This window comes from Capra hircus, chromosome 22 (assembly GCF_001704415.2).
Source record: "Capra hircus breed San Clemente chromosome 22, ASM170441v1, whole genome shotgun sequence".
Classification (NCBI taxonomy): domain Eukaryota; kingdom Metazoa; phylum Chordata; class Mammalia; order Artiodactyla; family Bovidae; genus Capra; species Capra hircus.
In genome coordinates, this window is record NC_030829.1 from 13,062,512 (window position 1) to 13,127,439 (window position 64,928).

Genomic DNA, 64,928 nt, shown 5'->3' on the forward strand with positions numbered 1-64,928 from the left:
AGTTCCAAAAAAAATCTACTTTTGCTTGATTGACTATGCCGAAGCCTTTGACTGTGTGGATCACAATAAACTGGAAAATTCTGAAGGAGATGGGAATACCAGACCACCTGACTTGCATCTTGAGAAACCTATATGCAGGTCAGGAAGCAACAGTTAGAACTGGACATGGAACAACAGACTGGTTCCAAATAGGAAAAGGAGTACGTCAAGGCTGTATATTGTCACCCTGCTTATTTAACTTATACGCAGAGTACATCATGAGAAATGCTGGGCTGGAAGAAGCCCAAGCTGGAATCAAGATTGCTGGGAGAAATATCAATAACCTCAGATATACAGATGACACCACCCTTATGGCAAAAAGTGAAGAAGAACTTAAAAAGCCTCTTGATGAAAGTGAAAGAGGAGAGTGAAAAAGTTGGCTTAAAGCTCAACATTCAGAAAACTAAGATCACGGCATCCGGTCCCATCACTTCATGGGAAACAGTGAAAACAGTGGCTATTTTCTTGGGCTCCAAAATCACTGCTGGTAGTGATTGCATCTGTGAAATTAAAAGACATTTACTCCTTGGAAGGAAAGTTATGACCAACCTAGACAGCATATTAAAAAGCAGAGGAAGTGCGCTCGGCGGCCCCGCGGATCTGTCTCTTGCTTCAACAGTGCTTGGACGGAACAGACCCAGGGACGCCCCTTGCTCCAGCCTCCGACCACCCTCCAACCTTTTTTCCAGTGGGAACCTCCGGAGTCAGCCACTCAGCTGTCCGCGATCACCGGGACCAGCCCCCATTTTTTAACTCCTTATTATTACCGACCAATCATGAGCTCCCAGATTCGTCAGAATTATTCTACCGAGGTGGAGGCCGCCGTCAACCGCCTCGTTAACATGCAACTGCGGGCCTCCTACACCTACCTCTCTCTGGGCTTCTATTTCGACCGCGACGATGTGGCCCTGGAAGGAGTGGGTCACTTTTTTCGCGAATTGGCCAAGGAGAAGCGCGAGGGCGCGGAGCGTCTCTTGAAACTGCAAAACCAGCGTGGCGGCCGCGCCCTCTTCCTGGACGTGCAGAAGCCATCTCAAGATGAGGGGGGTAAACCCAGGACGCTATGGAAGCCGCCCTTCTCCTAGAGAAGAACCTGAATCAAGCCCTGCTGGATCTGCATGGCCTGGCTTCTGCCCGCGGAGACCCCCACATCTGTGACTTCCTGGAGAACCACTTCCTAGATGAGGAAGTGAAACTCATCAAGAAGATGGGTGACCACCTGACCAACCTCCGTAGGCTGGCTGGTCCCCAGGCTGGGTTGGGTGAGTATCTCTTCGAAAGGCTTACCCTCAAGCACGACTAGGAGCTTCTGGAGACCAGTGGCCATTGAAGAACCCACCTAACATCAGGGCTGCCTGAAGCCCCTCTCTGCAGCCACTAGGCAGCTTTTTAACACCCTGGAGCCCTCTCTCAAGCCTTGGACCAAATGGAAACAATAAAGCTTTTTGCAGCAAAAAAAATAAAAAAAAAAAAGCAGAGACATCACTTTGTCAACAAACGTCTGTCTAGTCAAGGCTAAGGTTTTTCCAGTAGTCATGTATGGATGGTGAGAGTTGGACTCTAAAGAAAGCTGAGTGGCGAGGAATTGATGCTTTTGAACTGTGGTGCTGGAGAAGAGTCTTGAGAGTCCCTTGGACTGCATGTAGATCCAACCAGTTCATCCTAAAGAAGATCAGTCCTGGGTGTTCATTGGAAGGACTGATGTTGAAGCTGAAACTCGAATACTTTGAACACCTGATGCAAAGAGCTGACTCATCTGAAAAGACCCCGATGCTGGGCAAGACTCAGGGCAGGAAGAGAGGGGACAACAGAGGATGAGATGGTTGGATGGCATCACCCACTCAATGGACATGGGTTTGGGTAAACTCCGGCAGTAGGTGTTGGACAGGGAGGCCTGGCGTGCTGCGGTTCGTGGGGTCGCAAAGAGTCGGACATGACTGAGGGACTGAACTGAACTGAACTGAAGCAATCAATACAAGGTGATGTTTGAATGAATTAATAAAAGAACACACAGGATTTTAACAGAGGAGCTTGCTTTGTTGTGGATGTGGTAAACGATGCAATGGTCACAGAGTTATAAGGACTGGGCTTCTCTCACCTCCTCTACAGTTAAACAGGGCAGCCTTTGAGATGTTTTCCCGCCCCATCTCCACCTCAGCCTCCTCTACCTGCTAGACTTCATGCTTGGGAATGAATCCTTAGAGCCCTGTGGAAAGTGTTTAACAAGACTGGATAAAACACCTTGTACTTAATAGCAAGGTAGGCTGCCCGCAAATTGTATCTTGTCTTTACCAATATTTGTAATTGACTTTTAGGTAAACCTGCAGCTAAACTTACCATTAGCTCTGGGAAAGGGATCTATTATCAAGTGTAAGATACAGAACATTTGGCTTGAAGTCAGCATCTTTCCCTTCTAAAAGTGGCAGCAAATATAAGACACTTAAAATCTGAGGCCCATGCCTCTAAGAAGGAAAGAGAAGTTGTCATTACTGCAAATTTGTTGATTTTTAATGTAATGACAGAATTACTTCTTTAAAAAATGTTATTAAAGCAATGGTATGAATTACTATTGATGATGTCAATGAATTAGGACATTCTATTAATTTTCTGCAAAAGTCACTTTGCTGCACTAAGATAAAATTTATTTTATTGGACCATGTCAACTACATACCTCAGTAGATTTTCTTTTTGCCTTAGCTCCTTTTAAACTAATATTCACTTTAATAAAATGAAGATTAAATACAATTAAATTATTTTTGGAACAATACACAAGGGAAAAATATTGGATGTTTTTGCAGGGGGGAGCCAGGTAGGAAAGAGTGAGAGAAAAGGCAGACTTTTTACTGTACCATTTGAATTTTGAAATATGTGAAAACACTTTCTGTTGTAAAAAAAATGATTAAAAGAATAATACAGACACATAATTTAAAAATAAATAGTGTTAAAAGAAAGTTCTCTGCCCCACTGATCTCCACCCCCACCCTCGCTCTGTCCTTCCTCAGAAGCGTCTACTTTTCCACTCTTTCAGCTGCTTCTTCTCATACTTGGTCTCACATTTCTAAGAAGGATGTTCTTGTTGCCTCTTCTAGGTCTATCTGTTTTAGAGCATGTCAGTTAATTTCCAGTTATGGTATTTGAGAGTTTCATGCTGTTACATGTCATGACCACCTGCTTCCTCTTCTTCATCTTTGCAAGACGGTTAAATCACAACTTTTCTGGGGGAACAAATAGCCAATGTAAGTATTATTCACTGGTGAGCCAAGTGGCTTTATGATTTGCTTCCTTCTCTTTACAGTTTTTTATCTTCCCCCAGTTTTTGTTTGTTTCATTTTCTATGGTATTTTTTCCAAGCAATCTAAAAGATCACAAGTCTAACAATAATTTTCCCAAATGCCTGAATGCATCAGATTTCCCCTAAAATTCTTTTTTATTCTGCCTATCTTGAAGATGATCAAAGATGGTTATCAGCTACAGTAACCAAGGTGATTCACTCTCTTCCTGAAAGCTTTCTTTGCTCACAGTGACTTTTCACCAAGACTCTGTTAACCAACACAGTCTTACTTGGAGAAAGGTAAATTAAATTCTGTTTCCTCAAGGGACACACCCAGCCTCTCCAGGGGCTGCCAAAACACCCTGGATGCTTTCACCTTGAACTGCCTCTCCTGCTTCACAAGGTAAGTGGGGCTCAAGGTGCAAATAGGCTTCATTCACAGCAGAACGCATCTGGATATAAGCTGGCTTCATCACTAGTTGAGTATTTCTTTTGGTGCCCAGTATCATGGCGAATGCAAAGGATCACACATTCCCCAGTGGCAAAAACTTTGCCACAAGACTCATTAGCACAGGGGTAAAACAGTTAGTGGTACAAAACTTTTTTCCCTTTTCCTTCTTGATTGATAATCCTTTTGCACCTAAAATGGAGGAATCTTTGTCAAATTCTTTTTATTATTTTCTTCTTTTTACTCTCTTACCCTATGTGACAGATATAACATTAACATCTTACTGCCTGATCCAAGTATTTTCATAATTTTTTGGATATTCATTTTGCCTCCAAAGTTTACTCTCTGCTTGACCTTTAACAAGTTAGTTAACCATGTTGTGCTTCAGCTTCTTCATATGCAAAATGGGAGTAATAATAAAACATAACTTTGTTGGGAGCATTAAACATGAAGGTCAATGTGAAAAATTTAGCTCACTTCCTGACACTTTGTAAAGATCAAATAGAAATTAGCTATTGTTTGTATATTGGAAATGATTTTTACCATCATCACCATTTTATTTGATCATAGAAGGGAATCTTAAAGCATAATTTCACCATCTTCTAGTACTGAGTGTTATTATTAAGAAGCCTAATATCTCTATCTGATTTTCATTCCTTTGTAAGTGAACTGTTCTCTTTCTCCCTTTCTCTCTCTCCAATCTTCTTGTCATCATCAATGTTTTGAAATTAACATGACTTCTTTGCCTGTTTTTTCATCCACTGTGCTGGGCACTTAATTTAGCATTTCAATCTGGGCATTATTTTTCTCCAATTCTGAGGGTTTTCTTGTATTACTTCTTTAATAATCTCTCCCCCTCCATTTTCTCTGCTCTACTTCTGGAAATTTTAGTGAATGCTGTACTTCCAGAATTGACCCTCTTTTTCTTATAATTTCTCTCCCATTTTATCTTTTTATAATACATGTATATATTAATCCTAATATATTTCCCCATGTTTATTTTCCAAACAGTCAACTGGACTCTTCCCTTCATCTTCTGTCATATTTTAAATGCCCAACAGAACGTTCCATGCACTCTAAATGTTCCTGTTTCATTGTGTTTCCTTTCTTCTTACAGGTACAGTATCTTCAAGTCTCTCAGAAGTTTCATGATTCTGGGGTTTGCTGTTTATCTTTTCTTTTGCTACTCTAGGTCCACTGTCTTATTTGTTCTCTGAGTTCCTTTTTCTGCCCTGTTTTTGTTATTGCTGTTGTTTTGTTTTCTCTCCCTCTATCATGCATGTTGGCAGCTTTGTTCTGTCTTGGCTATTGGTTCATACTTAAGATTCACCATTTAGCCCAGAGCAGAGATCTTCAGTCACCACCAGGCACCAAATAAGTCATCTAAGCCAGTCTCCTAGAATCCGGACAGTTTCTAGAAGAACCTCAAAACACTCAGCTATAATCTGTGATGAAGCTGTAAAATGCTCTGGCCATAAGAAAAATGAACCAGCCTGAACCTTTTCAGATGGCTCCTCCAGATAAGGCTCTTTCTACAAAACATCCCCGAACACTCCTTTATGACCTCCAAGTAAAGTCCATGTCAAAGCCCCGAGGAGAAATATGATCACCACTGGCCATCTTTTCTTGAACTTCTCTACATCCTAGGGCAGTTTTCCTTCCTAAATAGACATCACAATTTACTCCAATTTTTCGTTTAAAAAATTACGGTTCACTAAACTCAAAAATAGTAAAGCAAGTGAAGACATGCTTTCTGCAGAGAAAAAGACTTTAAATACTAAGTTTAAAAAAAAAGACAGAAATAGTAAATTCTTGGCAAAATCCGAAATTTTTTCAAAACTACATTCTGATTTTTTTGTCTTTCGTGTTTTTTTTTTTTTTTTTTAACTGCATCATGCAGCTTGCAGGATCTTAGCTCCCTGACCAGGAATTGAACCTAAGCCCTCTACAGAGAACTTGCAGAGTCCTAACCACAGGACTGCCAGGGAATTTCCAATATTCCATTTTTTAAATTTATTTTTTATTTTTAATTTATTTTTAATTGGAGGATAATTGCTTTACAATGTTGTGTTGGTTTCTGCTATATAAACAGGGAGGCCTGGCGTGCTGCGATTCATGGGGTCACAAAGAGTCAGACATGACTGAGCGACTGAACTGAACTGAACTGAACTGATACAACAACATGAATCAGCTATAAGTATACATATAACCCCTCCCCCTGGAGCCTCCCTCCCACCCCTCTAGTTCATCACAGAGCACTGAGCTGAGCTCCCTCTATTACACAGCAGCTTCCTACTAGTTATCTATCTTACATATGGTAGTCTAAATATGTAATACTACTCTCCCAATTCATCCCACCCTCTCATTCCCTCACTGTATCCATAGGTCCATTCTCCACATCTGTGTCTCTATTCCTGCCCTGCAAATAGGTTCATCATACCATTTTTTTAGATTCCATACATATGCATAAATGTATGATATTTATTTTTCTCTTTCTGACTTATTTCACTCTGTATGACAGACTCTAGGTCCATTCACCTCACTACAACTGATTCAGTTCCATTCGTTTTTATGGTTAATAGTCCACTGTATATTTGAACCACAACTTCTTTATCCATTCATCTGTTGATGGACATCTAGGTTCTGTCCATGTCCTGGCTATTATAAATAGTGCTGCAATGAACCTTGGGGTACATGTGTATTTTTCAATTATGGTTTTCTCATCCCATTTTTATAAGAAATGATTAAATGCAGTTGTCACTGGAGGGAGGATTACTTTCCATCATATATCCTTTTGCAAGACTTCTGTGTGAGTGACAAGGGTGTCTATTTATTTAAATTGGCTGCCAGAGACCCCACAACTGAGCAAAAACTGAGGGTATGGGTGCTGTGGGGCTGAACAAGTTGGGATGTCCACGTAGCAGAAGGTAGAAATAGCTCATCTGAGCACCATCAGGGGCAGAGTGAGCAGGAGATGCCAGCCCCACAGGGCACAGCCCCAGTGCAATGTCATAGCATAGAACCTCCTCCGTGGGGCTCCCTGGGCCAGAACAAACCACATCTGGGTGCAGCGACCTCTCCCTTGGCTGCATTGGCTTACAGTGTAGGAGCCACTTTTGATTTCATTGTAGAATGGAAGGCGTGGGAAGTAGAAATCGAAGCGGTGACAGGAAGCCCCACGGGACACTGGTTACATTGTGCGTGCAGCACGCTTCCAGGGGAAGCAGGTGCAGCAATTTTTCCATGAGGGCTGACAGTTGTCTTTGCAGAGAGGCAGGTCCAAGGCAGCCCTCTGTGCCCACTCTGGTCCAGCTGCTGGATCCAGGCCCCAGGTTGAGGAAGCATCATAGAGGCAAGTGTCCTGTATGAGGGGGCACTTGCCATCTCTCCATGGTGGCTCAAGTGACTCTGTCAGGGCAGGACATGTCCTTGTGGGCTTCCTGCAGCAGCCAGAACTCATCTTCCATGAATGGCAGTGTCCATGCAGCTTGTCCTCAGAGCCTGGACCTTCCTTCTGGTGCATTGTCTTCCATAGGAATCCCAGCAGGACCCTGCAGGGCCTTTCCTGGGGACACACTCCCCCAACCATGTCCCCTGCCTCTTATTTGTAGAGGCTTTGACCTCAAATTCCAAAGAGCAATTTTAATTTTAAATTAAAATTAATTTCTCAGAGAAGTTAGAAAATGCAGAAATAAAGGAAAACAGTCAATCAAGCAAAATAATACTGGTTTAGCCATAAAACAAACTCAAGGACTTTTTATTCCTCCTCAAGGCCTTTAGATAATATTCTGACCTATATCCTTCCATTGTTTTGCAGATATAAAAACCCCTACCAGGTGGAAGAAGCTAACTGCATGCTGACTATCAGTAGGTAGACACCAGACTAGTTGGAACCAGGTTGATAACTGAGATTCCCAAAACATCATGCCATTATCTCACTATCAACCAATCAGAAGGATGTGCCCAAGCTGATCATGCACCTTGCAACTCACTTTGTCTTTAAAAAACCTTGCCCGAAAGCCACTAGAGAGTTCAGATCTTTTGAGCAAGAGCTGCACATTCTCCTTGCTTGGCCCCCTGTCAGGTACTTTGCAATAAGTTTCCCCACAAGCCCACATCAGTAGACTGGCTTTGCTGTACGTCACGTGAACTGGCCCAAGTTTAGTTCTGTAACACGCGCAGACACTGAGAAGGTCAGCCCTTGCCTGTAAAGTCTGTAGCTGAGTGCCCCACATCACAGACAGCAAGACTAAAAGGAGTTAATAGCCGTGTTGCCAGTGCCAGGCCGTCTATCCCTGGATCCTGCAACCAATAACATGATGTTGTCAAGTCCTCTAAAACCCCAGCAGGTGGAGGGTCTCTGGATACAAAATTTATTTTTAATCTTCTACCTTTTCAAAAAAAATTATTTAAAATGTGAGCAACCTAATAGAAAAAAATGAATAAATTATATGTATGCCCAGTTCGCCAAAACTAAAATTGCAATGGTTGATAAAATATGAAAAGATACTAAAAATACTACCAATGTTTGGATATGGTTACAACATTTTATCTTTGCTTTAAAAATAAAGGGTGGAAAACTTTTAATTTCCCCATATCTCATGTTTTCATCCATTTTGCAAAAGCCAGGAAATACCTTTGCTTGGCTCATCATATTTTTTCTTATATCAGAAGAGCAATTTCTGGCTTTACAATTTCAAAATAAAAACTAACTTAAGGAAAAAAGAGCCAAAACATATTCATTTATTTAGTCCTACTGCTTGTCTTCTTTGATTCCCATTATCCATAGTCTGATTTATTTTGGTATTGAGTTCATGCTAATATCTGTGGCTGTCACTATAATTACTGATGCCATCTAAACTGTGATGGCTTTAGAGCTTGACATTTATATATTTAAAAACAACATAAAACTTCACAATTAAAACTAAGAATTAAATTTAGTTTAATTAACTAAATTTTAACATCAAAATTAAAATTTTAAGTTAAGAGTATAGCTTAGCAGACTACTACTTCCTGACTTTGCTCCAGAATCATTTTTAAATTACATTATTCAAATGAATGCATTTAGCTCTCTTGTCTAAAAATAACAATAGGAGGCAGAAGAATTTTAAAATAGAAGAACCTGAGAAAGGCTTTGATGAAATGTGGTTCATTCACCTCTGAATTTTGTCTCCTTCATGCCATCAGCTGGAGCCCAAAGAATCTATCAAAGTTCTCTCATCAACATGTAACATAACCAGCACCTCGATCATATCCAAAAACTCATCTGAGCTATTTTAAGACCTTTTCAGGTCTTGAACATTTTTACTTTTGAAAGCCCCATCTGTATTCTTATCAAATCTTTTAAACTGCACCCATATCTTAAATATTTAGTGAATATATACATTGTCCTAGGCATTACTCTTGATTTACGTTAGTGAACAAAACTAAAATTCCTCCTTTGGAGAGCCTATAGTATTTATATACAGTTGACTCCTGAACAACATGCAGGTTAAGGACGCCAACCCCCACACAGTCAAAAATCTGCATATAACTTTTGACCCCCAAAACTTAACTTCTAATAGCCTACTGTTGACCACAAGCCTTACCAATAACAAAAACAGTTGATTAACACCTATTTTGTGTATTATATGTATTATATACTATATTCTCATAATAAAGTAAACTGGAGAAAAGAAAACTTTATTAACAAATTCTGGAGAGCATTTGGAGGAAAGGGTACCCTCATACACTTGTTGGTGGCAATGTAAACTGGTAACAGCCACTATGGAGAACAGTAAGGAGGTTCCTTTTAAAACTAAGAATAGAGCTACCATCCGATCCAGTAATTACACTCCTGGGCCATGGGCATATGTCCGGAAAAGGTGAAAACTCTAATTTAAAAAGATATCTGCACCCCAATGTTCATCACGGTTCCTAGCTGAGGAACTGGAGGCACGGAAAGGGTGTCACCTGCCCAAAGTCACACAAGTAGGAAATAGCAATGCCTGAATCAGTATTGCCTAGTTCCTCTGCCTTTAAGAGACAAAAGAGAAGATGACTTGCAGGACATGAAGCCTTTCTCTTTTCTGCCTGTACCAACACTTATGGTAACACTAATGAAAGAGGAGAGAAAAGAAAGGGGAAAAGCAAGACTCTCCCTGCCCAGTTCAAGGCCAGTAGCTAGCAGTTCTCTTTATCCTTCGGGTGCGTTTCTACCCAGCACAGTGCTATAAAGAAACAGAAGAAACATAGGATGGCCCCTAGCCTTTAAAAACTTGAGATTTCAATACTCATTACTGTCTGCATTATGATCAAGTGGGATAAAGCATTTTCTCAAGCAGTGCTTTTCCAATGGAATTCATTTTGTTTCCAAATGAACATCTAATGCGATTAAAGAATGGAAGTTATTAAACACAGATAAACCTTACCCAGGCAATGATTTTCATTATTGTGCTTAAAACAAATATAAACGTAGCCAATTCACTTGAGATGTTGCCTCACGCCAAACTCAGCTATTAAAAATCTACAGAACATCTGTGACTCAGCTCCTCCATTCATAGTGTGTGTTGTTCACTTCTGGCTTTATATTTAATGTGTCACCAAGAAGGGCAAACAAGACCCAGCAGCCCATGAGCATGCACTAGCACACACACACCCGTCACCTAGAGTAAGAAGCCACGCTTGGGAGCCTGTACGTACCGTGCCATTTCTTTTATATGAAGTTCAAAACCATGCAAAACGTATTCATGATGACAGACATCGGAACAGTGATGACCCCTGGGAGGAGGTATGATGAAACATTCTGGACTGATGACTATGTTCTATATCTTGAACTGTGTGGTGTTTACACACTCCAAATTCATTGAACTAAACATTTAAGACTTGTGCATTTTACTGTATATGAAGTGTACTTCAGTAAGCTCATTTTACTCTCCTCCCTCACTAGAAATCACTAATCAGGCAGAACAGTTTCACCATAATGGGGTCAGACAAACTAGGAATTACCTTCATCACACATTAGGGGGCTCTTGGCCAAATCATTATATCTCTCTAAGCTGTAATGTTTATAAAAAGAGACTAGTCAAAAAAAAGACCAGTCATAGTACCTACCCTTGGGTGTTCCTGCCTATGCCTCTCTTAGCCCTAGACACAAACTCTAGATTTATACTCATGAATTCATATATTATATGTGTATTATAATATATTATAATATTACTGTGCTGTTCACAGTCACTCAGTCATATCCAGCTCTTTGCAATCCCAGGGACTGTAGCCTGCCAGGCTCCTGTGTCCATGGGGATTCTCTAGGCAAGAATACTGGAGTGGGTTGCCATGCCCTCCTCCAGGGGATCTTCCCAACCCAGAGATTGAACCCAGGTCTCCTGCATTGCAGGCAGATTCTTTACCATCTGAGCCACCCATAGATATTTTCTATATTTATATATGTGTTTATTTTTTTTTGAACTGAACATGTCTTCATTTTTTTTAATTTAAATTTTATTTTTTTACTTTACAATATTGTATTGGTTTTGCCCATACATTGACATGAATCCACCACAGGTGTACATGAGTTCCCAACCCTGAACCCCCCTCCCACCACTCTCCCCATATCATCTCTCTGGGTCATCCCAGTGCACCAGCCCCAAGCATCCTGTATCCTGTATCGAACCTAGACTAGCGATTCGTTTCTTACATGATAGTGTACATGTTTCAATGCCATTCTCCCAAATCATCCCACCCTCTCCCTCTCCCTCTCCCACAGAGTCCAAAAGTCTGTTCTTTACATCTGTGTCTCTTTTGCTGTCTTGCATACAGGGTTATCATTACCATCTTTCTAAATTCCATATATATAGAGGGTGTGGAGAAAAGGGAACCCTCTTACACTGTTGGTGGGAATGCAAACTAGTACAGCCACTATGGAGAACAGTGTGGAGATTCCTTAAAAAACTACAAACAGAACTGCCTTATGACTCAGCAATCCCACTGCTGGGCATACACACCGAGGAAACCAGAATTGAAAGAGACATGTGCACCCCAATGTTCATCGCAGCACTGTTTATAATAGCCAGGACATGGAAGCAACCTAGATGTCCATCAGCAGATGAATGGATAAGAAAGCTGTGGTACATATACACTATGGAGTATTACTCAGCCATTAAAAAGAATACATTTGAATCAGTTCTAATGAGGTGGATGAAACTGGAGCCGATTATACAGAATGAAGTAAGCCAGAAAGAAAAACACCAATATATGTGTTTAAATATACATATTTATACAATAATTTTTTAAACGATTTCCTCCATCCTTTCTTATAATTTTATTTTACTTTTGGCTATGCTGGCTCTTCATTGCAGTGCAGGTGTTTTCCCGAGTTCCGATGAACAAGGGCTACCTTCTCATTGCGGTGCACGGGCTTCTTAGCGCAGTGGCTTCCCTTGTACAGCACAGGTTCGAGGTGCGGGGGCGTCAGCAGTTGTGGCACACGGGCTCGGTAGTGGCAGTCCCTGGGCTCTAGAGCACAGGTGCAATAGTTGTGGCAAATGGGCTCAGCCGCTCCACAGCACGTGGGATCCTCTTGGACCAGGGATCGAACCCGTGTCTCCTGCATTGCAAGGGGGATTCTTTACCACTGAGTCACCAGGGAAGCCCCTAAGCAACAATCTTGACAGCCCATCATTATGGGAGACAGAATCATTAGCATCCAAAACCCGTTCACAGTTCCTAAAGGCATGAAGGATTGTGTCTTCCAACAATCCCACAAGGACTGCTTGAGCAGCTCAAGAAGGTAGACACGTGGATTTCCAGGCTTGGAAGTTGACCCTGTAGAAGTTATGGAGATAAACGTGAAAGAAGTAGGGACTGAGGGGAAGCCTGCGTGTCCAGTCAAGCCCAGGTGAGTGCGTTTGGTTGGGTAGGTTGCATGCTGCATGACGTCAAGGCTGAAGTCCATGTGAATGCCATCCCATGCAGCTGTGTTGGGCAGGACCATTGTGAAAGGCACCATCAGAAGCCTGAGGTCTCACCAGCTGAACATTCCACCTTCTCCAGTTTTTCTATTTTTGCAGCAGAATCTCACTTCGGATACCTCAGCTCTTCACCTGGTGATTTCTCAAAGAAGCAAAACCCTTCACCCCAATGGGACTTGGTTCTGTCCCTATCTGAGTGCCCTGTCCCATTCAACTCCATCCAGGAATAGCCCAGGAAAACATAAACCTGGCTGAGATCCTGGACACCCACAGTGGTAGAAACCCTATGATTGTACCTGAGGAGGTGGGAACTCCTGAGCTGAGTCATGTTAGCAACACACATCCCCATCATATCTATAGTACCAGTAACACTGATAAAACTTTTAGCTGTGCTTATTTGGGCCTCTGATATAGCAAAATACTCTGAGAGTGCCCAGAAAGGTCAGGGACACAGGGCTGCAGACTTAGCATATAAGAATTAATCAATCATTTGCATTCTTCAAATTTGTAAAACCTCAGGGAAAGAAAATCTTTTGCAGAACATTTTTGCAAATTTCCCCATTCCCTCACTACCCAAAGAGGCTAGAAAGATGTTTAAAAATGGTGAACCAAAACTAAAAAACAAAACTATTTTCTCCAAAAGGGCAATAATGAGTTTTACTGTCTCCCCTTAATGTTACAGCCCTTGAGTACAGTCAAGGGCTTAGAGCACCCCCTGGAGAGTTACTCTCGGGGGCGCAAGATGAGGAAGCCAGGCCTTGAGGAGCAAGCAGAAGAGATTACTTTATTCTTCCATTAAAATCTGTTTTCTTCCTTACAGAAATATGTTCATTTTAGAAAGACAGAAAACAATCGTTGACAGAAATGAATTCAATGGGGCAATTCATCCATTCCACTGTTTTTTTTTGGTCCTTTGGTTTTTGTTTTCTGGCCATGTCTCTCAGCTTGGAGGATCTTAGTTCCCCAAACAGGGACTGAATCTGGGCCACAAGGATGAAAGTGTCGAGTCCTAACCACGGAACCATCATGGAATTCCCAATTTCTCTTATTCTTTTATTTTTCCTTTCCTTTATTCAGTTCAGTTCATTCGCTCAGTCATGTCCGACTCTTTGCAACCCCATGGATTGCAGCACACCAGGCTTCCCTGTCTGTCACCAACTCCCTGAATGTACTCAAACTCATGTCCATTGAGTCGGTGATGCCATCCAACCATCTCATCCACTGTCGTCCCCTTCTCCTCCTGCCTTCAATCCTTCCCAGCATCAGGGTCTTTTCCAGTGAGTCAGTTCTTCTAATCAGGTGGCTGATGTATTGGAGTTTCAGCTTCAGCATCAGTCCGTCCAATGAATATTCAGGACTGATTTCCTTTAGGATGGACGGTTAGATCTCCTTGCAGTTCAAGGGACTCTCAAGGTCTTCTCCAACACCACAGTTCAAAAGCATCAATTCTTTAGTGCTCAGCTTTCTTTATAGTCCAACTCTCGCATCCATACATGACTGCTGGAAAAACAATAGCCTTGACTAGATGGACCTATGTTGGTAGTTTCTCTGCTTTTTAATATACGGTCTAGGTTTGTCATAGCTTTTCTTCCAAGGAGCAAGTGTCTTTTAATTTCATGGCTGCAGTCACCATCTGCAGTGATTTTGGAGACCCAAAAATAAAGTCTCTCACTGTTTCCATTGTTTCCCCATCTATTTACCATGAAGTGATGGGACTGGATGCCATGATCTTAGTTTTCTGAATGTTGAGTTTTAAAGCCAACTTTTTCACTCTCCTCTTTCACTTTCATCAAGAGGCTCTTTAGTTCTTCTTTGCTTTTTGCCATAAGGGTGGTGTCATCTGCGTATCTGAGGTTACTGATATTTCTCCCAAGCAATCTTGATTCCAGCTTGTGCTTCATCCAGCCCGGCATTTCACATAATGTACTCAAATTTTCATAAACCTTCACATGGATCCCAGACTCACCCTGGGAACTGGACTAATAGTTTCTCGGGAATATGTGGATATGGGGCTAACGGGGAAAATTCTTACTTGACAGGTTCTGCTTTTGTATTTTTAAAGTGCATGTGCTAGAGTATACGTGTGTATACATTTCATGGTTATTATTATTTTGGGGACTATTTCATGAAATCAAGTGAGACCAGATCTCTCCGTAGAAATGTTCATTTCAGTCACCTCTCAGTTGCCTTAAAAAATTCATTTACCAAGTGATAAACTATCCAAACATATATTATAAGAAGAGAAAGAAACACCAGACCCCCCCCCCCTTCCTAGCTCTCTCTCTCTCTCTCTCATCCTTGCAGGGAAGGCCATGAGAGGACACAGAGAGAAGGTGCCCGTCTGTAGGCCAGGAAGAGGGTTCTCACCAGAAACTAACTCTGACAGCACCTTGATCTTGGACTTCTTGTCTCCAAAACTGTGAGAAAATAAATTCCTGTTGTTTAAACCACCCAACTCGGGGCTTTCCTGGTGGTCCAGTGGTTAAGGCTCCACGCTTCCATTGCGAGAGTCACAAGTTCATTCCCTGGTTGGGGAACTAAGATCCCACATGCCGTGTAGCCAAAAAAAAAGAAAAAAAGAAAAGAATGTGCTTAGGTTTGATCCATGGTTCAGGAGGATCCCCTGTAGAAGGACATGGCTACCCACTCTGGTATGCTTGCCTGGAGAATCCCATGGACAGAGGAGGATGGCAGACCACAGTCCACGGAGTCGCAAAGAGTCAGACACAACTGAGTGATTAAACATGACAACAAGCCATCCAGTGTGTCATATTTTGTTACGGCAACCTGAGTAAACTAATACAATGGATAAATCGCAGCAAAAGCGGGAGATGGGAGAGGGGATCAGAGTGACTGCATTTTACAGAACGTGTACTCTTTGGGAGTAAAATAAAGATATCTTCATCAAGCATATATTTTACATAGCAGAGCATACATGTTAAAGACAAAAGAGTAACTAAAAGGAAGGAAAGAATATTTTCCCTCTGATCTCAACACTTCTGACCCCAAATGTGTGCAGGTTTTTTCTCAACACTAATTCCTCGTGTTGTCTGGATGTCCCAGAATTCAGTGATGATACTAACTGCCTGGAATTCGTGCAGACTATATAGGTTAAGGGCTCAGTTCTACAAGACTGCCTCTGCTTCAGAGGCCAATCACGGTCTCAGGTTGACACCCAAAGCTCTCTGATTTACTTGGCTACTAATGGGGGTTCCCACAACCTTCTCCTCAGGCTCAATAATTTGCTATAGGGAAACACATTTATCAATTTATTATGAAGGATAATGGATACAGATGAACAGTCAGATAAGTAAGTACATAAGGTGAGAACCAGAAATGTTCCAGGGGCAGTGGAATTGGGATGAGCCACCCTCTTGGCACACGGATATGTTTCCCAACTCACTCCTTTTTAATTAATTTTGGCTGTGCTGGGTCTTTGCTGCTGTGTGGGCCTTTCTCTAGTTACGGCAAGTTGGGGCTACTCTAGTTGCGATGTGTGGATCCTGGACCAGGGGTCAAACCTGTGTCTCCTACAGTGGCAGGTGGATTCTTTACCAATGAGCCACCAGGGAAGTCCCTATGATTGATGATTAATCAATCTGCAGTCCCTCTCCTCCCAGAAGGATGGCAGGGGCTGAAAGTTCCAAGCTTCTAGTCAAGTTTGACCTTCCTGGTGACCAGCCACCCATGAGTCTAGCAAGACCTGTCTCATTAGCACAAAAGATGTTTCTATCACCTAGGAACTTCCAAGGGATTTAGGAACTCTGTGTCAGGAACCAAGAGCAGGGACCAAATATATATTTCTTACTACGTCACAGTAACCAACAGAAGAATAAAAATAGAATGTATATATTCAAAACTGGTGAATGGAAAACAAGGGAATAAAGAAAACTCAATTTGGAAAGGCAGGAAAGAGGGGAAAAAGAAGCAAAGACAAAGAGATAAAGCACAGAAAATGAAGATCAGTAAATAAGATGATAGAAAATAAACAAACATGAATCAGCAGTTACAAATTTACCTTAAACATGGAGTGGTTTTAAAAAGCACATAAAACCTGCATCCCAGCAGAATCCAGATAAGATGGCTTAGGGACAAACCACGTAGGGAGGTGGAATTCAGGAAATAAATAGGCAAGAAAAACAGAGAGAAGCTGCTGCTACTCTCAGGCTGGAAATGACAGGAGGAATAAGCTTTGTCAGACCTCAGAGTATGCTTGAACCCCGAGGAGAGATCTCCATCAGCCATGGAGGAACATGGCTTCCACCAGATAATGGAGCTTAGATGGAGGAGGGCAGACCAAGAAATACTTGACCTCTTTCTTCTCCATTCTACAACTCCTGCCTCCCACTGGTGACCTAACCACAAGGCAGCTGGCAAGAGAGCTTGGCTGATGCAGTCTGTGGGCCAGAGCAGGGAAGAGAAGGCGGGGAATGTATCTGGAGTCGGGGCAAATGGCATGGCAATCTTCATACTGGATAGGAAGGACTTTCAGACAGTAAACATTATTAGGGATAAAGAGGAATTTTGCTTAATGGTAACAGGAACAAGTCACTTGGAAGATATAACAATCCTGTACCTGTATGAAACTAACAGCACAGGCTTCTCATATAAAAATAAACCACCACAGGGGTTATAAGGAGATAACAGCAAATATACTCTCATGTGGGAGGTTTTAAAATATCTCTCCCAGAAAGTGACAGACCCAACAGACGACACTTTTCTAAGTCTACAGAAAATCTGAACAACACAAAAAGCTTCATATAATGGATGTATATCATCTTCTACTCCCAATAATTTAAAACATACAGTGTTACTGAAAATCTTACAAATGTCCTTCAGCTGGTGAATGGATAAACAGACTGTGGAGTATCCATACAATCAAATACAATCCGGCAATAAAAATGCATGAATTATTGACACATGCAACCATGTGGATGAACCTCAAATGCATTATGCGACATAAAAGTAGTCGGACTTAACAAGTCACATAGTTTATGACTTTATTTACATGACATTCTGCTGCTGCTGCTGCTAAGTCACTTCAGTCGTGTCCGACTCTGTGCAACCCCATAGACGGCAGCCCACCAGGCTCCACCGTCCTTGGGATTCTCCAGGCAAGAACACTGGAGTGGGTTGCCATTTCCTTCTCCAATGCATGAAAGTGAAAAGTGAAAGTGAAGTTCTTAGAGAAAGCAAAATGAAAGGAGCAGAAGACAGATTAGAGATTTCCAGGTGCTTTGGCGGTGAGGGAAGAGGTTGGCTACGAAAGAGCAGTAGAGGTTGCTAGAATGGCTCTGGTTCTATTGTGGTAGGCAGTCGCTGGACTCTGCTCACTTACTAAAACTTAAAAACTATCCTCCAAAACCAGGAACATTATGCATATAAACATTTTCCAACTGAATCCTAAAAGCGTTAGTCTATTCATGCTAAGTTGCTTCAGTCATGTCTGACTCTTTGCAACCCTATGGACTGTAGTCTGCCAGGATCCTCTGTCCATGGAACTCTCCAAGCAAGAATATTGGAGTGGATTGCCATGCTCTGCTCCAGGGGATCTACCTGACCCAGGGATCAAACCTGCATCTCTTATGTCTCCTGCATTGGCAGGCAGGTTCTTTACACTAGTGCCATTGGGAGTCCGATAAATTATCTACACTTTTGACAAAGTATGTGACCACAAAGGCAATATTAAAACTATCATACATACTAAATCCACTAACTACAGTATAATATAAACTCTAAAGCAATTATAAAAATTTTGCTCCCAGGGAATTTGAGGGAGAATGGATACATGTATATGTACGGCTGAGTCCCTTTGCTGTTCACCTGGAACTATCACAGCATTGTTAAGCTGCTATACCCCAGTACAAAATAAAAAGTTTAAAAAAAGAAAAATTTTGCTCCCAAACCTCATACTTTTGGAAACTAAGAAAAGACATTTTAAAAAAAACCAATGGATCAAAGAATATCATAATATAAATCACAAAATATTTAGCGCTGAATAATAACAAAAATGTTCTTTATGAAAACTTGTGGAACGTGGCTGAAGTGGCATTTGTAGTAAATAGCGTAGCCTTGGAATGTAATCACAGATATATTTATATAGAAGACAGGAATTTTACAAAATAATAAGCTAACCATTTTGCTCAAGAAGTTAAAAAGGACAACAAAAATTTTTAAGTAGAAAGGAGGAATTCTTTTTTAAAAACTAGCTGTAATTGTAAACAAAGGCACCTTGTAGAGAAGACTGTTAATAAAATAACAATAGAACTGTGGCTATAGCCAAACAAGAAAACTATGAGAATAATGTAGGAGCCAATCAAGCAGGAAAAAAGATAATTTAAAGCCGGTCAAGTGAAGAAGGAAGTTAGGCATATTCCCACAAGGAGTGTAGAATTTCATTCCCCTAAATCAGGTGATAAAAAATGGAAAGAGATTGCAATCAAAATTGGTGCCCAAAGGGACAAGTGAAGCACTTGTTTATAAATCTTACCCCACCTGAAAGGTTTTGACTGGGCTGCCCACGCCTGCCCAGTCCCTGGCACAGACAGGGCCCGAGTCTAAGGGAGATTTAGTATGTGCCAATCTATGACTCAGGTAGAACTGGCCTAGAACACAAGTTCCTCAGACCCCAAAGAGGTTTTATTTTTCAGGGGTTTTAACTACCATGGTTAGATAGCATCACTGACTCAATGGATATAAATTTGAGCAAACCCCAGGAGATAGTGGAGAACAAAGGAGCCTGGCGTGCTACAGTGTACAGGGTCACAAAGAGTCAGACATGACTTATCCATAAACAACAGCAACAAAATAGACAACAACATGGATAAACCTCAGGGGGGAAAATCTTTTGAATGAAAAAGGCAAGTGGCAAAAGAATAGTATATACAATGTCAGTAAATTTTTTAAGGCAGAAAAAAAATTAATTGGCAGAAGCAGATCTTTGAATGCCAGGCTGATAGACATTTCAGTAGGCAGTGAGAATTGATTGTTGAATGAATGAGTCATCAAAAGATTTTGAGCCAGAAACCGACAGTTGTGCTATAAGAATTATCCAGCAGGTTCTTAAACTGGAGTCCACAGACAAAACTCAGGGGGCTTACGTCCTTGCATGGGGCAGGGGGGTATACTTTTTTATCTTCAGGAAATGGAGTGCTTCCTTCAATTATGAATATAGCCAACAAAGCATAATGGTATTGGCAAGACCTGTGATTTTGTCACCAAGAGAAATCACAGATATCTTCATGTCACATTACCTCATCACACTTTGAAATTAAACCAGGCATTAGATCTGCTACTGGACCTCATGACCTAATGAGCTAATAAAGAAGTGTACACAACACAAGTCTGATTTTTAAACATTTTAAAAATGCATTTCAACATAAAGATTTCTTTGCAATTCTATGTGCTTCATTTATACATTAAAAAAAAAAATGATTCTGAGAATGTCCATCAGCTTCACCAGACTGCAAAAAGGGTCCATGATTGCAAAAAAAAAAAAAAAAAAGTGAAAACTAAGTAAGATGGCTAAGAGGGGAAGGTGGGGCAGATCCTTGGAGGCTGGGAAAAAGTCTGAACCAGTGATAAGAGAGCTGGAATGAGAGGGTGAAGGACAGGAGTGAACTCAATCCCCATTTCCTGCCAAGACCCGGCACCTCGAACAGTGCTTGGAACATGAGGCCACCAAGTCAAATTTTTTAAATGAATGGAAAATGGAAGTGGCGTGGAGGCAATTGTGAGGTGGAATATACTGGGCTGGTCCACTGAGTGGGCTTATGAGTGTAGAAGAAAGAAGGGTCAAAGGCGTAGAAGGTGTTGCACGAAAGCTGGGGCATTCAGTGAGGTCTGGCACTGGAGCAGGTGTAGGAGGCTGGAGACTCGCAGTGAGCTGCCACAGGGGAAGGATTTATTCATCTTCTGAGCCTCCACATCACCTGGAATCACGCACTGATCTTAAGTTTTAATTTCACCCATCTGGTTCTAAATTGCTTTTCTCCTTTATAAACGAGACTCTAGAGCCATTGTCCCAAAGCACATTTGTCAATCTTCCTGAATGTCTTCCACAAAAGCATGTTGGAACGAAGTTTTTCTAGCCCAGAACACTTAATGCAAGGCATGACTTGCCCTATATGATACCACCCAGGCAAGTCTTGGATCCGGGACCAGAATCATAAAATTTAAGAAGAGGCAACTGGCTTTCATAACGGTTAATTTTGTGTGTTAGCTTGACTGGATCTTCAAATGCTCAGCTGGTTAAACAAATACTGGCAGAATGGGGACAGTGTACTTTCTGCATGACTGTCTTAGAGCTGGGACATTAGTCTTCTCCTATCTTCAGACATGGACTCAAACTGAAACATCGAAATTACACCATCGGCTCTCCTGGTTCTCAGGCCTTCAGCCTCAGACTAGAAGTACAGCATTGGTTCTCCTGGGTTTCTAGCCTGTCAAAAACAGCAGATCCTGGGGCCTCTCAGCCTTCCTAACCACATGAGCCAATTCCTCACAATAACTCCGACTATATATATATATATATGCTCTAAATCAGCCACATAAAAACATTACATACCGTAAGTTCAGAGAAAAACTGCTTCTTTTGCTTTACTTTAATGCATTAGAACAGCAAAAGAACATTAACAAACATGAGGTGATGCACTGCAGTGGGATTTAAGTCTGGTTCAAACAGTGAAGGTGAGGACTGCTTTAGAAGAGAGCAGGAATTAAGGTCATCTGGGGCATATGCCCACACACACCTGTTCCACTTCCTCCTTAACCATTCTTCATGACCTCTGGCAATTTGGCTTCCACCGTGAGGCTCCATTATTAGACCTTTACTCCTGGTCATCTCTAGTCTCTCTCCAAACTTCAACCATTCCCATCCACTAATGATGTGTATCTCTAGCCTTAAGCTTTCAAAAATAATGGAATCATAGACAGATGATAACTACTGTCTCCATTTCACAAGTTAAAAACAACAACAACAACAACAACAACAACCTGAGGATCCAGGAAGTCTAGAGATGTGTTCAGGGTCATGTACCTGCTGGTAATTAGAGCTGAGACTAAGAAGTCAGGTTTCCTAAATATTAGTTTAACATTCCTTTGGATAACCCAGTTGTCCCTCTGGTCTATGAGCAACTATGAACTATCTCCAATTAGATATGCTTTGTTCAGCTCAAAGACTTCAAGCTGCAACATGCAGTCAGAAAGACAGCAGTAGCTTGTAAAAATGCTGAGTCTTCAATGGAAAACTGGGGAAAAGTATGTGTCATATAAGACAGTCAAAGGGTTAATATCCTCCATTTGTAAGACAGCATTCTGTCCACTCTGTCCATTATATTTATTGAGAATTTACTAGCTGCTTGACTGTGGTAGACACTAAGAATATCATGGTGAGTAAAAATAGCATGGTTTTTACTTGCATGGGATTTACCATCAAGTAGGCAGAGACAGACTCATCAGAAATCATTGTTGCCGAAGACAGTCACATGCAGCTTCCTGCTTCCTGCCTGGAAGGGTTGCCCTGGGCCTGGAACACTTCCTTACAAAGAGAGAAAAAGCCCTACAGCCTGTACCAGCCATACTTCTTTGTTTTGGAACATCTTCCCCTGTTCCAGGTTTGATGTGTACTTTTTTGTTCTGCTTGGGCATCTGGCTCATTGGCCCTCAGGCATGTCCCCACCTTTTTGAATTTCAAACCCATGTGCGGGAGAGGGTGTCCTTCACCTGCAGCAGAAAAGGGGTCCATGCACCATCTCCCTGTCTTACTCTGGGCTGTGGAGTGAGATCCGCTGACCACAGAGGATGGATGCTGGCTGTTAAAGCTGCTCTTGTTCTGTCTCTTTACGGGGGGAAAGCATTGTTCCATCCAGAGCCTGTGTAAGTTCTCTCTTTCTTGGCGACCCTGACACCTGCAAACCATGCAGTGGGTTGACACCCTGGTACTGCTGCTCCTGGTGGGAGGCAACAGGTGTCACTTGCTCCACAACTGCCATAATGAAACCACAGCTGAAGGAAAGAAAAGCCCACTGAGGGAGCATGTAACTGAAGGGTGGATGCGACTGAGCTGAGAATGGAAGTATAAACCAGAACTAGTTAGGGAAAAATAAAAGAAGAGGCAGACACTACCCTGTCCCTTAGGCAAAGGCACAGGAAATTATGTGCAACTGGCCTATGGCAGGAGGAAATATATTCGAAAAACTGGAGATTTCCCTGGTGGGCCAATGGCTAAGACTCCACATTCCCAATGCAAGGGGTCCAGGTTCAATCCCTGGGCAGGGAACTAGATCCCACATGCCACAACTAAGCGTTTGCACACTGCAACTAAAGATCCCGTATGCCACAACTAAGACCCCGTCCAGCCAAATTAACAAATTTAAAGAAAGCTGGTGTGCCCTTGGGGCATAAAGTAAGAAGAAGAATGAGACTAAAAGAGGCAGAGAAAGGAAGGTTGGGACCAGACAGAGCAGGACCTTTTAGGTTATATTGAGGATTTGAGTCTGTATTGGTTGAGAAATGGCTGGCACACAAGTGTCTGTGTCTGTTAAGGACGGGGCTGACACAGTGAGATTTGTCTTTTGAAAAGAGGAGGGTGGCAGCGATGGGAAAATGGATCGGAAAGGAAGAAAGTGAGACCACTGCCCATGTCCAGGAGAGAGACAAGGGTAGCTTAGGCCAGTGGTTCTCAAACTGAGAAATTTTACCCCTTAGAAAACACTTGGCAATGTCTGGAGACATTTTTGGTTGTTCCACTATGTGTGGATGGATGTCACTGGCATTTAGTGGGTGAAGATCAGGGATGTTACTAAATTATGATACACAGAACTGACTCCACAACAAAGGATTATCTGGCCTGAAATACAAATAGTGTCAAAGACCGGGAAACCCTTGCTCAGACTGTGGTGGTGGTGGTGAAGATAGAGTACATATTGCAGAGATAATTAAGAGGTTAATATCCACAGTAATTAGTGGCTGATTATGAGGAATGAGGGAAAGATTATCTAAGATAACCCTCAGGTTGCTGGCTTGCCCAAGTGGATGAGCAGGAGTGGCATCCACTGAAATAAGAAAATTTTGGAGGTGGTGATGATCTGGTAGGAGAAGATAAGGAATTCAGCTTGAAGCCTCATAAACTGAGATGCCTTTTAAGACATCGAAAGAAGTCAAACAGCCAGTTCTCTAAGTCTACAGCTCAAGGTGGGAATCCTGAGCAGGAGACATGTATTGGAGGGGCTTTTGTGAATAGAAGAGAAGGTGTGGGCATGGATGAGATTACCTAAGAAGGGAGTACAGAGTGAGGAGGAAAGAGGGCCCAGGGCTACTTGTTGAGAAACTCCTGGGAGAAGGGCACAAACAAGCAAAAAGCTTCGAGGAGGTGGGAACAAAACCAGGGCATGTCACATCCCAGAAGCTTCAAAAAGGCCTGTTTTCCCCACAGCTTCTCCAACATGGAGTGTCACTGATCTTTTTTGGTGGTGGTGTTATATTCATTAGTTTGTTGTATTTTTAGATTTTATATATAAGTGATATCAACAGTACTTTGTTTCTCTCGGACTTATTTCACTAACCACAATGCTCTCCAAGTCCATCCATTTGCTGCAAATGGCAAAATTTTGTTCTTTTTATGGGTAATACTATACACACACCCATACACATCACCATTTCCTTAACCATTCATCTGCCGATGGACACTGAGGTAGCTTCCATATCTTGGTTATTATAAGTAGTGCTGCTATGAACATTGGGGTGCATGTATCCTTTCCAACTTAGGGGAACTGCTGGATCTTATGGTAGCTTTATTTTTAGCTTTTTTGAAGAACCTCCATAGTGTTTTCCACAGTAGCTGCACCAGCTTACATTCCTATCAACCATGTATGAGGGTTCCCCTTTCTCCACATCCTCACCAACATTTGTTTTTGTGCTCTTGTTGATGAAAGTCATCCACAGATAGTTTTAGCTTTGCTATTACTTGGCTTAAAAAGTCTAATTTAAAGATATCAAAGTTTTAGGCCCAGGAAACTCTTCTCAGCTGCTGGGAAACCCTAGGGGATGTTAGGTCAGTTACTCATCCCTTCGAGCCAGTGTTGACCTCAGGTCTAGGGGCAGCGTCAGTAGCTGTTTGCGGGTTTATGGCCCCCTGGGTGCAGAGAGTCCTTCATCTTTCAGTCCTAAGCCTTGTGTTTCATTGACACACAGCTTTCAATGAAAAGAAGCCTTGCAATTCAGCAAGTATTTACTGAATGTCCCACTCTAGACTCTGTTCAAATCCTGTTCAACAGTCCATGTCCATCAGACTTAGGTGAATGACTGGTGCCCTTGCATGCTCTGTGTGTGTGCACCCACATACACACACCCAGCTTGGGACCCTCATCTTTGGGCTCAAAATTCTCAAAAAACAGGGGTACTGTTCTCTGAAGGCCCTTTTGTCTCATGAAGGGTTTGGCCCTACCTGCACAGGACAGAAAACTAGTGGCGCACAGGACCTAGCTCCCAAGGACACTGTCGAAGTCTCAGCAATTCCTTTCAAAAATTCAGGAGCCACAAAGAGGGATGATTCAACAGAAGCCTGCTTATTATGCATCTTGCTGGGATCATTCCAAGAGTCCTTGGGGGTCACTCAGAGGGGCCACAAGGCTACCTGCTGGTGCATTAAAAACAGACTCCTGGGGCATGTGAATGGCTGCATCTTTGTCACTTTTCCTATTTGGCCTCTTCTAAGAAGTGCTTGGACTGAATTTTGGCCTACAAAATGCAGTGAGGGAGAGCATTGCTCAGTAGCTAGTGAGAATGTCCCTGGGCATAGTGAAGGCAGTTCTGCTAAACTAAGAGGGAAGGACTCTGATTACTTTGCTCTCCTGGTCCAAGTGACCCAGGGGCCAGTCTGCTTACCTGTCTCACCCCCCCCCCCATTACAGGTGTTTACAGGTGTCCTCGAAGTCGCAGAAAGATGGCGCACACCCACAGAGTGCCTAGCCTCTGCCCTGCCCTGACCCCACTTCCCCTCTACTGAGGCTTGGAGTAATTGTGAAGGAAACTAACAGATAAGTCAAAAGGCTCTTGGCCTTGACATCAAAGAGGGCAGCACGTTGAAGACATCACCCCCGCCCCACTTTTGCCAGGTAGGCCCGGGCGGGATCGCTAGTGAAGAGCCAGGGCCCCGCTGCGGTTCCCAAACCTCCCCGCCCCCACTCCGCATGGGTGAGCTAGAAGAGGGGAGGTGAAGAGGTGCTTGGCCAGGACCAGGGGGCGGGCCTAGGACACGGAAGCCCCGCCCCCGCCCCGCCCTCGCCCCGCCTCCGCAGGCGCTCTGGCTGCCGGCTAGCACTGCAGCAGCGCCAGTCGCCTTCCTCCGGTCGTCACCGCACAGGTGAGGAGAGGACCCCGCGTCTAAGCCGCTGCAGGAATGGGAAGCTTCGTGGGGCTGAAATCTGGAAGGGAAGGAAACGGAATCGAAATCCTCAGGGGGCCGGAGGGAGGGACAGAAGTACGCGTGCCCCACGTCCTCGGGCCGTGGGGAGGTGATCCATGCGGCCCCCGGTGAGGTGGACGCATCTTTAACCGAGCGCTTCTTCGGGTCCAAAGGAGAGCCGGGAGCTTGTATGCCTTGACTGTTGTGGGGATTCAGTCCAGAGTGGGGCCTCCTAGATCCTGGGGCGCTGGATGCCGGGGACCCGACATCCTCTTGCAATGGTCGCCAGCCAGCAGCGATAGATACTCGTCCTGGATCTTGAAAGGGCGACCTCGGGCTCGCAAGCCGCGAACACACAAAGAAACCTCCCTTGCTGGCGTGCTTTGAAAAACAGCCCTGCCTCAGACTGTGAATGTTGATAATAGGTTGAAGATTTGTTCTGCCCCAGGAGGTTTGTACAGGTGGGAAAATCTGCAGAAGCAGCTCGACTTCTTCGAAAATTTTTTGAATTTAAGTTTTCAGCAAGTCCGTTCTTCCTTTTTGCATGGGAGGGAGGTGGGGGTTGGCGAGAGATGACTCTAGAATATAAGCCCAGCTTTGGGTCTGCCTGGGAAGTTCTAGGTTCATCTGGCCCCCAGAAGGCTTTCCTTTGGAAAAAGTGAAGTGGGTTTGTGCTTTAACGCGGTGCAAGTTTTCAGAACTTCTTAAGTCAGGGACCAAGTTCGCACAGTCATTCTGTGTTCTCTCACCTGCAGCTGGAAGGAGAGATGTTTACGGTGTTGACCCGCCAACCTTGTGAGCAAGCAGGTCAGTATCACTCAGCAGGCAGCGAGTATGATTTTGTCGCATCACGCAAGAATCCCAGCTTCAGCCCACAGGCTCTTTCATCCACGTCCCCAGCAAATGACGGTTTAACTTCTTCGGTGGAAGACTTAGTCTCCACCAGGCTTTTACCACCGGCATTCCACAGATAAAAGTAATTCTTTTCGTCAAAGCGACACAAAACCAGGACTAAGCATGCTTGTTTCGCTTAAATGGTTTTTCCGGTTTGCATAATCCATTAATTTGGCCCTTGTGGTTTCCCTTACCCAGCTGTGTGTAAGGTCTGCTTTAGAATATTGTTGATTTTGTGATGAACTGTAAAGTACTTGGAGCTTGCCTCTCTTTCCATCCAAGTTACTGCTGGCCTGGCGCCTACAGCATCCCTTCCCCCTCCGCCCGCCTCCCGCCCCCGCCCGCCCCCGTGGTCAGAGTTGTTACCACCTTTTACTGCAGGCACAGGGGTAGAATTTGCACACACACGCACACACACACACACACACACACACACTTCTGAGCTTGTCCTGCCTGCCTCTGGAGCACATTTTGCAGTTGCTCTGTGTGGAGGCCTAGAAGGCTCTGGCCTCTCCACTCTTGGGAGGCACCTGGTAATTACAGTGTTTGTCCAGCCCTAATGACAGCACAGCTCTAGGCTGCAGTTCCCTAAATGAATGAGACCTGGTCTAGTCCACTTTGGTCTACGATAGGCTTTTCTGCTGGAGCAAGGGTTTGCTTAAAGTAATCACAGCTTTTTACCTGAAAACTGCTGAAGCGCAGAAGACTGAGGAGGCTAGGCTCGTGGCTGTGGTCAGGAGACTGCTTACGTATCACCCCCAGTTCGGCCCCATGGACAGATGTTCTTTAGTGGTGCCCCTAAACTGGTATTCAAAACACTTTGATAGTTTAACACATATACTGTAACATCACACACGCAGACTAACTTGTTACATTCCTTCCAAAGGACAAGTTTAACTTGGCAGATTAAACTTCTACCTTGTCTTGTATATAACTGACCTGGCATACACACTGTTTAACAGTTGATGCAAAAATTTGCCTCTGTGGATAAAACGGTTTCTGTCTGGGTCATATCCTTTGATCTGGAATCACAGAAAAGTGAGCCAAGACCCCTTCAGAGGCTCTGAAGGTTAACTCCACAGTAGCTGGCCTCCCTCCAGGTGCTATGACAAACGATTCCACAGTAAGTAACTTGGTGTATAAGTCATTTAACACACTTGGGACCAGTTCTGTAGAATAAATTCCCAGAAGTGGGATTGTGAGGCAGATGGTATACACACTTGCAATTTTGATACATGCTGACAAATTCCCCTCCAGTTCACTCCCAGTGACAAGGTAGGAAAATTAAGGTACCTTGGACATCAGGATGTGTCTGTGGCAGTATTGATACTGCAGGGGAATCAGGTGAGGTAGTTAAGAGTTGGCTCTTCTGAGATATTGAGACCCACTGCATGACTGACCTCCCCAAGTAATGAGCACTGTGATGTGACTGGATATTGAGGCTGAATCTAACTCTATATGGTAGTAAATACATGCTCTTTTTTTTCTTCCAAGAAAATATCTCCTAGAAATAATGTAAACAATAGCTTATGATTATCTAAAAGTAGATGTTCCAGAATAGGACAGGTTCTATCCCACTGCTGTTCAACAGAACTTTCTGTGATGGTAGAAATGTTCTGTAATTACACTGTCCAATATGGTAGCCACTTTTGACTACTGAACACTTAGAAAGTGGCTAGTGCAACTGAAACTGAATTTTTAAATTTTATTTACTTTTAATTAATTTAGATACTCAATTGGTGAGACATATTTAGATTCTCTGAATTCATTGATCTTTCTGTTATGCTAGTGTTTATCATAGTTCAGCCATTTGAGTCTCACCACTTAGGTTTATGCTATAATAGTTCTACCAAGACTATTATTTAGTCAATATTTTACTTTAATGTCTTTTTATCTTTAAAAAAATTAGGTATAAGTTATATATATAGTGATAGGTAGTGGTGGTGGTGGTGGTGGTTTCGTCGCTCAGTCGTGTCCGACTCTTTGCAACCACATGGACTGTAGCCCACCAGGCTCCTCTGTCCATGGGATTTCCCAGGCAAGAATACTGGGGTGGGTTGCCATGCCCTCCTCCAGGGGATCTTGGGACCCAGGGATCGAACTCGGGTTTCCACAATGCAGGTGGATTCTTTATGCTGATAAATGCAGGAGACCCACGTTTGACTCCTGGGTCAGGAAGATCCCCTGGAAAAGGGATAGGTTACCCACACCAGTATTCCTGGGCTTCCCTTGTGGCTCAGATGGTAAAGGATCTGCCTGCAATGTGGGGAACTGGGTCTGACACGACTGAGCAACTTTCACTTCTTTCATACATAGTGAAATGGATAGATCTTAAGTTGTGTCCCTAAATTTGGTATTCTCGCCTTCTGGAAGGATTATGTTTTTAGAAAATGGACAATTTATGAGAATATTTTTTAAGGGAAATTGTATCTAAAGGAGCTGGTTTGCTGTCATTTTCAGTTTTTTTCCAAAGGACCTTGGAAAGTTTGATAAATTTTGAAAAATGCATAAACTCATATACCCCACAATCCTATTTAGATATAAGAGCATTTTCATTTCCCTAGAAAGTGCCTGCCCCAAACCCCTGTGCAATCACTGTTCTGATTTCTATCACCTGCCTGTTTTAGAGCTTAGCATAAATGGAATCATTTCAGAAAGTTTCTTTCCTTCTTTTCTTTTTTTAAAAATAAACATATTTGCTACTTTATTTATGAAATTTTCATTAGCCCACACTGGCATGTTAAGACCCAAGTAAATATTTGCTCATAATCATCTGGTTAGGAAATATTAGCTTAAATTTAATAAGTAGAAATAGTCCATTATGATATATTATATATTATCATATAATGCATATAATTATCTTTACTTAGAGGCTATATATTTAGTTGACAACTCATATGCTACATTTTTTTTCTTTTGCATTTACATGTTATGATTAAAATATAAAATATAAACCCCAGAGATTACATGATCCCTTTGGGAGGGAACATGTCAATTGGGGTCTACTTACTCTTCATTTGTAAAGATGTCTATGTCTTTACTATAGACACAGGGAAAATGACTGAGATTGAATTCTTACTGGGCACCCACACATCTTCAGAATTCAGACACATTACCATTTGTTTGACAATGTCACCACGTACTAAACTTTATAATCATTGATTGTATCTGAAATACAATAGGAATTTCTTATTTATCTGAGGTTATTTTTAAATGGAATATTATATCACCTGCTTTAATAGGAAACTCATAATTTTCAAGTGTACAATGAAATAAATGTTGCTGGAAATCATCTCAGGGACAACCAGTAATATGCATAACACACTTTGGGAAATACCAGAGAGCTAGCATATGCACACCCTCCTTGCAAATGCTGTTTTAGTCCACTCTTTGGAGGAAAGATACTCAAATGGGTATTTGAGCCCAGTTGTAGTTCTAAATGTTTGGGTCTCAAAAAAGCCAGAGGAAGTGACTTATGCATGCAGCTAAGCACCCAATTAAGCACCCAATTCACAGATTCTACAAAGAAGGGCAGGGACCTGCTCCTGATTCCCCCTCACATGTCTTCTGGGTTTCCTCATTTTAGGCCTCAAGGTCCTCTCCCGAACTCCAGCCATCATCGCCTTGGTGGTCTTGTTTTTGAGCATTGTGGTGCTTATGGCTATCACACTCATCCAGACACACCAGAAAGAGGTCCTCTTTCCAGGACAAAAGGTAGGTGTGAAGGGGTTGGCACTGAAAGGAAGAAATGGGCTCTGGCATCAATGACTCTCAAGCTATGAGTTAGAAGAGAAGAAAATTCTTGCCCTTCCTCACCTCCAGCTGGAGCCAGGGAAAGGTGGGGTAAGGCCCAGGAGAAAGACTGGACATGCTAGGTTTGTGGTGTTTGAGGTGATAGATTGATAGTGGTGACACCTTCTCCTAGGATGATGTGGTCTTGCTTTGACTCCTGACTGTTGGAACCAAAGCCAGACTTTGTCACCAAGAATTATGGATGGCTACCAAAGATTTACCAGCTTGTCAGTCTCCCCAGATGACCCCACCCTGCTCATGAGTGGAGACCAGGAGACTCAGGCTCTTCTTCTGGCCTAGCCTGGGTAAACAAAGCCAAGGACCTGAAAAGTCTCCTTGATCTGTGCTGTGCCACCTCTCTTGAGTCTAGAAATATGCCATGATCCCTCTGACTCCTCCCCCCACCGAAAGTACTCAGGACCTTATGCTAAGTTCCAGAGACCTCTGTCAGCCCTCGATAAAACCATCCCCGAATGGATGGACTCTGGGAGACAGAAGTGTACACAGCCTCTCCCTTGGCTGTAAGGGTGACAGGAGGTGATCCCCTGAGGGATCAAGTGAAAGGTGAAGAGAATCAGTGAGCCCTTCAATTATTCTGAGTATAAGTCAGCAAACTTCCTCCATAAAGAGCCAGACAGTACGTATTTTAGGTTTTGAGAACCATTTATAGTCTCTATTGCATATCTTCTTTTCTTTTTCTCTTCTTATGACTCTTTAAAGCTATGAAAACCACTCTTAGATGGAGGGCCATAGGAACCATATTATTTGAATCTCATTTAGAATTTATCTTTGACCTTGGGTCTTTTCTATATCCTCCTGCTGTTAGGGATTGTTCATAGGCTATATTTGATATAGAGGTTTTTAAAATATAAAAAGAACCATTTTTGCCTTGACTCTGTGGTTGAGTTTGATCTACCATCCAGAGTCCACTTTGCTAAAGGATTAGAGGAAAATCTGTTTCTTTCTTTCTGTCTGTCTGCCTTTAAATTAATTAATTAAATTTTTTCTGGCTGCAAAAAGAAGCCTGTGGAATCTTAATTCCCCAACTAGGGATCCAACCCAGGGCCCCAGCAGTAAGAATGCTGAGTCCGAACCACTGGACTGCCAGAGAATTTCCTAAAATCTTTCCTAGATAATAGAACTTTGTTCTTTTATATTTTACTTAAGAATCTCATCCTCCCATAAATAACATGAATAAAAAAGAAAAAGAAAAGCCTCATGCAGCTGTCCTATGGTGAGAGGAAAACAAATTATCTGGCTGTCCAAAGACATTAGCTAAGGCCTAGAGAAGCTGTTTTCCCAAGCTCCAGGCACTGCCTTCTTCTATAAACTGTATAAAACCAGTAGTGCAACTAGAGGAAATACCATCTCCTTACTCTTTGTAAATTGCTAGTCAGTTGAGTGAGCATTTTTCCCTGAATTATCTCACTGAAATCTTGTGCCAACTATGGAAGATGGACAAGCCCTGTAACCACCATTTTGCAAGTGAGGAAACATAGGTTTGCTCAGTGGATGAGCAACATTCCTTTGCCCACCACCAAGGCTCTCTTCATTTACTTCCAACTGTTCCTTGATCCTAAGTTCTGAACAGGGAGCCCAGAAGGAGATAATGTCCTCTGATAGGAAAACATGTCCTCCTTTGCACAGGAGGGGAGGAGGGGAGGACGGGCACAGAGACAGGAAGGTGCTGAATTGCAGGAGCAACTTGGGGGGCAAGTAACCGTTCTCAGACCCTAGTGCCACCCTGTGCATGCATGATCAGTTGCTTCAGTGGTGTCTGACTCTGCAACCCTATGGGCCATACCCCACCAGGCTCCTCTGTCCATGGGGTTTCCCAGGCAAGAATACTGGAGAGGGGTTCCATTTCCTCCTTCAGGGGATCTTCCCAACCCAGAGATTGAACCCATGTCTCTTACATCTCCTGCATTGGCAGGCAGGTTCTTTATCACTAATGCCACCTGGGAAGCCCAGTACCACCCTTAGACCCCATAAATCAAAGGAACCAGCTCTAGCTGCACTCTGGGTACACCTCTCCACGGGACAAGGGAATGTGCCCACCAAGAGCCGTGCTTCCCCTTCTAGAACATGCTTAGGACCCCAGAACCCAGGGTCTGTGTGGGCCTTCCCGAGAGCAGACCTCACCACTGATCTGAGGGGTGGCAAAGGGGCAGCTGCTTGCAGGGAGACTAGACAGAGCGTGGGCATGGTCTACAGTCTGAGCTAGCCCACCTTCTATAGTCAATGTACAGGTGCATGAGGCTGTTCACACTGTGGATTTGCCTGTGGACGAGAAGAAGACAGGTGGCGGGGTAGGGGAGGGGGCAGGACAGGGCAGAAGTCTTCCCTTATAAAAAAGTGTCCCTTGGGCCCTTCAAATGTGAGGGATAGGCTGGTTAAGACAGTTGTTTGGGGAGATGAGAGGTCAGTTCAAACTGGAGGGACATGGAGAATTTAGAAGACCTGAAGAGTAAACTGAGTAGAGAAAAGTGGGTCCCCAAGCAGTATGGAGGGTGCTATTGAAGGAGACCATGTTTAGTTCCACTGTTCAGAGGGGTTTCCCTAGTCAAAGGTGCCTGTGCGAGATAGTCATCTGGGGGTGACCCCAGGAAGCACTGTGCAGTGTGGAAGTGAGACAGAAGGGAAGGGGCTTCTGTCCCAATGGAGGGGCTGATACCCAGCAGGTTACCACTGTGGGCAGCTGGGACTGTCCTGGGAGCCAGTGCAGAACTCACCTCAGGGATGAAATCTGTCATGGGCATACAGAACACCTGGCTCGGTCATCCGAGTCCAGGGCGTATTTACACACCAGCTTCCATTAGTCATCGACTGAGGGCTGCTCCCTGGGGGACATAAGCCCTTTAGTATTTCTGGCATATTGTGCGCTTAGGTTGGCTGGGCCAATGGAGACGGCCTTCAGGCAGGTAGAAAGGGCATACATAAGTGGACATCACAGGGGTGAGGGAACCCTGTGACTGTCACCCCGTAGGTAGACTATTTTCATTCCAACTTTGAAAACGAGAAAACAGAGGAACAGAAAGGGCAAATAGCTTCCTGCGATTATACAGATTAGAAATAACTTAATTGGCATAGAAGGAAGAAAAAAAGCAGAGAACAAAGGCCTTAGGCAAGAGTTTGGAAGGATCGGTATGTATATCCTCATTAGCAGACACAGCTCAGAGAGGGGATTTTTAATTTCTTCAGCCCCCGCTGTAGGAGAATGAGTTCTATGACATCGGAATATTGGCTCAGGGGCTCATCCTGTTTCCCTGAGAGAGTTAGGTGTGAGAAAAGACAGATGTTGTGGCCAGCTGAAGTGGAGTGGAATGACAGCTTGGAAGGGGGCCCTTCACATGCAGCTTTTCTCAGGCTGTCCAGAGACCTGTCCTTCTGTTGTGCAATGTATGCTGGGGGTGGGAAGGGCAGTGTGGAGGTGGAGGCAGTGAATATTAAAAAAAATGAAAAAATATATAAAATTTTCATTGTCTGTGTTTTCATACCTTGCCTCATCTTGCCTTTGTGTGCAGCTGGTGGTTCTGAGGGGCCAGCTCCATGGTGGTCTGCCTATATAGGGGGCCCTGGAACGTTCCTCAAGACCCATATGAGAGGTCAAGATATCTGGCTATTAAATCCAATGTTGGCCCACCTGACCTTGTTTTATCTAAGTGTTCCATTCAGTTCAGTTCAGTTGCTCAGTCATGTCCAATTCTTTGTGACCCCATGGACTGCAGCACGCCAGCCCTCCCTGTCCATCACCAACTCCCAGAGTTCACCCAAACTCATGTCCATTGAGTCAGTGATGCCATCCAACCATCTCCTCCTCTGTCGTCCCCTTCTCCTCCTGCCTTCAATCTTTCCCAGCATCAGGGTCTTTTCAAATGAGTCATCTCTTTGCATCAGGTGGCCAAAGTATTGGAGTTTCAGCTTCAATATCAGTCCTTCCAATGAACACTCAGGACTGATCTCATCAGTGGAACTATTAAAATGTAGGCGGTGATGGAAATATCCCCAGTCCCTTTATCATTGTTACTGGTTTGACCTGCTCTATCAGCTTGAAGAGTAAACATGACAACGTTGCCTTTGTTTTCCACCTACCCTGGTGCTTTATTATCATTAAGTCTGATATCTGCCTCTTGAGGCTTTACCCTCCCAACACCGTCACAGTTGCTGAGAAGCCCTGAAGCCTCTCAATCCCATCTGATCAATATCCCAGTGCGGCTGCCACTGCCGCTTGCACCCACACGGTGTCACTGTTGAAGGAGGGCATGCAGAGTCCCAGGTTTCAGGGACACTGCTTTTCTGCCATGACCTGCTCAGGTCACATTAGAGCCCAGGTTGGGTCACACAACTCTCCAAAGCACAACAACTGGACTGGGCTGTGTTAAAATCATCTCTTTCTAACCCTCATCCATTCTCAGTCATCAGCCTGGGTATCAGGTGCCCTGTGGCCCACCCTGGTTTACCTCTTGGAAAACAAGAGTTGGGTAATTGGTTTCTTCCTTTCTAGAAAGCCCTGGCTCCTTATACACATTGGTCATTCTCCTCTCCACCCAGATCTGCACACCACTTACCTAAGAGTTTGCTTTCAAGGGTCTTTTGTCTGAACAAAGTCTACCATACCATACCAGGCACCTCCTTACTAATCAGTCACCCTGTTAAGACTTGTTTTTCTTCAACAAATATCATATATTAATGCATCTCTATGGAACCTAGAAAGATGGTACTGCTGAAACTATCTGCAAGGCAGCAATGGAGACACGGACACAGAGAACAGATTTGTGAGCACAGAGTGGGAAGGAGAGGGTGGGACGAATGGAGAGAGTAGCAAGGAAACATATACATTACCATAGGTAAAGTAGAGAGCCAGCGGGAATTGGCCGTATGACTCAGGGAACTCAAACTTGGGCTCTGTGACAACCTAGAGAGGTGGGATGGGGTGGGAGGTGGGAATGAGGTTCAAGAGGGATAGGGCATATATATACGTACGGGTGATTCATGCTGACGTATGGCAGAAACCAATACAATATTGTAAAGCAATTATCCTTCAATTAAAAATACATTTTTAAAAAGACTTGTTTTTCTTAGAACTCAGGGAAAGTATAGGTGCTATGGGTACAGGTTTGAGAGTCAGACCCCAGCTTGATCCCAAATCTGTGACCTTGACTAATTATTTACCTCTGTGAGCCTCAGTCTTCCCATCTGTCAAGTGGGGATGATGATAACACCTGCCTTATAAATGCGACACTAAGGCCCTTTCTGCACTGCCTGACATATTATAAGGGTTCTATCCCTTATTAGGGTACTATCCCTATTTTATTATAGTAAGAGTAATGATGATGATGATGATAAACACATCTAAGAAAGCTGATCATGTGATCTTTGCTTTTGCTTTTCCTAGAAGCTCACACAGTCCATGACCATGGGTTAATATGGAAGACTGTTTCTTTTTGGTTGACCCACTGAGTGTGTCTTCAGTTCTGCATCAGGCCAATTTTTTTTTTTTTCTGACGGTGCACTAAACAGAGGGTGACTTGCTGCTTTTCACCCAAACATCACCCACTTTATTGAACTGAATGAAATTCATTCTCCTCTTACACCTTTCTCCATGGAACCATATTGAGTTGCACTGATTTAGGCAAATGAATTCTAAAAACTGGTTAAAGACCAATTTTTCCACTTTTGAAAATGACAGTGAAAGATGGTGGGGTGGGGGTGGATTGTGTTAGTGAGAAGTAGCCCTGGGCCTCAAGGCTGCTGTCAGTACATCAGCAGGTGCACAAGGGGCCGCCATCTCTCCTGCAAATCTCAGAGCAAAGTCGCTGGAGGCACCCACTGTGGTGAAAGCTAAATCCCATTTTTCTGCAGTTACAGATCAAAGTGGACATTCTTCTTTCTTTCTGATCTTGGCCCAGGAACCCTAAGCGTTCTTCATGAAGGGTTGGAATAAAGATTTGGGGGTAGACAGTGTGGTATTCTCTGGAGTGGTTGCCTTCTTATGCTTGCTCTCCTATCAGTACCTGGCCTGGAGGGGCCGGTGGAGGGGTAGTGAGCAGGCTGGCAGCAGAGGGAAGGAAAGCAAGCACTGACACGGAGGCTCAGACCTCTGGAGTGCCTGATTTCCTTCAGTTCCAACCTGTGCTTTAATCTCATGGGGAGCCTCTGCCTGGAACAGATTGTGAACAATGCCTCGCTTGTTTGCCATAGAGGGATGTCATGTCAGGATCCCAAGCAATACGCGTCATCAGACTGACGAGCCAAGTTGAAGAGGCTGTTCAAGTTCAAATACCTGTGTACACAGGGTGTTCTAAGTCTTAATAGAATGGAGGAGCTGGAGTAACACTTTTTTATTTGCTCCTATTTAAAATGAAGCAGGTGCTCATGGCAGAGTTTAGAATCAGGGGATTGGTTAAATGAATTACTGTACATCTCAGTCAATGTGATGAATGTCTTAAAAATCATGATGTCAGTATTTTTACCGATAGGGAGAGATGTTCTTGATATACTGTTTTAGTAAGAAAAGAGCATTGGAGAAGCTTCTGTGTAGTATAATCCTGTGTTGATTTAAAAACATATGAAACATAAGTGTATATGTAGTTGTATGCACAGAAGACCATTGGAAAAGATATATAACAAGGTGTTAAAACAGTAGTTGGGTTTGAAGAGTGTTATTCACTTTTCTTTCCTCTTTTTCTTGCTTTGTAATTTTATTTATTTTTCTTACTGGTTTTTCTATGTAGCCTGTATTTATTGGACAGCCAGTAAGCATCAGGCAGATGGTCTCCTATTTACTTCCGAAAGGAAGTTGTCTGAAAATGATGGAATCCAGAGAGGTTAGGTCTCTTACACAATATTGGAAAAGTAGGAATCCATCCGATTTGACCTGCCTCCAGAACCCAACGTCATCTTCCTCTCTGAGACAAGCTAGGCTAACTCAGGGGCAGAGGAATTGGGGAAAAGCTGCCACCCAGAAGCCTCTGATGCCCTGGGCTGACTCCAGCCCAACCAGGTACTGACCTAGGTCAGCATAACTCATTCCTGTGCCCCTTGGCTGCTACTGCATGCTCTGTCCTGGGCAGGTCTGGTCCAGGGCCTGGGCTGGGCCATGCCTTCAAGCAAAGCTCTCTGGTAACTGCCTCAAGCTGGGTGAGATGGCTGGCAATACCCTCCTGTCCATTCTTCCACTCATGAGTCACCAAAGTGAGATGATATATCAACAATCTTTCGTATTTTGTTTTTTCCTCCTTAAGTACTTCCTACCATGGTTTCCTATTGGTTGCTTATTCCCAGGCGGATAGTCCTGGAAGTTTGGAGAAGAAATGGTAGCAGGTGACTGATGATTCATTTTCCTCCTGAGACCCAGGTGGCTTCTGACCTCCCCCACCTCCACCCTGCGAAGCTGGATGAAGAGAAATCAGGAGATTGTCTTTGCATGCACAATCCTTGGGGTACTCATCTTTAATCTTGGATGCATATCGGAGTCACCACGGGAGCTTTAAGAACTGTTTGTGCCTGGGTCGATTGAGAGATTCTGATTTAATGAGTCTCGGGTGTAGCCTTGGCATTGGGAGCTTCAAAAGCTCCCTAAGTGATTCCACTGTGAACCAAGGCTGAGAACTTCGGCCTAGAACACCTGATCCACCTCCGCCCCACCCCTCCCTCCAGTCTACAGAAACAAAGTTGGTTTGGAGAAAATAGTTTTTTCTTCTTGGTCAGGTTCTATAAAAAGGAAGCGGTGTGGGTTAAACTCTTGGGACGACTCAGGGTTCTCAGTGGTTCTCTGGGAAAAGGGGTCCTCAGAGAGGCTGAGCCTGTAATTAACTCTCTGTCCCCCCTTTTATTCAGTATGGAATTGTACTTGATGCCGGGTCTTCCAGAACCACAATCTACGTGTATCAATGGCCAGCAGAGAAGGCGAATAATACTGGAGTGGTCAGTCAGACCTTCAAATGCAATGTGAAAGGTAAGGCCCACGGGAAGAAGGGAGAGTCCTAATGTCCTTTGGAGGCCTGCAGAAGTCCTGAAATACTGCCTGGAGGTGAGGAGTGAGCACTGGGCTGGGTGTCAGGGAAATATGAGACCTCTTGTTAGCGCTGCTACTCTTCAGTACAGTGACCTTAGGCTAGCCCCTTCCCTTCTCTGGATTTCAGATTTCTCATCTGTAAAAGGGGAGGCAGGGGTGTCAAGAACTGTGAATGGTGTGGTACGGACGCTGGTGAAAGACCCAAAACTCCTGTCAGAAACACAGGAGAGTTTATTGCTCACACAAATGCCCAAGGATCAGCGTTTTCTTGTCCTGGTTCTCTGAGCCCCAATTTGCACAGGGTGATGTGTAGAGAGCACCAGATGGTACCTGCTTGCACAGTGGGTTGTATTACCAAAAAGGAACCCTGAGATTAGAGAATCTGAAAGATTTATAATGGGAGGGAAACACTATCCGTATCTTCTTAGCCTGTTCATTATGCAAATATCCCTGAACAGATAGTCCAGAACAACAGCAGAGAGTGCCTCTGCTCATAAGACATGCAGAAATGTGAGAAACTCATGGAAAATTATACTCCAATAGGAAAATTATACTCTAGTTGGCTGTGTATGGTGGGAGGGGAGGGTAAAAAGAGAGAGAGATGGACCATCTGTAAAGAAACCGGCTTGTGTGGCTCTGTTCCAGTAAAGCTTTCTTTATGGACCCTGAAATTCTGAATTTCCAATAATTCTCAAATGTCACAAAAATATTATTAAAAAAATGTTCAACACCATCTAAAAATAATGCACAAGTATCTCAGTTCATAGGCTGTATAAAAGAACGTGGTGAACTGTATATGGCTATGGAGCTGCCAGCTCTGAAACAGAACGTTATCAGTGTCTTTAATGACCCTCCATGCGCTTCCTGCTTCCTCCACAATATATCCTGAATGTTATGTTGACTATTGACTTGTTCTTTTTTATAGTTTTGTCCTTATGTATTTAGTTTTTCCTGGTTTTGGAAATGCAATCAAGCGCATATTTATACAATCGGAAGCAAACCTTTATTCTGTAATTTGCTTTGTTCACTACCACTTGGTTTTTAAAATCCATCTCTGTTTGTATGAGTACCTGGTTCATTTTTCCCTGTTGAGGGATATTTGTATTTCCCTGGTTACTAATAAGGTTAAGTATCTTTTTATATATTTATGACTATTTCTATTTCTGTGAAATGCCTATTCATGTCTTTTGCTCATTTTTCTACTGAATTGCTTGACATTTTCCTATTGAGTTGTGGAATTCTTTGTCTTTATTCCGAATATGAATGCTTTGCTATATTATTATTATATTGTTGCTAATATCTCTCACAGTTTATGGTTTGTCTTTTTAGTTTTTCATGATGTCTTTTGACGAATAAAAGTTCTCAGTTTTTACGAAGGTACAGCTATCAGTCTTCTCCCTTTTCGTTTGCTCTTTTGTATGTTTTATTTAAGAAATCCTTCCCTAACTTGAAGTCATAAAGATATTTTTCTGTCGAAAGTTTTGGACTTCCCTGTCAGTCCAGTGGTTAAGTCTCCACGCTTCCACTGCAGGGGTCACAGGTTCAGGTCATGTGGCACAATCAAAACAAAAAAGTGTTATAATAAATTTGCCTGTTACAATTAAGTCTTCAGGCCACAGAATCAAGCCCAGTTAGTGAGTGTATATGTATGTGCCACCCTCTTTAGAGCGCTATGATTTTGGACTTGGTCTGGATCTTCCCAATGAGTGTACAGGATAGATTACAGGGATACCTTCAGCCCAGAGGATGAGTTAGCCTCTGGGCCAGTCACCCCAAGCAACTTCCTTCATTTCCCTCAATAAGCTGCCCAAATAGAATACTCTCTTGCAGATCGTGGTATAGAAAATGTTGGGAAGCAGAATTAGCCTTTCCCATAGAGAGACCAGGAGTTGTCTCTGGATAACCAGGGTGCATTCTGATCATCTGCCCTTCCATGGAGGGCAGCCAGGAGCTTGCTGACCCTGGGACATAGGTGTCACAGTTAGGGTCTTAAGAAGCAGATGCGCAGATAGAGGCTGGGGTGCAAGGGAGTGATGAGTGATCCACATCCGTGGAAAGGAGGCAGAAAGAGGAGGACTGCATAGAAAGAGAAGTCAGATTGCAAGTCAGGCGTAGCAGAGCTCTGGCCGATTAGAGGTGTCCTGCACTGGCTATAAATGGTCAGAAATGACTGGATGGTGATTCCTCCTGTCACTGTCAGTTATTGGATGTTGCCAGCTTGGGAAGAAAGTATTGACCAAGACAGTTTTCTGCAGCTAAAGAAAACCCCGAGGGATCTAACCTCTAGACACTAAGCCTTATTTGAAGGGGCATCTGTGCGGCACTTCTCTCGGCTCCTCACAACAGGGAACTTCCATGTCGTCTGAGCACTGCTTGCATCGTTACCTGCAGTTCACCAGCAGCAGCAGCCTTTCTGAAATTCAGCCAGAGATCCCATCTCTGTTCTCCTAACTTCTGAGCTACTTCTTCACTCTGAAGCATGAAACAGGATGCTTTTTGAGGAAAGACAGACCAGCCACTCCAAGCAGAGATGATAATGTAGGATAGTGATTAAAACATCACCCTCATCCCTACTACGAAAGCTCTGGAAACTTATCTGAGCTCTCTGCATCTTGACTCCCTTATCTCTAAAATAAAAAGCATAACGGTAATACCCACCCCCCAGGAATGATTTGGATTAAATGACATAATATGTATAAAGCAGGTCCATGGGATTTTTCAGGCAAGAATACTGGAGTGGGTTGCCATTTCTTCCTTCAGGGGATCTTCCCGAGAGCCTGGCGGGCTACAGTCGATGAGGTCACAAAGAGTCAGACACAACTTAGCAACTGAGCACCAGCACATATAAAGCAGGTAGCAAAGCCCTGGCATACAGCAGGCACTCAATAATTGTTAGCTGTTAATTCTGTGGCACCACACTTGAGAATTCTCGGTGGATATTCTTGCTAAAAGGCTGATCTAACATAGCTGTCAGATCTGCCTCCACCCCTGGGAGGACAGTTCAGCGAAGTCAGTCGTGACGGCCTCAAACTGTAGGAAGAGGTGGCACTTCCGTGGGGAGAGACCCAGGCAGTCTCTCAGGGGCAGGGGCCCTTGGCCCACCCTGGATGTGATTTAGGGGAGGGGCAGGGTCATGGAGCCCACACCACATCCATAAATGGATCTTCTCTCTTTGATCACAGTAGCCTCAGGGATCCATATATATACTTGGAATGACCAGAAGACCACAAACTACAGCTCAAATAACAGAGCTGTTTGGCAAGTGTCATCCACTGGAAGACAAGTAGCTTCGCCAAGCATGCTCTGGGTTTCCAGTTTCTCGGCTGCAGATTTCCCCAGGACCCCCTGCCTTGGCCAGTGTGAGGGAGTGGTGAGTGTGTGCTTGCCTAATGGGGTTTCCTGAACACCCAGGGCCTTAGAAATACCTTTCTCAGGGCATTCGTGGTGGGCGTCCGACCTGAGGCGCTGCTGCTTTCTGTGAGCTCAGTTGGTGCTGCCTTAGCTCCTGCGCGCCATGCTAGTGTCTGTTACTCTGGCTGCTTATTTTTAAGCCATCCTCTGAGGCTCACTGGTTCCTTGCCTGTCCCTCATCTCTGTGCAGGATGCACTGCTCAGGCTTCCTGCTGCCTACTCTCAGAGGTGACAGTCATGTTTTCCCTTTACCCCAGCAGTTAAAAATGTTTTTCAACTCCACTGAGACTAGACTTAACCATCTCCATTGAAATACCTTAAAAAGTTGCTCTAGGAACTTTTTGGGATCACATGTATACCCGTGGCGTATTCATGTCAATGTATGGCAAAACCAATACAGTATTGTAAAGTAAAATAAAGTAAAAATAAAAATTAAACAACAACAACAACAGAAGTTGCTCTAGGTCGCTACAGTGTTGAAAACCATCTTTTGTTCAGAACATGTCTTTTGCTCCTGTCCCACCTCAAGTAAGTCTTATGCCAGCGTCTAGCCCTCTCCTCTCAGATTGGAATCGCAGTTTTAGCTCTTTCGTTGGAGCGCCCCAGTATTCCATGAGCCTGTGAACCCAATCTCCTTTTCCCTCTGGGAGGCTTAAGGGAACCTTATGAAAATAGGTCCCTGAGGGACATGCTCAAATACCCCACATTTCAACATGCTAGCAAGGCTCCTAACCAGTTCCTGTCCAGAGATCAGCTCTTGCAGAAATATATTTTGTTTGCTCTAGATTGAACTACATAATCCCCTTCCTATAGTGTTGTGGGCTTGATTGATTGATTCATATATTTAATAAATATTTACTTGGGTACTTGCTATTTGCCAATAACTGTTCTTGACACTGGGAATTCTAAAATAACCAAAATGTACAAAGTCTCTACTGTTACAGAACTTACAGTCTAATGAAGGAGAGACAGCAGATAAGTGGGTACATGACGTCAGTCAGAAATGCCGTGAAGAGAAAGGGAGCCAGCTAGGTGGATAGAGAGTAATCATGCGATTTCATGGGAGAGCAAAGAAGGTGACAGCTAAGCAGAGAGCAAAGTGAGATGAGGGGGTGAGCCATGCATATGTTTGAGGGAAGAACTTGCTAGCAGAGGGCACGGCAAGAGAAAAGACCACGGGTGGCAGCGGCTCAGCATCTTCTAGGAAAAGCAAAGGGGCCAGTGTGACTGGAGCAGAACGAGTAAGAGGTTCAAGTGAGAAATGAGGCCGGAGCTGTCGCAGAGGCCAGCTCAGGGAGGACCTTGAGATGCAGTAAGGGGTTTGACTTCTACTCAAATGAATTTTGTTCAAAGTATATTGGGAAGCCATTAGGAGATTCTGACCAGGGAGCTAACATGAGATGACATCATTTTAACAGATCGCTCTGTCAACGTAGAACATGTAGTCAAGAGATCAAGATTAGAGGCAGGGAAACCAGGGTTACTAGAGCAGTGCAGGTGGGAGATGATGTTTGGGTGGTCTAGCCTACACGCGTGCTTCTCAATGCAGGGCAGTTTTGCCCCCCAGGGAACATTTGTCACTATCTGGGGACATTATTTTTTTAATTATTTTTATTTATTTAATGGATTTATTTGGCTGCACCAGGTCTTAGTTGTGGCACATGGGAATCTTAGTTCCCTGACTAGGGATCGAACCCAGGCCCCCTGCATTGGGAGCATGGAGTCTTAGCAACTGGACCACCAGGGAAGTCCCTCTGGGGACATTTTGGTTTCCACAACTGGGGTTTGTGGTGCTGCTGGCATCTAGCGGTAGAGAACAAGGATGCTGCTAACCATCGCACGGCTTGCAGAACAGTCCCCACAACAAAGAACGATCCAGTCCAAAAGGCCACTAGTGCGGAGGCTGAGAAACACTGACTGAGAATGGTTCTGGGGAAGGACTGAGAAGTGCTGAGATTTGAGCGGTATTTTGGAAGTAGAGCCAACATTTTACAATCGTTTTAATGTATGGCATCCTGGCTGATGGCACCTGAGCGTCAGTTCTGACCTGAGTGACTGTGTGCATGAAGGTACTGCCTCCTGAGAGGGGGCAACACTCGGGGTTGGGGCTGTGGCATGGATTAAGGAATCTGGTTTTGAATATATTAAGCTGGAGATGCCAATAAATCATCGAAGTCAGGGGACAGCAAACTTGTTCTGTAAAGAGCTAGAGGATAAATATTTTTCATTTGTTGGCCACGTGATCTCTGTTGTAACCATTTAACTCTCCTACTTTAGCAGCCACAGACCATCTGGAGACAAATTAGCATGTATGTGTTTCAAGAAGACTTGATGTACGGACACTTGTATATGCCTAACAGGATATACCCTAAGGACAAAAAGAACTTCAAAAAATTTAAATTGTTTTTAATAATCCTACAACTGGTGGTAGTGCTGGTATTGTCATTGTCATACGGAGACTGTTGCATGTGGATAGTGAAATAAAGCAAATGAGTTATTAAGTTGGAGGGGCTGGGGAACAGGATTTTTAGCATAGGAAAAGGAAGATAAAGATGCAGGATCAGTGAATTCAAGGGAAAAATTGAAGTTCTTAATTAGAAATACCACTAAGAATTCATGACGTTTTCTCCTGAAATAAAGTTTTCTCTAGGTCTGTCTTCTGGAAAGGCTTGCAATGAGCAACCTGACTTATAAATTTTGGATACTAGATACTATTACTCAGATTTCTTGGAGAAATGGCAGATTCCAGATCTGGGGCAGGAAGTATATAGGTCATTGATACATCTCATCAGATCAGAAAGCAGAAAAGTTCTTAAAGGTTTCCGGGATCATGTCAAAAGGACTCAGCTGCCAAACTGAAGAAAGTACCACTGGATAAAAACGGGGCAACAATAAGAATAATAACTGCAATATTACATATCAAACATATCTGTAGATTCATAAGCCCTTAAAGATATTAAACAAACAAATAAAATCCTTCATTGGTTAAGTTAAGAATATACTGGAGATGCTATTTTATATATATATTTATATATATATATATATAGCACATATATAAATTTTAAAAGTTTATTTGGTCATGTGGCATGTGGGATATTAGTTCCCAACCAGGGATTGAACCTCCGCCCCCTACATTGGAAGCGTGGAGTCAACCACTGGACTGCCAGGGAGGTCTACAATCAATATTTCTTAAGCTGGTAAATAAAGGGAAAGAATCAAGCACATATCTATCCAGCCTTCCCTGTACAAACTGTACTATAGGATAACCAAGTAGTTAATGATGGGGAAGTTTTCTTCTTTTAAAAGCATTTTAGATGAAAAGTGAAACAAGAATGACGGAAATAAAAATCACCATTTCACAAACCCTAATAGGCTAATGGATCTAAGCAATGATCATTGATGCCTATTAACAGCACAAAGAAAGAAAACAACCAGATGCTTGTGCCTCTTATTGGAAATGCACATCCCTACAAATTACTCTTTCTGAAAAGTTCAGACCTGAATCTGATTAAGCCTCTGTGTTCAGTTACCAATTTATAGAAAACACTGAAACCAAATAACATATTAGATGAACCATGGAGATGCGGTCAGCAAATTCTAGACTTTAGGGAAATTGCAAGGGAAAAAGTGTTTAATTACAAAGAAAACTTTGAAAGAGAGGGCAGAATCTATATATTAAAGGAGACTTAAAAGACATGGCAGTGCTCGCTTCGGCAGCACATATACTAAAATTGGAACGATACAGAGAAGATTAGCATGGCCCCTGCGCAAGGATGACACGCAAATTCGTGAAGCGTTCCATATTTTTATGCAAGACAGGAAAAAAGACACAGATGTGTATAACGGACTTTTGGACTCAGAGGGAGAGGGAGAGGGTGGGACGATTTGGGAGAATGGGAATTCTAACATGTATACTGTCATGTAAGAATTGAATCGCCAGTCCATGTCTGACGTAGGGTGCAGCTTGCTTGGGGCAGGTGCATGGGGATGACCCAGAGAGATGTTGTGGGGAGGGAGGTGGGAGGGGGGTTCATGTTTGGGAACGCATGTAAGAATTTAAGATTTTAAAATTTTAAAAAAAAAAATAAATAAATAAATTTAAAAAAAAAAAAAAAAAAAAGACATGGCAACCCTATAATCGATGGGATTTATTTGGGCCCTAGTTCCAACAAATTAGAGGTACAGGGAGAGAAAAAATATGAATATGGAGGAAATGTTCATCTTAATTAGATATTTAATTATATTAAGTGATTATTTTTTAAACTTTTAGATAGACTAATGAGACTATGGTTATGTTTCTTTAAAAGACCTCTTATCTTTTAATGATACATACTGAAATATTTATAGAATGAAATGATACCATGTCTGCAGTTTGCTTCATGAGGAGAGACTGGGAGCGTGCAGATGGGGCAAGATTGATCACTGTTAAAACTGCAAGATGGGTGCATGGGTTTGTTGTACTCTTCTCTCTACTTTTATTTATATTTGAAATTTCGGTAAGGACAACCTTTTTTCAAAGCAGGTCTCAGCTCATTTTTTTTCACTTTTGTAATTCTTTCCTTCTACATTTTGGGAATTGACTCATCTGTGTGGCCACATGGAACTTAGCACATACACTGTTTTCAATCCCCTACAAAAACCCATTAATTTCCAGAGCTGATTTGCTTTATTTAAAAGTTGTATGGCTCTTGTTGGTTCCTGGGAATGCTAAGAAGTGATGAATGCTTGCTCTTCAGGCTCTGGGATCTCCAACTATGCGGAAAACCCTCAAGATGCCCCCAAAGCCTTTGAGGATTGCATGCAAAAAGTCAAGGGGCACATTCCAGTCCGTCTCCATGGATCCACCTGCGTTTACCTGGGGGCCACAGCTGGGATGCGATTACTGAGGTAAGAGCTGGAAGGCACAGAGGAGCCCATTGGACCAACACAGCCAGGAATGTGTTGAATCTTTCCAAGAATATAACTGTATTTCTGGGAAAGAATCCCATATTCTGCCATAAATTTAGGCTTTAAAAGTTGGGAAACTTTTAGTTTTAATACTCAAAAAGAAACAGTTCTATATTTGATTCCCTTCCCCATGGTGATTTTATTCAGAACTCTGAAAAAAAAAGGAAAGTAACATGAAATCTGGTCATGGGATGTACCTCTAGTTTTCTTGAAAAGTAGAAACTGTTTTTGACCACCAGGGATTTCCCTGGTGGCTCAGTGGTAAAGAATTGGCCTGCCAATGCAGGAGACCCAGGTTTGATCCCTGATCTGGGGAGGTCCCCTGGAGAAGGGCATAGCAACGCCCTCCAGTACTCCTGCCTGGGAAATTCCATGGACAGAGGAGCATGGCAGGCTACAGTCCATTGGGTCATAAAAGAGTTGAACACAACTGAGCGACTAAATAACAATTTTAATACCCATGCATTTAGTTCCACTAAATGTAAGCCACTATACTACTAAGCTATTTAGTTTCTATCCACATACAAAATGTCACCAAAATATCTGCTTTCAAATAATGGGAATTCTGCTCCTCGCCCCAAAGCCTTTGGAGTTACTATAAAAAGTAAACATCTCATTTCATTCAATTAAGCAGTTCCTTCTAAATTTTCAGCCATGACTTTTAGCCCCATTGTATTGTTTTTGAATGTTCTTTCTCATTTTTTTTCCTCCATGAGAATATTTCCTTGACCTTGAAATAAAAGAAAAACAGTTTTTAAAAAACCCATCAAACTTAAAACTACTGAAAATTAAAGGGCAGATACTGCCCTAAACTTTGAAAATAAGGCTTTCTCCCCAAAAGATGACACTCATTTGGTTGCAAAGTCACTTTGTCTATGATCCTAGGAATGTAAAATTACATGTATTTTCTTCACCACATGCAGAAACTTCAAAGGAACAAACAGATAATCAAAAAGATCACGAAGCACTTTCAGTTGGATTGAGCCTTTTTCTTGTAGTTTTTCTCTCATTTTTTTTCTATTCCTATGTCCTGGCTGACCAAGCAGAATGTGGAAGGAAGTCAGGTTTCTTTCCTTGCTCTTGGATTCTGCAGTATGTTTTCAAGATTACTGTGTTTACCTGAAATTGAAATGATATAAAAATCCCTTCCTTCTGTCTTTTCTTTCTAATGGAAGCAAAGAACTCAACTTTGTCCACTTTGTCTTGGTTGCTTTTTTCTCCCAGTCCTCTCAGTGAGAAATCATTCAAAGGCTCTGTAATTTATAGCCATGAAAAAAAAAAAAACATGGAATAGAAAGTTTGCCACTTAGCGAGAAGGTGAATGTTACGCTTGAACTGACGCTTCTTTGTGAACTCTTCCACAACTTCCTGATGGTGATCCATTTCTTCTGAGGAACTAGTTGATATTTTACTTGCTAGAAAAGTCAAATATAGAAAAAACAATAATTTGAGTCCCTGGGATGGGAACTAAAAAAACTCGGAAAATTATTCATTATTTTCCAAGCAGTGATAAATTGCTACTGAACTGGAATGAACTTCAGCTTGTGGCACTGCTCTTTCTTCTTCAGCCAAGAGTGAGCCAGTGTACCCCGACTTTCTTTAACCCACTGATGAAAGGGAAAAGAGTGTCCCAAGTGAGCCTTCTTCCATAAAATGGCACAGATGAATGATACAAACACACTATGTCATGGGTGACATGAATGCTATGTCACCACTCCTCCGTGGGTCAGCACACTAAAGGATTTCAATTCAGGGGCAGCCATGATGGCCATCATATCCCCTCATGCCAAAGCCCTCCCAAAGAGCAAAGCAGGGACAGCGAAAAACCCCTCTTCCTTTCCACCTCCCTCCTAAGCTCCCCATCCTTCTGGCCTGATGAGGGTTTCTTTGTATAGTGCCCCAAGCGAATACTTACGCTACTCCTATGCCTTCACTAATCTCCTTTCCTCTGCTGATCTGAGACAGAGCAACAGTGATTGAGTAGGAGGCTCTTCAGCTGGTTGCTAGACAGCAGAATAGGAACAGGTAAGGGAGGAGAGAACAAGTGATATTTTTACTGGTAGCTATTTCCCTGCTTGGCAGTTTGACAGGTAACAAGTGCAGCCTGACTTCATGGTTGCCTGGGAAGCTTCAATTTGCAGAGGGGGGTTCCTGTGTCTTACCTACATCTGGAAACCGGCCCCTGCCTGAGGGAGTGGGGAGGTTATTTTAAGACTGTTGTCTGGGCACTCAGCCTCTTGTGTTCTGTGCCTTGCATAGGTTGCAAAACGAAACAGCAGCTAATGAAATCCTTGAGAGCATTGAAAACTACTTCGAGTCTCAGCCCTTTGATTTTAGGGATGCTCAAATCATTTCTGGGCAAGAGGAAGGGATATATGGATGGATTACAGCCAACTATTTAATGGGAAATTTCCTGCAGGTGTGTGAAAACAAATGCATGGTTTTTAATCTCGCTCTTTATTCTGTCCCCTGGGGTTGGTAGTTTAAGCAGAGGTGCATGCTGACAGGGCCATCTGTCCTGCATCATTTCTTTAGGGAAACAGCAGTGATACAAGAAAAGACATGTATAGCTGCGACAAAGCCTTGGATCCTAAATAAGACAAATGCATGGGGGAGGGGGAATATCATTTTACCAACCAACAAGAAAGGTGAGCGGGGAGGGAGGATCTAAATCTTGCAGTAGGCCATGAGTCTTTTGAAATACAACTAGAGAATGACCCTTCCAAGAAGTCCTGTAGCCGTCAGGAATTTACAGAGCCCTCAGGCAGCCTTCTTCCCACTCACTCTGTGTCCTCAGGTCTCCTCACACTCCGCTCTCCACACTCCCTGCTCCTTTGGAGCAGAGGAAAGCTGACGTGGAAAAATAATCACCGTGTCACAGAGGGTGTAAACTGAGGATGCCTACCATGTCCAGCCCAAGACCTGTTTTCTTCTCCCTTGAATATATTTTTAGAAGTTAATTAATTTAGTTAATATTTTGGAAAATTCACATAGAAATCCATGATTCTAGCTTCTTCTGGACTCCCTCACTCCCTAAAAGTTGGAAGAGCCAGTCACAGCAGACTCACATTCCTGCATGCCAACAACCAACTGGAACGGAGTCTATCTCTCATGTATTCCCCAGATGGCCACAGTCCTCACCATTCCCTGTTGTGCACACCTAATCTACTCACTCATTTATGTTGCCTGTCCAGTCCCTGAAAGCATTTGAGTTCACCACCCGTGAAACAAAGGAGAGGTCTGGCCCTGAATGCACCCCATGTCATACTTCTTAGCAATAAGAGATGGGTCCTGGGTGATGAACGCTGGCCAATCAGAGATGGCACCTTTGGTCTTTTTTCTTGCTTCTTTTTCCAACTGTGTAGAAGAGCCTATGGCATATGTGGGTGCATCCGAGTGGAAAGAAGACCACAGGTGCCCTGGATTTGGGTGGTGCCTCCACCCAAATATCCTTCGCAGCAGAAGAGAAGGTGGGGCTGAACACCAGTGACATCATGAAGGTGACCCTGTATGGCTATGAATACACGCTCTACACACACAGCTTCCAGTGCTATGGGCGGAACGAGGCTGAGAAGAGGTTTCTGGCAACCCTCCTTCAGGTACCTGAGCCAGGGGGCAACAGGTGTTCCCTTGGGGGTCTTGGCTGAGGGGAGGATGCCTTGCCTTCTGGGGTCTGTCCTTTCCATTCCAGTTAGAAGGTGGATGGAAACAGCAGCATTTTCCTGTTAACTTGTAGGGGTCCAAACACTTTCTTTCTCTCTCTCTCTGATACGTTGACCATTTCCAGTGTATTTGAGTCAGAAGTGCAGGGTAATTCCAGAGCCCCAGAGGTTTTATAAATGATTCAGGACTTGGAATCCCTTTATGGACACAAACTGCCTTAAACTAGTAGCTAAAGAAGCCGGAGATTGCAGAGACTCCCCTGAGTACAGACAAAATAATAAACCTGGTCACAGGAGAAATACTTGCTGACAACAGAGAGGGTAGAGGACCTCCCCAGGCTCAGGCTTCTTTTAGATGAGCCTGTATTAGGCAGATTTAATGCACTTTATATGGTGGGATCTTAGAGCAACCGAATTCCATCACATTGATCAGTAATTTTTACGGTAACTGAATATGATGGCTACTTCAGACATCAGTTAGGCTGTCACTAATATAAAGTTGACATGAGTACTGTTTGTGGCAGCGAGAGCACTAGCACCATGGATGTGCCCCTGGGCCCCAAACTCCAGTGGTCAGGGGACATCCATCTCGGCCATGGCTGAAAAGGGAAGATGAAGATGAAAGGAGAATGAAGGGAAGGAATCTTGACCTCCTGTAGGGGCATGAGGCCAACCGGAGGCCACAGGTCCAAGGGAACCCGGGGCAGGGCACAGGGGCTGAGTCAGCCTCTGAATGTACTGGACACAGCATCAGTAGCAGCTTACTCTGGTCATGAGGGAGGAAGCAGTATTTCCCAGCTACTAGCTGTAGAAAAATTGGATTGGTTTACAAAGAGTCATCACTGGAACTCACATCTTCAGATCTCTGCATTTACTGAGTATTGATGCAGGGTGGATTGTGAGAATTCACCCTCCGGGTCAGGCCCTCTTCCCAAAACTCCTCTTTCAGCCTCACAGGAAAGGCTGGAGCCCCAGCACACATGTATGCCACATGTATTTTAGCGAGGGGCTGGGCACTCCTGGGAAAGACAGAGCAGGGGCCCTGCAGGCAGCCCTGAGCTACTTCTCCATGGCTCAGGAGACTCAGTGCCCAGGCCAAACCAAATCCTGCAGGGAGCTTAGTCAACCCTCTCTAACTGGGCTCCTCTTTTCTCTCTCCTTTTATTTCTAGCAATAGTTAAGGCCCCTTCCTCCAGCTCTGGCCCTAGAAGGGGTGCAGGGTAGGGCAGAGAGGGCAGGGCTCCTCTTAACTTCAGATGGGAGAAGGGAGGCAGGGGAAATCACCCTTTTCCCAGGGTGAATCCAGGTTTGAGAAGCTAACCTCTTAAATTTGGCTGGCCATGAGGGCGTGTGTATGTATATTTGTGCACACACTCCTACAGGATTTATTAAAGAATGACTGTCTATGTATCCAACAGTCTACAGTAGAGAAGTGAATATTCCACCTGGGTGAGGTTTCATTTGAACTTGAGAATGCAGGTCTCAAGGTGTAAGCCCAGGTCTGGGGGCAGAGGTGGGACACCCCGGCCTCTCACTGTATATAGTCAACTCACAGGGACAGAGGGCATCTTCAACTTGCCTGATAACATGTGGCTGCCTGAGAGAGTAGCTTTGCCCTCTGAGCCTTCTGACTCATATGTGGGGAAGGATCCTGGTGTGATGAGGATCACACACAAATGCATGTCCTGACCTGCCTAGCCAATACTTTCATGTTCCAAAGATGTGTTGCCAAGCCCCAACTTAAAGCTTCCCAAAGCTTATTGCATCATGAACGCTGCCTGAGTAATTGCTTCCAGTCCAGGTCTCAGTTCCTGGACTGAAATATAAATGGCTACAGAGTGTGGTGAGAGTGACACTTAGATATATGAAAAAGTCAAAGTGTTAGTCAGTCATGTCCAACTCTTTGCAACCCCATGGACTGTAGCCTGCCAGACTCCTCAGTCCATGGAATTCTCCAGGCAAGCATATTGGAGTAGGTTGCCATTTCCTACTCCCAGGGGTCTTTCTGATCCAGGGATCGAACTCAGGTCTCATGCATTGCAGGCAGATTCTTTACCATCTGAGCTACCAATATATACTTTGCAAATTATTTTCTTAATTAAGGGGTCTCCAGTGACCCCAAGACTCAAGTCTCACTCTGATAGCATGTTAGACATTAGGGACATGCATTCACTTTCTCTCCCTTGTTAAGTAAGATTTTTTTCTTCTGGTTTTAAAGTAACACATATTCAGTGGAGGGAAAAAAAAAACAGACATAAAGAATATAAATAATAAATAAAAAAACTTGGAATTACCATCATCAACATATTATTGCATTTTATTCCAGTTTTTTTTTTTAATGCAAGAATATGTGTATTTTCAAATTTGGCTTCATATGGTATATATATGGGCTTGCCAAGCGGTGCTAGTGGTAAAGAACCCGCCTGCCAATGCAAGAGACGTAAGAGACACAGGTTTGATCTCTGGGTTGGGAAGATCCCGTGGAGGAGGAAATGACAACCCATTGCAGTATTCTTGCCTGGGAAATCCCATGAGTGGAGGAGCCAGGCCAGCTACAGTCCATGGGGGTTGCAAAGGGGTGAACACGACTGAGCGACTGAGCACAAGCACGGGCAGTATTCCAAATACATTATTTATCAAGAAACACTACGTTGGTCATGTAGTTACAAAGGAAAGTGCATGACCCTTTCATGCTAATGCCCTGCAAAGACTAAATTCAGGGAAGATTTATTAAATGTTGAGGGACTAAGTAACTTGGCACATTGGCAAGTTTTATTTCAGGAATGCTGTAACAAATAATTCATGATCCAAAAAGAGAACTGAATTAATCTTTACCAAGCTTCTTCTGGCCAAAAAATAATTTATATTATTTTGCTTCTTCTCCAAGCCAGGCCAGAAATGACTTATTTTCATTATTAAAAAAAGTCTAAGTCAGATTTGGAGGGGGAAACTAAATGATTAGTTGTTGATTTGATTTTTTTTTCTTTCAGTGATTATTTCAGCCATAGGGTGACCATGATGTAATATGTTACAAATTAGACATAACAGCTTTTGAACACCATAGACTTTTTCATGCCACTGAAGCAGAAGGGGCCCATTTGCTGCCTCCACAGTCATAGTAAGATCTTTCTGTAGGACACTCATATCAGCTGAGTGTTGGACTTCTGTAGGATTCTGCATAGAATCCTTTCATTAAAAGATTACATTATTTTGATGTGTACCTCAGGTTCCTCAGCAGTAAAATAAGAGAGCTGAGCTAAGTGTTTTCTGGGCCAAGATTTTACTGTAAAGGATAAAATACACTTTAGTAGCTTCGAAATTACACAGAGTTCAAATCCAGTTCCTTGGAAAAGAGAGCCCATAAATTGAACCAAACACATTTTGGAATTTAGCATTAAATAAAGGGAACATTCTTCACCATAGATAGAAGACTGGATAATCATCTGGAGAAAGTAAAAATCAAATCCCTTCCACCATCTTAATACCAAATAAATTACAAACAGATCGAAGATTTCTATGTAACAGGGTATTTATTACACCATTGTTTTGTAATGGCACGTGATTGGAAGCCAGCTAAATTTTCCTCTAGATGGGGTTCCCTAAATAAAGCACAGTTTATTTGTACAGTGGAGTTCTATGTAGCTAGCATGAAAGAAGCTAGTGTAAAAAGAAGAGGTCACTCTTACATGGACAATGAAAGGAAAATCTCAAAGACAAATTCTTGAGTAAGAAATGCAAGGGACAGAACAGTGTGTATAGAGCACTACCATTTATGATTTAAAATTTAAAGAAAGAAAAAGAGGGGAAAAGAAAATGTAATTGCGCATGCATAGAAGAAGTATACACAGAATCTCTGTCAGAATACACTGTAACTGGCAATGGCGGTTACTTCCAGGGAGGGAACCTGGTGGATACAGTGGGTGGGAATGAGCCTTGATTTTCACAATACGTTTATTTGTACCTTTTTAATTGTTATTTTTAGATGGATAGATAACATGCTCTTCAAAATGGTCAATTAACCTAAACATACCTTGCTTTCTCATCAAAACGGAGTTCATAAACCCTGCTTCATGGAGCTGTGCTAAGTGCTGGAGCAGAGCCTGGTATTGTGCCTGGTGCAGGGTGACAATCCCCCCTCCCCAAGTAGAGTTATCTAGACAACCTGGGACTTCCCTTCCACCGGACGCATTTTTTCCATTTCTGTCTTGGCATTGGACTTGCAAAAGGAAAGTACTTGGATCTCCACAAGAGTGATTGCTAACACCTTACTCTTGTACCTATAGGATTATACCACTGAAACCACGTTCACCAACCCTTGTTACCCTCAGAATTACATCACTACCTTCACTGAGGCACAGGTGTTTGGCAGCCTGTGTACAGAGGACCTGAGACCTGAAAGATATAATCCCAACAACATCATCACTTTTGAAGGAACTGGGGACCCATCACTGTGTAGAGAAAAGGTGGCTTCCCTATTTAACTTCAGCGCTTGCCATGATCACGAAGCTTGTTCCTTTGATGGGGTGTATCAGCCAAGAGTTAAAGGGTCATTCGTGGTAAGAGCAAAACAACAGAGATTCCTTTTCCCCCTACTGATTATTTCTCACCTTCCTGTTTTTCCTCTGCTGAGGTGTTTCCCACTTTGTTATTCCCTGCCCTGAAACCTCCATTATATCACATTCTGAGAAATGATTTCCTTCTGTACGACTTCCTTACAGGCTTTTGCAGGATTCTACTACACAGCCAATGCTTTCAACCTTTCAGGTAGCTTTTCTCTGCACACCTTCAACTTGAGCACCTGGAATTTCTGCTCAAAGAATTGGAATCAGGTCAGTATTTAAAGAAAAAGGATCCGTGTTGGTACAAAACAGAGCAGAGATTTCATTTGTGCCTCTGTGTGTGTGTGTGTACGTGTGTGTATGTATGTTCTGAATTTGACTTTTATGCTGTTCTCCTTCACCACATCTGTAAGATGGGAGTAATAAGGAACCCTACCTCACAGCTGTGTTGTGGATTAAATGTTCTATTCATGGGCACAATGTTTATAACAGTGTCTAGCATGTAACAAGCACTCTATAAACTTAAGATTGCTCTTCCATATTGTATGCGTGCTAAGTCGCTTCAGTCCAAGTCTTTGCGACCCTATGAACTGTAGCCTACCAGGCTCCGATGTCCATGGGATTCTCCAGGCAAGAATACTGGAGTGGGATGCCATTTCCTTCTCCAGGGGATCTTCCCAACCCAGGGATCGAACGTGCATCTGTTATGTCTCCTGCATTGGCAGGCAGGTTCTTTGCCACTCGGTTATGTCGTAAAGGGATTTTTTTTAAATATAGGAGATGTGGTGTATACATACAATGGAATATCACTCAGCCATTAAGAAGAATGAAATTGTGCCATTTGCAGCAACATGAGTGGACCTATTATGCTTAGTGAAATAAGTCAGATGGAGGAAGACAGATACTGTATTTTATCACGTATATGTGGAGTTTAAAAAATGAAACAAATGAACATAAAACATAGATTTTTTGTCATTGTATTATTTTATAGTAATTTTAATGATTAAATTCTCTGGGTGATAAGATTCTTTAAAATATGACTGCTGACCTAAGCTGTTCTGAAATGCACGTTTTAAAACCTGCCTCCTCCCTGTTTTGAACTTGCCTTCAGCTCCCAGTGCTGCTGCCCCAGTTTGATGAGCAGTATGCACGCTCCTACTGCTTCTCAGCCCACTATATCTACCATTTGCTTGTAAGTGGATACAAATTCACCGAGGAGAGCTGGCCCCAAATACATTTTAAAAAGGAAGTAAGTCAAAGCACAAATTGTTTTCCTCTTCTTCCTCTCAAAAATAGATGTTTGTTTGTATGTGTGTGAAAGAAATGTAGGAGATAAGTGGGAATTGGGGATTTAAACTTGCTGAATGGGAGCCAGTGCGGCTTGATCCCTGGTGAGCTTATAAGAAGAGATAATGGAGAATTTAGAGGAAGTGGTCATCAGAAACCTTCTGTGTGAGCTGAGGAGGCCAAGAACTGTGGACTCTAAGCTCTGTGGGGGCAGGACTTGCTTGATCATCCTCACATTCCTAGCACTCACACAAGGCTGAGAACATAGAGGGCTCTTGGTAAATATTGTTGCGTGAATCCATAAATATGTTAAAGAACTGAGACTTTTTATCCTGACAAGAAGCTTCAAATACAATAATTTTGTTAAGAGGATAGTAACTAACTGATCTCCATTTTACACAGATGTCAGAGGGAGATCTATTCTTTAGAGCACAGGGATTAAGTCAGCAGTGTTAAGTAAGAATTTGATCTTGGAATGAGTCTGAGGTCACTGTATTCACTTTCAAGTGTCCAGAATGGTCTGACGCTGGAATGACAGCTGACTGGTGAGGCGCCTCTGTACTTTGCTTTCAGGACTCAGCCTTGCTGTTGTGTTGATCCAGCACTCTGTTCCCCAGGTTCTTGGAGGGTTTTCTCATTTCAGGAATAGCAGATGTAAAGCCTGAAGTATGTCTGGAGTCAGTCTGTTCAATATGAGCTTCAGCAGTAATTAGATTAAAGCAAGCAATATCCAGTATTAGGCTTGTGACTGTTTTACATAGATAAAATTGAGTCAGCCGTAAAAAAATAAGGATGTGTGGAGACAGATAAGGACTGCTGGTGGCATGTACTCTCCAAGCTTTGTTTCTAATTAATCTAATTACCAGGAAAGCACATTATGATTTTCCATTAAATACCAATTTGGGGGGGTACATAATTCTAGGTTTCAAGTTCCTTTCTTTTATTTATCAAGAATTTAGTATCAGTCAAATCAGTATTCAAATGTGAGGATATAAAAAGACTTCAGGAGATTTGCCAAAGATTTATATCCAAAATATGTGCGGGATTTCCTTGGTGGCTCAGTAGATGAGAATTCACCTGCCACTGCAGGGGACATGGGTTCAATCCCTGGTCTGGGAAGATTCCACATGCCAGGGACCACTAAGTCCACGCACCACAACTACTAAGCCTGTGCACCTTCGAGTCTGTGCTCCGCAACAAGAGAAGACGCCGCAGTGAGAGAGAGAGGATGGAAGATTACAAATGTGAAACATTTACATATTTCCAAAATGACCTAAAACCATGCAAACAAAAATTGATGGAACTACCAGATGGAACTGACACAGTCTGCTTCCCACTTAGACTGACCTTCTTTTCCTAGAAACTGGTACTGGGTTTGGTAAAACATGCATCACCCGTTTCTTTAGCTACAGACTCTTCTGTACCCAGTGATCGAAAAACTTCCACTGCTGTTAACTGTGCCCTCTTCACTCTGGCTGTGATGAGGCTCTGAGGATTCATTCTCTGCGGTGTGGGAGGTTGGGCACTCAAGCCTTTGTGGTCATGATGACCAGGGTTCTAGCCCAGCCTCTGCAGTTTTTGAACTTAGGCAAGTCCATTGACCTCCTTAGGCCACAGATCCTGGGGGTATCTCAGGGGGGTGACCATGGTGTGTCCTGGGGATATAATCTGTGCCTCAAGCCCAGCCCTGAGAACTGAGCCATCTCCTCTACTCCACAGGTGGGGAACAGCAGCATAGCCTGGTCTCTCGGCTACATGCTCAGCCTGACCAACCAGATCCCAGCCGAAAGCCCGCTCATCCGCCTGCCCATCAAGCCATCTGCCTTCATGGGCACCCTCGCCTTCTTTGCAGCAGTGGTCTTGCTGTGTCTGACATATCTCATATACTTGTGTGTGTTGTCCAGGAATCAGAGGCGCTCCCAGCATGCCTTGGACAACATGGTGGACTCTGAGTGAGCCTCACAGAGTGGTTCCTAGAGCCTGAGAGCTGCCCGTAACCAGCTTGAGGGGCACCAGACAATGCAAGCAAAATGTCCATCTTCGGGAAACACCGCTAAAGTCCAATGCCTAGGTCCTGTGCCTCTCAGATACTGATTTATGTCAAAGCGCCTCTTGCGAAGTCCCTCAACTGTTCAGTGCACATTCCTCTGCCAGAAACCCTGCCACCCACTAGCTGACCTATTGGGGAACAGAGGAGAGACGGGCCATCAAGGTCAGCCTCCTTATTCCAAGTGTCCCACAGGAAGAGTAAGTTGAGAAGATGACAGATGAATGTGGAAGAGTTGACCTCAGGGCTCAGTTTGCATTTTCCCTCCTTCAAAAATGCCATAGTCCTCCCAGTAGGGTTGGAAATTGGCAGGTGTCTAGTAAGCATCTGGTCCAATTAAATATCTCATTTTATGGCTTCCTCTCATTGGTCCTTAACTAAGAATTTCCTTAACAACCATTAATAACATTGAGCTCCCTTAGCTTGGTAGAATATTGTATCTGGGGGAAAATCCTCCTTCACCCCCAAAGACAGTGGCCACAGCAAAGCTTCTGTCATGCAGGCAGAACCTGAAGGGCACAGCCACACAGAACGTCTACCAGAACACTACAGGCCATTCCTGAAGTAGGATTCCCTCTCAGGGCTCTGGTCATTAGATCGCCACCTGTGTGCGTATCATCGTCGTCGCCTCCCCTTCCCATTGCTGTGTGCCCTTGTCAAATGTTTATTCCTAGCAAGGCTATCATGCTCCAGATCATTTTGCCTTTGCTAGGCTTTTGCTTAGGGTCGTCTTTCCATCATTAGCACCCTGTGTATATTTCACCCACCATTCCCACAGGTCCACCTGACGCTGTCACAGGACATCCTCTTCTCTGATTTGCTTACCAATCACTTTCCTAGATGGTAGGCCTTTGTGCAGTAGCCATAGTTCCTGACTTTGAGCGGGGAAAGGAAGCTGCAGGGATATTTAACTCCAAAGTGGGAGGGGAGCAAGTCCAATGGCTACAAAGTAAAATCAACATTCTCTCAGATTATAGCTTGTTCACTGAGTACAGAATAAAGGAGACTTATTTTATTGTGACTTGCAGTGTGTGTTTGTTACTGTGCATATGGTACTCTTTCTCTTAAGGACCCAAGGTGGCATCTATGAAAAGAAGCTAAACAACTAAAAAAAGTTTACTGAGCAAACTTTCCTAGTGTATTAAGAAAGTCATACATCAATATCACTTTTATTCTGGAGAGCTCAAAGTGTTTTACTTTAATAAACCTTCAGTTCCTTGAGATAACTGAGTCCAACATTTCCTTACCTTATCTGACACTGCAAAGCTTCTGTGAGGCTACAACCTGCCACTCACATCTTGATTCCCAACCAGAAAGGCTGCTTCCATCGCAAAGTGCACCACTGTTCACAGTTCTCCCTGCCTAGACTGTGGGTTATCCTCCCACTCATCCAAACCACCGTATTTCTCAAGGTGCAATCCCAGCTCTACTTCTTTCACAGAGCATTCCCTGCACACACTCATGCACGTGTGCACACACACATCATGATCTCTCTCTTGGATTACTTTTTAAAAACTACATAAATTCTCATATTGTTGCTAATCATGCAACTGGACTACAAAATTCTAATCTAATCTCAACTCACAATTTCCATGACTTCTTTAAAGGCAGAGTGTTCTCTCCAGGCTTCCCTGATAGTTTAGTTAGCAAAGAATCCACCTGCAATGTAGGAGACCCCACTTCAGTTCCTGGGTCGGGAAGACCCACTGGAGAAGGGATAGGCTACCCACTCCACTATTCCTGGGCTTTCCTGGTGACTCTAATGGTAAAGAATCCTCCTGCAACGCAGGAGATCTGGGTTCAATCCTTGGATTGGGAAGATCCCCTGGAGAAGGGAAAGGCTCCCCACTCCAGTATTCTAGCCTAGAGAATTTCATGGACTGCATAGTCCATGAGGTCACAGAGAGTTCGACACAAGTGAGCAACTTTCACTTTCATTTTCATTTTCCCCAGGAAAGAAAGTCATATTCAAAGCATTACGAGGATTTGGGTAGAAATCCTCCTTAGGGCAGAAAGGGCCCTAGGGCAGCCCCTAGGAACTAAGAGTGGCCCCTGGCGGACAGTCAGCATGGAAGAAGGATCTCAGTCCTACAACTGCAAGGAGTTGAATTCAGCCACCAACCTAAGTGACCTTGGAGGCAGATCTCCTCAGCGCCTCCAATCATTTCAGCCTTGTGAGTCTCTAAGCAGAGAACCCACCCAGACTTCTGACCTCCAGAACTGTGAGGTCAGAAATGGGTGCTGTTATAGGGCACTGAGTTTGTGGCCACCTGTTACACAGCCATAAAAAATTAACACGACTACAGAACTCCAAGCCCGTAAGCTCCAAACAGGGCAAGTGCTTACATGTGAAATATGTACCGATGATAAGTCACTAACTATGATTAGGTGTCACAAATTATGCCTACTCCTTTTAATAACCATGCAAGAAAAACATGGGCTCAAAGGTAAAATACCACACCAGCAAGTGTTCTTGCCTGGAGAATCCCAGGGACGGGGGAGCCTAGTGGGCTGCCGTCTCTGGGGTCACACAGAGTCGGACATGACTGAAGCGACTTAGCACCAGCAGCACCAGCATTACCAGCTAGTAAGCAGTTTTGGAGACAAAGATTGTGAGTTGAGAGTCTGGTTAAGTCTAAAATACATTTGGAAAAAACAAACAAATTTTTTAAAAAAATGGGGCATTCCCTGGATGCCCAGTGGTTAGGACTCCACACTTTGACTATGAGGAAACTATATTATGTCCATCACATTTCCCTTCACAAAGTCAACATCATGACAGTTAGGCATCTGACTTTAGAATTTTGTAGTCCAACATACCCGTTCATATATAGTTGGTGATTTATGACAGAGGTACCTCATCAGAGCGGTAGTGAAAAATGTGGGACAATTGGATTTCCAAATGGAGAAATAAAGGAAATTTAACCCTTCCTCTAACATTTTCAAAAATCATTCCCAGGGACTTTCCTTGTGGTCCAGGGGGTAAGACTCTGCCTTGCAAAGCAGGGAACATGGGTTCAATCCCTGGTTGGGGAACTGAGATGCCACACACTGCAGAGCAAGTCAGCCGACGCGCCACAACTAGTGGGCCTGTGAGCCTCAACAAAAGATCCTGCATCATACAACGAAGAGCCTGTGTGCCAAAACTAAGATCTGATGCAGCCAAAGAAACAAATAAGGATTTAAAAAATATCATCCCCAGGTAGTAAGTGTGAAAGATAAACCTACAAAGGTTTTAGAATAGAATGTAGGGTGCAAACTGTAACATCTTGAATAAGGAAAGGGTTTCTTAAACACTACACAAAAAGCATTAACCATAAAGGAATACTGGATATGATGGATCACATTAGATTAATATGATTAATTAATCTACTTGTCAAAAGCATTAAGAATGAAAAAACAAGACTTAGCATGGGAAGAGGTATCTGCAAAGTGTATAGCTGATTAATTGTATGAAGAACCACAAATCAGTGAGAAGGCAGATGACCCAGTTTTTCTCAGTGGGCAAAGGGTTTAAAAAGAAGTTTTACAAAAGAAGAAATCTAAATGTCCAATAAATATAAAAAGATGCTCAATTTCATTAAACAGGTCAGGGCAATGCAAATTAAAACTACAAGATAGCACAATATACCCATTATTCTGGCAAATTTCAAAGTCTGACAATACCAAGTGTTAATGAAAGTATAGAAAAATGGAATTCTCATTCACTGCTGGTGGGAATGAAAGTTAGTGCAACCACTCTGGAAACCTGTGCTATTATCTAATAATGCTGAAGTCATGCATATCAGATGGCCAGAAAATTCCAGGCCAAGGTATATATCTTTGAGATATGTGTTCTAATGTATATCAGGATACATGCTTAGGAATGTTCTTACCAGCAACCAAGACTCCCATCTCATAAAACGGAAGAATAAATAGTAACATGTTGGTACTAGAAAATACCACACAGCATTAAAACAAAAGAACTACAAATATATACTCGATATGGATGGACCTTACAAACTCACAAACCTGATGTTGAGGTTAAAAAACAAGTCATTAGGTAGGTAGGTAGAATAATTCCATTAATATAAAGCTCAAAAACAGGTAAAACTAAACAAAGAAGGTAAAATTGGTACTTTTTGTATGGGAAGAGATAAACAGGTATTTCAGTCTGCTAGGGCTGCCACTGGAGAAGGCAATGGCACCCCACTCTAGTACTGTTGCCTGGAAAATCCCATGGACAGAGGAGCCTGGTAGGCTGCAGTCTATGGGGTCACAAAGAGTTGGACACAACTGAGCAACTTCACTTTCACTTTTCACTTTCATGCATTGGAGAAGGAAATGGCAACTCACTCCAGTGTTCCTGCCTGGAGAATCCCAGGGACAGCGGAGCCTGGTGGGCTACCCTCTATGGGGTAGCAGAGTCAGACACGACTGAAACGACTTAGCAGCAGCAGCAGCAGGGCTGCCATAATAAACTACCACAGACTGGGTGGCTTAAACAACAGAAGTTTATTTTCTCACTCTTCTGGAAGCTAAGAAGTCTGAGATTAAGGTGCTGGTCAGTTCAGTGCCTCATGAGAGCTCTCTGCTTTGTATATGACTACCCTCTCACTGACCTTTCCTCTGTGCTTATGCAGAAAGGGAGAGTGAGCTCTCTGTTTTTATAATCATCTCATCATGATTAGTGAACCCCCCTCATAATCTCATCTAACCCTAATTACCTCCCAAAGGTCCCATACCCAAACACTACCACATTGGGGGTTATGGTTTCAACATATGACTATTGGGGGCATACAAGCAGATAGTCCATAAAAACAGGACTTATGGAGTGACAGATCAGTTCAGTTCAGTCACTCAGTCGTGTCTGACTCTTTGCGACCCCATGGACTGCAGCATGCCAGGCTTCCCTGTCCATCAGTGACTCCCAGAATCTGCTCAAACTCATGTCCATCTAGTCAGTGATGCCACCCAACCATCTCCGCCTCTGTCGTCCCCTTCTCCTCCTGCCTTCTATCTTGCTCGGCATCAGGGTCTTTTCAAATGAGTCAGTTCTTCGCATCCCGTGGCCAAAGTATTGGAGCTTCAGCTTCAACATCAGTCCTTCCAATGAATATTCAAGACTGATCTCCTTTAGAATGGACTGGTTGGATCTCCTTGCAGTCCAAGGGACTCTCAAGAGTCTCCTCCAACACCACAGTTCAAAAGCATCAATTCTTCGGTGCTTTCTTTATAGTTCAGCTCTCACATCCATATATGACTACTGGAAAAACCATATGTTTGACTAGATGGGTCTTTGTTGGCAAAATAATGTCTCTGCTTTTAATATGCTATCTAGGTTGGTCATAGCTTTTCTTCCAAGGAGCAAGTGTTTTTTAATTTCATGGCTGCAGTCACCATCTACAGTGATTTTTGAGCCCCCCAAAATAAAGTCTCTCACTGTTTCCATTGTTCCCCCATCTATTTGTCATGAAGTGATGGGACCAGATGCCATGATCTTAGTTTCCTGAATGTTGGATTTTAAGCCAACTTTTTCACTCTCCTCTTTCACTTTCATCAAGAGGCTCTTTAGTTCTTCTTTGCTTTCTACCATAAGGGTGGTATCATCTTCATATCTGAGGTTATTGATATTTCTCCCAGCAATCTTGATTCTAGCTTGTGTTTCATCCAAGCCAGCATTTCACATGATGTACTCTGCATATAAGTTAAATAAGCAGGGTGACAATATGCAGCCTTGACGTACTCCTTTCCCAATTTGGAAGCAGTCTGTTGTTCCATGTCTGACAGTGAGGTTCTACAAATGGGTAGTAGTTACAGGTATTCCCTTTTTCAACCATTTATACACTTTCTGTATGTCCTACATGACATTTAAAAATAAAACTATAGATCTGGGCTAACTCAGGATTTGCTACTTCCATGATGTTCATAAAGTCTTTCAATCTCTTTGACCATTAGATTTTCTCATGTATAAAATGGAGATAATATCTACCTCCTGTTACAAATTTTAAAAAGAGAAAATGTAGCACTCAGCTAGTACCTGGCATAGAGTATAGCCAATGAATAAAAGTATAAAAAAGTATTTCCTTCACCTATTTATTCACTCATTATACATTTACCAAGGGCTTCCCAGGTGACTCAGTGGTAAAAGAATGCACCTGCCAATGCAGGAGATGCAGGAGGCTCAGGAGAGATCGGTTTGATCCCTGGGTCGGAAAAACA

At 43.2% G+C, this 64,928-nt stretch overlaps 1 protein-coding gene and 1 pseudogene across 3 annotated transcripts; both read left to right on the forward strand.

The window, feature by feature from the left end:
• LOC108633376 lies at positions 617 to 1,499 on the forward strand (annotated as a pseudogene). The gene has a single exon (XR_001917044.1). The product of XR_001917044.1 is annotated as a ferritin light chain pseudogene (transcript).
• ENTPD3 (ectonucleoside triphosphate diphosphohydrolase 3) lies at positions 26,004 to 59,741 on the forward strand. 2 transcript variants are annotated; one of them, XM_005695570.3, is made up of 11 exons: positions 26,004 to 26,069; positions 26,867 to 26,918; positions 30,592 to 30,719; positions 38,637 to 38,754; positions 46,962 to 47,112; positions 49,432 to 49,591; positions 50,538 to 50,771; positions 55,118 to 55,390; positions 55,553 to 55,663; positions 56,505 to 56,642; positions 58,400 to 59,741. In XM_005695570.3, the coding sequence occupies exons 2-11, from the start codon at positions 26,879 to 26,881 to the stop codon at positions 58,634 to 58,636; spliced, it is 1,590 nt and encodes a 529-aa protein (XP_005695627.2). In that variant the 5' UTR covers positions 26,004 to 26,069; positions 26,867 to 26,878; the 3' UTR covers positions 58,637 to 59,741. The 2 variants fall into 2 exon arrangements, with proteins under 2 accessions (XP_005695627.2, XP_005695628.2); XM_005695571.3 differs by lacking the exon at positions 26,004 to 26,069 and adding an exon at positions 26,430 to 26,572.

What these genes read in the sequence shown, in the direction of transcription:
- ENTPD3 (XM_005695570.3), top strand. Translation starts at nt 26,879, where the DNA reads ATGTTTACGGTGTTGACCCGCCAACCTTGTGAGCAAGCAG. An exon ending in CCAACCTTGTGAGCAAGCAG is followed by an intron (nt 26,919 to 30,591) that starts GTCAGTATCACT and finishes TCCTCATTTTAG; the next exon opens with GCCTCAAGGTCCTCTCCCGA. An exon ending in GCTGGGATGCGATTACTGAG is followed by an intron (nt 47,113 to 49,431) that starts GTAAGAGCTGGA and finishes TGCCTTGCATAG; the next exon opens with GTTGCAAAACGAAACAGCAG.